This window comes from Cynocephalus volans, chromosome 13 (assembly GCF_027409185.1).
Source record: "Cynocephalus volans isolate mCynVol1 chromosome 13, mCynVol1.pri, whole genome shotgun sequence".
Taxonomy (NCBI): domain Eukaryota; kingdom Metazoa; phylum Chordata; class Mammalia; order Dermoptera; family Cynocephalidae; genus Cynocephalus; species Cynocephalus volans.
The window spans coordinates 68,370,605-68,429,677 of NC_084472.1; the positions used below are offsets into that span (position 1 = coordinate 68,370,605).

Genomic DNA, 59,073 nt, shown 5'->3' on the forward strand with positions numbered 1-59,073 from the left:
ACCAAAAGCAGCTTAAGAAGCACTAGGCAAGGTATTCACTCACCTTTAACCTCCAAGAGGAAGAGGTTACAATGAGAATAATTTCTTCATCTCTGTATCAAACACTGTCACAATTCTGGGAAATCAATTTCCACATCGGGAAAGCAAATGTTAGGAGATGCTTAGACTTTATCAGTGAAATCCCATGTGATTCATTTTATTGCTCCCATTGGAAATAAAGGGTGTCCGCTGTAAAAGCTGCTTGAACTTCAGCCCTTGCAATGAAAGTGATTACCTAACAGGGTATGTGTCAACAATGTTTGGGTTCAGAAAGGTGTATCTGAACTTTCTGGGGTCAGAACTTGGGACAGACAAGCCAGTGGGATGGACAAAACAGTGAGTGTTTACCTAATAACCAGATGTGAATTGAATCTCCCTGCCTTGAGAGCAAAACCATGAAAGTTCCTTTGATCCGAAAAGCCTGGGCTCTGAGAGTTTGTCAGCAACGTGTTTCACCATATCATCGTGCTGAGGTTATTCTTTGATGATTGGGAAAGCAAGAAGCTCTAGAGGCCTCTGCTGACCTTTGTCAGACTGAGAAAAGACAGAGTTTCCTTGTTTATGGCTTATGAAGCAAGCCTTATCCAGCATGGGTACTAGCTCCTATTGCCATGGGGGTCGGCCAGGGCCGCAGGCAGATGAAGGCACGGGCACTAGGCCCTGCTGCCAGCACAGTCCTCCCATCCGCCAGAAGTCACGCCGGCCATGCGATGGCCGTAGCAGGCTCTCAGTACACATAAGGGAGTGAACAGAAGGATCACACATAGGAAGACTTTACATGCAAACTCTGACATGATTTCTCTTCCCCCAAAGAAGCACTGATGAAACATGATGTGTTAACACCACTTAATTATGATTTCAAGTTTAGCCTGCAGTTTATTTAGCAAAAAAGAAACCAGCTCTGCAACATGAGCAGGAAAAATAAACAGGACAAGTCTTGCGTGTTCTATCCTAGAAACACTCCCTTCAGCCCACAGACAGGCATCGGTCTATCTCACCACACCCAGATCCCTTCCAGCCATTCCCAAATACAAACTTGAAGTTAAAAAAATATTCAGATACCTCCTTGCAACTTGAGGTCCCTTCAATCCATTCTCTAACAAGTTTAGGAAAAGGCATTCATCTCGGGCCATGCTGATGTTTGAGATGAGAGAACACATGCACCAGATACAGCCGCCAGCTGAGACAGTGGCTGTGTCACGCGTGAAGTGGGGCTCTGAGCGTCACTCGCTTATGCGTGCTCATCTGAGCTCGATTTTGCTCAGAATCATAACTCATCTAGGCTGAGGCTGACTCCCCAGGGACTTCAGGACCAGTTCTGTTGGAAACTTGAGGCCATTTAACTCAATGCCACCTACTTGTTCATTGCCAAAGGAGCCAGTGGTCATCACAGCCATGTACATTGGAGTCTCTTTGCACCTCCCAAGTTTCCACAGCAGAGGAGCCCACTGGCAGCAACAGTGGCACAGAGACAGGTTCTGGAGCAATTGGACCCCAGCATTTAGTGGTGCACCCCCATCCTCAGGGGCAGGATTCTAAGTTCCAGGCGGTACTAGCTACAAGTCTTTGAGTCACAAGTGATGAAAAACCTGCCGAAAACTGACTTAGACAATCAAGGGAATCTACAAGTTTCAACACTCATATTGAACCTAAAGAAACTGCCATGCTGACAGCTCAACACCTGTCAAATCATCAGCAATATCATATGAGCTTCCAACCTAATAAGAAACCCCACAACAGATCTGGCTTCAAGAGGCATGACCCAGCAGCTCAACCAGTACCTCCAAGGACTCTAAGATCGTCTTGGTCTTTATAATCTGCCTTCCACAGTGACAGGCTCAGCCTCAATTTCCAGGAGTCCCCACCCCAGAAGGACCCAAGATACCTCATGATGTCAAAATAGCTGCAGCAGTTCCAGACACGCACCTTTACACCCCATCATCCAGGGTGAGGAAAGCCTATTCGGACAGCACACATAGAAGAGGCAAGTGGGTGCACTTTCCCACAAAAGCTGGCAAATGTCTCTTCTGCCTCCCTGGTTCTGATGGAGTGGAATAGTTTCCCACCAGGGCCAGGGAGATGGGATTTTTTTTTTTTTTTTTAGCTCCGGCTAATCCTAAATCATCCTGGAGTTGGGAGTGAGGTCAATCCTGCCGATATCACAGAGCTGAGAATAAGGGAGGCAGGTCCCCTAAAAGTTAAATCTGGGTGCTGTTACCAGAAGGGGAATGGATACTTGGTGGCAAAAAAGAGGTGTGCAATGCACACTGCTAGGACTGAGATGAGCGTAAACGGAACAAGCCTGTAGACTCAGTGAGCTCCCCTGAGGTTAGGAGTCACCTCGAGGAGGAACCCCTCCTGGGCAAAAGGACCTGACTTTTTGCTAATGGGGCATGAGGGGTCTCCAGCTGGCCTTTAAAGAGACACTGGGAAAGGGTTTTTGTGCCCAAGCTGCCACACCAAGCATGTGCTACATACAACAGTCGCTGGTCCAACTGGCCTCTCGGTACCACCCTGTACCCTTCCATAGGGTATGATATTGAGATACCCTTTCACAGATCTGGTCAACTCTGTTCTGTTCTCCACAGCAACTGTCACAAACTTCTCCTTGTCCCTCCTCCACCACCTACCTCCCTCTCTCTCTCAGTGGGTGGCTTCAGAAACAGACAACAGCCGCCATGAAATTTCAGTTTTCCTTTTTCCTCCCTCTCTGCAGCTCCCAGCATCGGGGACACTCTTGCCTCGGTGGCCCTTCCAGAATGGAGGGCTCTCCTCTCCTAGGGCCAAGCCCCCTGTGCTGGAGACCTGCCCCCTCCTGCTCCTTGGGACCCTGGCTATCAGTTAGGCCCCCTTTCTCCTACAGCCTCAGCCTCTGCCCATACACAGCTCTCAGCCCTGAAACACGCAGTTGCATCTTCCACCTTTAAAATTAAAATAAAACAAAGAGCCACCACCCACACGGCCATCTCTGTCCTCTGAATCCAAGGTCTTCTAGTCCACTGGGAGAGCAGCAGCCTCCTGTCCTTCCCCCCGTCCCTACAGCCTGCCCTGGATAAAGCCATCAGTGACTGTTTTGCTGCTATGCCAGGGGCGGAGGGGGCTTTCAGTCTTAATCTTAGTGTGCTGGGTCAGTGCAGGGACTTCAGAACCAGCAGCAGGAGCTGAATACTGGCTCGGGCACTCACTCATTTCAGATCTTGGTAGAGTTACCTGTGCCTCAGTGGCTGCATTTTTAGAATGGAGATGATGATAGGTTCCCCCTGTTGTGTGTGCCATGAGGATGGATGTATGGATGTATGGATGGATGTATGGATGGATGGATGGATGGATGGATGGATGGATGGATGGATGGATGGATGGATAACTGGATGGATGAAAAAGTGGATGGATGACAGATGGCCTCTGGTTAAGAGATTCAGAATGAAAATACAGAGCCACAAGATTATGCTTGAGTCATAAGAATAGTCGGTAATGACAGTTTCCCAAAGTGGTTATAAAAATTACACTTCCATCAGTTGTGTATGAGAAGTTACTCTACTTCCTTGTCAACACTTAATATTGTCTTTTTTTTTTTTCATTTTAGCTATTCTGTTGTATGCCAATTTTTTTTTTTTTTTAGGAAAATCTTGTTCTAGCCATTGGCACGTCCTCAGTAAAACTCTACGCTAGGATTTGAATGTCTTCTACTCAGTTTTTTTTCCTTTCTTGGCAGCCTTACTCCAGCCTGACTGAGTATTGAAGCATAAGCAGCATAAGGGTCTATATTTAGCAAGGGTCTATATTCAGAATAGCTGTACTCTTGGTAAATGCTGCTCAATACTTAATAACTTTGCTAAGTAAAAGAATAGGTATGAAGTGAATTTGTCAATACTTTGAATGCAAGTGCAGAAAACCGAATTCAAACTCGTTTAAGCAAAAAGGTAATTAATTGACTCTTGTAGCTGGAAGCCAGGTGTGGCTGGCTCCAGGAGCTAAGTGCCACTTTCCACATCAAGACTACTTTCCATTGAGCTGTGTCTCTTCTCAGACAAGCTTGCTCCCAGCATAGGGACAAGGATTCTGCGAATAGCTCCAAACTTCCAGCAGTAAAAACAAAAATAAAAACAAAACAACCACCACAAACTGCTTCCTGTCTTCCTAGAGCTCCTTAACACAAGTTCTGGAATCAAGGCTCGTGGTTCTGACAGCTCTGATAGTCTTCCTCAGCTTGGTGGGCACCGAGTCCCTCAAGACCACGTGCTCTTAGGTGAGCAATTCTCAGAAGAAAATTGGGGTGCCTTTAACAGAAAAAGGGACAATGGCCAGTGGCAGGCAGAAGTTATAAAATATCCACAACAAGTCAGAGTACCTAAAAATGATGTAGTCTATCTCTCTAGATGCTACAGGTCTTACCCTTGGAAGAAGCAATACTGCTGGAAAGCTGCATATGCGGACTGCATCATTTTAAGACCTATGGAATTGCTTATGTTGAACTGTGCTAGGACATTCTGTATCAGCCTGCATTGAGAGACAGTATAATGAACAGCCCTGAGGAATTCCTTGTATTACTGTAAGACAGTGGTGAGGACACTGCTTACTGTCTCCACGTTATAGAATTTCAAGGGAGAAGGTTTTCCCTGGTCTCTGTACCTGGAAGAGTTGAACTGTTTCTCAACAACTTTTGTGATTTTATCTTTTTTAAATTTTTATTTTTTAATTGACACATAATTGTACACATTTATGGGGTAGAGTTATATTTTGATATATGTATACACTGTATGATTTATATGTCTTGCTTTGTTTCTTTTTTCTATGAATATGTATAAAGTAATACTTCTATAATGAAAATTCCCTTTTTAAAAACTTTAAATACATAAAACATGAACTTATTTATAGATATGTGTATTTATCTCTGGGCTTAAGAAGTGTTACCCAAAGACCTCCTGTGCCTGCTCTTGACTCCCACACATGATCTATAATCTCCAAACAGATCCCTCTAAATGTAAATCAGAGCACATCTGTTCAAGCCATGCTGGCCTCCTTTTTCTTCTTCAAACAAGCCAGGAATACTTCTGCCTCAGGGCCTTTGCACACATGGTCCCTTCTTTCAGGAATACTTGTCATCAGCTATTTTCATGGCTCATTCTTACATTTCATGCAGGTCTGCAGGCAGACATTCCAATTCACAGCAGATTTCCTGATCACCCTAATTAAAATCACTCTCCTGCCTTTATATTGTCTACCCCACTTCACTTTTTTCATAATTCTTTTCCCTGACTCACGTTCGTGAGTGTCTCTTTATTTACCTGTTGTTTGCAAGTCTCCCACTAGAATGCAGCTTCCAAAGGGCAGGGACGTGGACATCTTGCTCAGGGCTATATCCCCAGGCCAGAACGGCTCCTGACACATAGTCATTGCTCAATGCACAGTTGGGGGATGAATTTTAGGAAAAGTTGTGAACTGAACAGGGATGATTTTTTCCTTCATTCTTAATACACTTTTCTAAGGGGTTTCTCTTAATTGGATGAAGAAGATGAACAGCCAAAGATATCACTAAGATTACCAAGTGCTTTTCCTCCCTGGAATGGACCAAGCCTCTTATGAGTAGTAACTTAATCTTTGAGGGATCACAGACATCTTCAGGACTTAAAAAATTTATTAATATCCTTCTCAGAAAAATGTATATATGAACAAAATTCATGTAATTTCTGAGGGTCTAGTGACCACCTGCTGCTACTTTTTGAAGTTAAGATCTGTTGCTCTAAATTTCAGTTGCCTAAGAGCTATTCAACTGGGCCAGAAGATTCTAGAAAGATCTTTCCTTTGGGTTTCTCTCACTGAGAAACATCACTACCATTCTATTCTCATAGAATGGCAGTCATATATGAGAGAATACACATAACACCAATAATTATGAATGGAAATTCACAATTTGAGCTTCAGATAGGTGACAACAAATCAGTAGTGTAGATTCAGCAGTATAAATTATAGCAGCAGTTCCATAGACCCGCCTCCATCTATTCACATTAACTGTCCCTCTCTATGTCCTCTGATGTGCGAATAACCAAAGCCCATGACATACTGATGTGCAGAATGAAGTCTGCCTTCACACTCGTATCCTAACTTGTGTTTATGAGTGCATTTGTTCCCAACCTGCTTTTCCTCGCTTTACCTGAAATTGCGGTTGCACTGACTGAATGTCACATAACCTGAAAAAACACAGGTGCAAAGGAGAGATGTTCTTGCAAAGATCACAAAGTGAAGTTGAGTTCTTTTGACAGCTTTGATAAAGGGGTAGTTAAATGACAAATTAGGTGTGGGCAAGGCAATTATAAATGACCAGGTAGAAAATCCTAAAACTCCAGGAATGCTGTAGTACAGAGATAGCATTGGCAGCTTCTCTGTGTTCTCATTACACCTTAAAGTAAGGGAAAGGGGAATCTTAAAAGATGCATTATGGGCAGGGGTGGGGTGTGGAAAGGTGGGTAGACTGGTACAAAGTTACAAAGTAACAGATAGGAAGAATAAGTTCTGGTGCTTTAGAGTGACTATAGCTCATAATATTGTACTGTATATTTCAAGATAGCTAGAAAAGAGGATCCTCTGTTATAACCACAAAGAAATGATAAGTGTTTTGGTGAAAGATAAGCTAACTATTCTGATTAAATCATTATAAAATATATGCATGTACTGAAAAAACAAACTACCCCATAAATACATACAATGAAAAAATAAATTTAAATTTAAGAAAAGATGCATTATGGATACAGAACTCCAATCGAGGGATCCATACTCAAAGAAAAGCTTCTGCCAAATGAATTAACATTCAAGTGAACTTAAAATAAGTTAACATAAAAAGTGATTATGACTATCTCTTGTACCTGACTTTGAATAATCAACCATCCAACCATACGGTTAAGGGAGTTTTACTGCCTCTTAAAAATAGGGAGAGGAGACAGCCACCCTGAAGTCATAAAGGAAAGAAATCTATTAGTACCACTGAATTAATTTTTTATAAAGCTGTAATGTCATCAGACTTGTTTTACTTTTTCCTGGCAAAGTCATAGCTCAGGAAACTGACAAAGAATAGGTTTTCTGAAATCCTAAAGAGGCGAGAGCTGTAACAATGCAGAGGAACACAGTTGAGGGATAGCCACGAGTTACACATTTGCTCTGGGGAGAAGAGCTTCCCAGGAGAGAAATGAAAGGTTTATGGACTCTAGTTTGAACTTGAAAAATACAAAGAACCAGCCAAGAATGGGCAAAATTCTCAGTAGAGATTATTCTGAAAAATTATAAAGGGAAACATGAAGAGTCATTGGAGATGAAGGGCAAAAGATTGACTCCATGGTTTCTCTAGAAGGCTTTTTTCTCTAATATATGAAAACTCAACCAAAAACACGTAGCTGCTCTAAATTGCATCTCCTGGGAATTGTACATGTTACCCCATATTGAGGGGAAAACCAGTGACCAAGCCCGCACCAAGAGGAGGGAAAAGTGCTTTCTCTAGTTATTAGTAAGTCTTAGTAAGTCTTGAATGCTAGAATAATCAATATTTTCCCAGAAGAAGGGTGTCACTTGGGGCCCCTAAAACCAAGAGGTTTTAGTTAAAATCAAGGCTGCTAGTCAGGCACTGGGTATACTGCCAAGAATGTGAACGTAACCAGCATAGAAGGGTCTACATACTCGGGTCTGGGGCGGGCTTGCTGAAGTTAGAAGATACTGCAGCTCAGCAGAGATACAGAGTAACTCAGCAGGACTTACCAAACTAAGGTCCACAGCACTGAACTTTCCTGACCTTTGAGTTCGTACCCGGCCCTGCCCTCCTTCATGTTTGCTATTGATAACCTCCACACTCCCTCGCCCTTGATGTGTTGGGCAGACTCCAAGATCTAGTACTAACTTCACCTTCCACAGTGTTTCACAAGCCAACAGAACCCGGCATGACATCTTTCCCCACCTCTTGCCACTCTGAGAAACCACAAAACTTGGAATCAGCCCTCTGGCCTACAGTTCTCAAAACCCCCTGTCCTTACAGGCCAAGGGGCAGTTTGTAGAGTGCTTCAGCACTGCCTTGCACTGGGTGCCATCACCAGGTCTTATGAGCAAGAGTGACAGCAAAGTGGTGTCTAATCCAACGATGATGGGACTAAGAGATTGGAAATAGAGATTAGACATGGTAAACCGGTAGGAGACTTCAATCATCCATTAGTTTAGTTATTCAGTCAATAGTCACCTCCGACATCCCTGGAATTGGACTAAGCTCTAAGGATAGAGTGTGGAACAGAAATAATGCCCTGGGCAGATACAGGTGAGACTCGTTAGTGAGCACTTGTGGCAATAATTCAGAAGAGAAGAGCTGAAGGCCTCGACTAAGGTCGTGGCATTGGAGGTGAAGAAGGGGAGATGGGTTTTAGATAGAGAGGAGACAGACAGACCCTCGGGGCTGTCTATGAACAAATGCTATATACAAATGACTAGTTCCTCTTTAATTGCTGAAGTCATATATTTAATTCAAATGATATATAAAGGGACAAAATGTAAAGTGAAAAAGTAAAAGTCCCTCCTCTGGCATCACATTTGACACCTTAATGGAGGCCACTTTGAATGGATTGGTAACATTAGAAAGCAATGTGGAAGTGAAGGGATGTGAAGGACTTGCACTTCTGCAAGAACTGGATGGATGCTCCTGAGGTAAACGCTGGAGAGGACTATTTCTTGGACACAGAGGATGAGTTTACTTAGACCATTTTGAATTTTATTGAAATATAACTCCCAGACCATGCAGCTCACCCATTTAAAGTGATTGTTCAATGGTTTTTAGCATATTCAGATTGTGTGACCATCCCCATAACCAATTTCAGAACATTTTCATCACCCCAAAAGAAAACCCTGTACCCTTTAGCAGTCACTCCTCGATTCCCTTAACCCTCCTTCCTGGCACAACCTAACCACTTTCTGTCTCTATGGATTTGTCTATTAACCTTATATAAATGGAATCATATAATATGTGGCCTTCTATGAATGGCTTCTTTGACTTAGCACAATGTTTTCAAAGGCTAACCATGTTGTAGCACTTTTTATTGTCAAATAATATTCCATTGTTTGAAAATAACACACCTTGTTTATCCATGTACCTAGTGATGAACATTTGTTTCTACTTTCTGGCTATTTTGAATAATGCTATGAGCATTTATGTTGTTGTCTGAACGCCTGTTCTTAATTCTTTCAAGTATATACCTGGCAGTGGAATTGTTAGGTCATATGGCAATTCTTTTTTTACTTTTTAAGGAGCTGCCAGACTGTTTCCCACCGAGGCTGCACCATTTTACATTCCACCAGCACTGTACACACGTTACAATTTCTCTACAACTTTGTCAAAACCTGTTAGTGTTTGACTTTTTGATCAGAGCCTCTCTAGTGGGTGTAGAGATATCATTGGGATTTTTATCTGCATTTCTCTAATGACTAATGATGCTGAGCATGCCAATGATGCTTTTCAGCCGTGTGTATTTTCATTGGAGAAGTGACTATTCAGATCTTTTGCCCATTTTAAAATTAAGTTATCTGTCTTTGAGTTGTAAGAGTTCTTTATACATTCTAAAGTCCCTCTGATATATGATTTACAAGTATTTCTCTCCCATTCTGTGTACTGACTTTTCACTTACTTGATGGTGTCCTTAAAACCACAAGTTTTTAATTTGATAAAGTTCAATTTATCTACTTCTTTTGTTTGTGTTTTGTGTTATCACCGAAGAAACTATTGCCTGATCCAAAATCATCAACATTTATGCTTATGCTTTTTTCCAAAGCAATTATGAATCTTTTCTTGTATTCTCGAACTGGTGAACTGAGAAAATGGACGTGAAGCTAATGCTATTACATACGACAATATTAAATTTTCCCATCTGATAGTTCTCAAATGATCCATCCCTAAACAGCTATTGACTTATAAAACATGACAAGCATAATCATAAAGGTGAAATAAATTCAGTTTATTACTAGAACATGAGGATAATGAAACAAGAGTTTTCAAAGTTAGCAAAGATTCTCCACAGGACGAATGTCACTTAAAATCATGTGAATCTCAAATTCTTTCTACTTGAACTTCTAATTGTTCAGCTATTTCCAGAATTCCCCCACGGCTCTAAGAATATTAAAACATACAAACTTTCTCATCTAAAGAAACAACATGCCATTTTAATGGTTTCTTAAATTATTTGGACTGAAGGTAAAATTTGTTCAACCACACATTTTGCATTATTTTGGGGAGGACCTAAGCTGTAAACACAAGCAAATGTATCTTACTTGCTTCTTTAAAAGGAATGGTGTTGATGGATGACAGAGGAGTAGACCTTGACCTTTCAGGCTGACTCTGCACCACCCTAAGTACCAGAGCTCTCCACCCTGACAGGAACCAAGCCAAATGATGGCTCTGGATAAGGTGACAGAGTAGACACGCACGCTATATAGTCAATGACAAGCGGAGAAAGGAGTTGTGTCAACCGGGTCAGTCCAGCCTCACGGGGACTCCTGTGCTCTGACATGATTATTAATAGTGATCACTGCAATTACAGTTTATTTTGCTCAAATTTCACATCCCAAATACCTCCCCTTAATGTAAAGCAATCATTTCTCTAAGAGAAAAGACAATTTTATACCAGACAGACAGGCAAACATGGTGGTATATTTTAAAAGCCAGATATATTTTTAAAAGGTCATGCTTACAACAGGTAAATTATGTAGTGAAGAAACATCAAAATAAAGTTGACGCATAAAAAGGCACACTTGAGAAGTTCAAGAGTGGAAAGGAGAGAACAGTTCTTTTTGTTGGTTTCTAACATAGGAGGAAAGGGAATCATGTGCTAAAATCATTTTTGCCGGTGAAGGTTTCTATCAGTTGAAGTGGTTAACACTGGCTTCTTTTCCCCTTGCCCAAAGCAGTCTTTCCTTACACTGGCTGCTGAGAAGGTGCTTAGTCTTCTGCCATGTACAGGCGGTACATCAGGGCCACCACAACTGCTGAGATGGCTGGGATCACCCAGTTGGTCCACCAGCTGGAAAGACACAATGAGCAATGTGACGCATCACGTTCAATGCAGGGAGCTCAACGTCTTGGCTTCTTCTAGAAAATTACCGTGGCATGTTTTTCTTACCTCTACAACCAATGTGGGTGAAAAGACAACTCGGGTTTGCTAAAAGTGACATGAAGGCAACACATACCCCTGAATGCTGCCAATCACTCCATGCTGCTGGCATTATGAGAAAACCAGTGCCCTGCCAGCCCCACTTTCTCTATTGCTACACACTTTATACATAGAGCTGTCAACCACTCTCCCAACAGACACTACCTAGGAGCAGTGACTTATCTCATGGACATAAGCTCCGGGTTATGTCACAAGTTAACAAAGCTAAATATTCCTTACATGTTTTATAGTTACACACATAAATTAAGAAGTTCGAATGGCACTAAACTGAGAATCAGAAGACCAAGGTTCTCAACAGCAAGCTCTATAGCCAAGGGCAAGTCACTTACCCCCAGCTATAAAGTAAAGGAGTTTGAACCATATGATTACTAAGGTTGCTACTAACACCATAGCTCTAACATCCTGAGATTACATGTTCAAAATCTAATCTCTACAACCTGTGCTTAGCGAATTTAAACTTAAGAAGTAGCATACCCAAACTACTTAGTCTGTGGTCCATAGGTCTAAAGTCACAAAAAAGGCTAATTTTACACATTGCTCTGTCCTGATGCATAAAGTTTTGACGTACTATTAATAACAGATTTATTTTAAATAAGGAACAGAGCTGGGAAGAGCTTTAATTTAGACAAGAATCTTTAAATTAGATTTGGATCTTCAATTTAGATTTTAATTTCTTAGAACACAGTAAAATATAGGCTTTAGAACCCAAATAAACTATGTATATTTTCCATCACAAACTTTCTATTCTTTAATACTCTTTAAACATCAACCCATCATTCAAAGATCAAGTTTGATATAAAGATTTAAACTGCAAAAGAATTACAAGTGTAATTTTCATCTCAGTGGGTTTTTTTCCATTTTCCATTTAGAAAAAGAAACTGGCATGACAGTGAAGAGTAAGGTGAAGTCACCAACACAACAGACGGGGGTAGTGAAATCTGAGAGGATAAAATACAAATATGTGGTTTTCAGCTTGGGTCCAAAAGAAAAAAAGGTTATTATTTAAGTCAATACAGTAGAGCTGCCAGAAATGTTAACATAAACTTGGACTATCGTAAAGAAATCTGGTCCCTAGAACAAGTCAGTCATGCTACACCCAGATTACTAGGTTCAGCTGTAGGACCAACTTACAAAAGCAACAAGGGAAAACTGACCCATGCTTATGGAAATGTAATCAGTATAGTTTAAGAAACGGACCACATATCAAATGAGAAAGGAAATGGAAAATCTGCCTGGAGATGTCCCAATAGAGCAGCCACGGCACTGATCATCTACAGGACTGCCATGAAGGAAAAGGAGATTTAATTTTTCTGTATGTTCCTTGGGATAGATGCAGCCAGAGGGTGAGATCTGGGGTCGCTATTCCTATGGACCAAATGTGTACCCCAAAAGTTTACGTACTGGAAACAATCTCCATTGTAACAGTGCTAAGAGAGTGGGAAATCCAATTACGGTGTTTGAAAAGTGGGGCCTTTAAGAGGTAATCAGGTTGCGAGGATTGTGGCCTGGTGAATGGATTCATCCATTCATGGAGTAATGGGCACAGTTCTGACGGCTTTATAAAGAGAGGAGGTTAGCTGTCTTGCTCAGCCCATTCTCGCCATGTGATACTCTGATTTGCTGTAGAGCCACCACCAAGAAAAAGGCCCTCACGGATCTGTGCTCTGTTTCATGAACTTCCTAGCCTCCTAACTGTAAGAAATAAATTTGATTTCTTTATAAATTACCCAGTTTCATGTGTTCTGTTATAAGCAACAGAACTAATACAGCTATGGAAAGTGTGCACAGTTGGAGCTTTCTGACAGTTCAGGACAACACTCTGAACAGTTTGGCACTCAGTGCAGACAACTAGGCAGATGACGACTGAGAGGGAGCAGGGTGGAAATCTGAGCAGAGGGTCGCATCAGAAGTGGGAGGACTCGTCCAACTCTAGCTCGGAGCCCTCCAGCCCAAGACTACTTCAAAATTCCACATACCTGGAATTAGATTCAATAGTAGTAATAAGAGTTTCCTGAAACACAAGAGAAAATGTAAAGTAAGCTAAAGGGAACATCCAAACATTTATTGACGAAAAAACCTGTCTTAAAATAAGATCACCATATTTTATTCAACGCGTTCTTCAAAAGTGTTGAAAGGGAAAATTACATCATAAACTTCACTAAAATGTCTTAATTTCATCATTTTTTCCAGAATAAAAAATCTTAAGAACTATCTATATTTAAATTACTTAACAACATAACCTGGATAATTTGAAAATATTAAACATTAATACAATACATAAAATATCCTGCACACAACAGACTTCTAAATACTTTAAGGTAGAGCAGTTCAATTCTTCAAAAGCATGAATGAAATGTTCAATAAAGACATCACTTATTTCATTCAAATCTGACAGGATGTAAAAGTGTACCTGAATTACATTAATACATGTTAACCAAAAAGAAAAAATAAGAACTGTCATTTCAAGTTCTAACATTCTTACTCACCTTTCCTGAGCCTCCTTTAACTCTGACCAGGCAGTACCAGCAAGACACCCAACTGGTCTCAGGGAACTGTTCTGTCTGACCTCACCCCCATTACCCCCCACCAGCCACTGTCACCCCAACAACAAACCTCCAAATAACAAAGCCCTGTTTTTACCTTCCAGCATTTTCTGAGAGCAGCTCTTCTTGGGAGTCCCCTAAAGTGAACTGACAATGGCCCTGGAAAAATGCATACTTCCCCAAACGGCTGAAAAACTAAGGCCTAGTGAAATATAAGCTTTTCTGGGCTTGAAAATGTGTTAGGAAGCATTCTTTTGATATTCCACACCAGAAAAGTATTAGAACCTCAAAGGAAAGTAGCCACAAATAAGGCAGCTTCATCAGAGAGCCAGAGGACTGCAGCTTCCCAAAGCACAGACGAAAGGGCATTTGCAAAAGAGCTGTTCTCTGTGAGTCGAAGCCACACTCCGCAAAGCAAATTAGAGAAGGCGCCATGAAAAGGCAGGGAGCCTTTTCAAGAGCAAGGGAAGCAGTTATAAGACCCACCAACCTTGAAACATGGCCTTTAAGATTCCTGACACAGTAGGGGGGAAAAATAAGTCATTTAAAAAGAAAACCACATTTGTTATCTTTTTAAGCAATTTTAAATCTTAGCATCTATAAAAAGTATTCAGAACTACTGCAAGATTATTTTTCAAATTTTGTTATATGAATAAAATTAACAAAGATTACTAGAAATCAAAATATGCAAAAAATATCATTTAGCTCTTAGAAGACAGGCATACTCAGTTCTGAGACAAGAGTTCACAGAAGGTAAAATATTATTGTCACACAAGGTTAAGCTTGAAACAGGAAACACAGCAAACAGAAGCACCCACTACATTGCTGTGCTGAGCGCCAGCACATGCATTTCACCAAACATGCTGACAGCTCTTTGTGGAAACTCAGCAGCCTCCCTCCTCTGCCTTCGTAACTGCTGTGAGCCCTAGTGTTAAAACACTGACACAGCATCATCACTACCAGCAACAACAATGCTTCTCTAAAGAAATGAACCTAAAAAATCATAACTTTCTGAATGTTTATCATCTTCTCCGCACTACAACCCAGGATGCTTAAGAGTTAAAGCAAGTTTGAATTACCACTTAGCACTCTGATGAAAAAGTAAATTGCCTTTAGTGGCCAATGCTATGAGGGGCCTCATTTGGGTTTAGGGATGTAATTAGCAAATATCTATAATGAAAAGGGAGAAAGGACTATAGCTCTTACGACAGGCTCTGACACCTCTTCACTCTGTAACCCAGATGGGTTCAACTTCTAGGAAAAACAAAAAAGGCTAACAATTAAATCAGTACAAGTCATGTTTAATGACCTATAAAAGTGATGTAAAGTCAGTATAAATTATGATAAGCTCTATATAAAAACACACATATAGCATAAAACTTTTGCAAATCAAAGTCATTTCATTTATAAGTTCATCTAACTTAGCCCATTTCTTAGTTGAAGACTTCCTCCCTTAAAATACTGACAGTGGTGCCTTTCATGTAGAGTCCAAAGCCTACAGAAGAAGCCTAAGGGACAGCACCTGCCAAGCCTGAGACGGGTGCTAGACTCAGTTCTGGAGTGTGTGACTCCGAACAAGGTGCTTGACACTTCCCTGCTCTATTGTCTTCAACTTTCTTGGCAGCTCTATGGATCTCACAGGGATGCTGTGAGAACCAGATAAAATAATTTATATAATAATTTTTCAAAAACTATACCCAAGAAAGGGTATTGCTACTACTAATATCCTTTATGCAGGCAAATTTGATAGATAGGGATATGTTTAACTAAAAATGCTTAATTTCTATGTCTACAGATACCTTAATTTGGCAACTTAACATCATTCTTTCCTCTGGGCAGATTCAAGATAATAATCTTTGGAGCATCTTATTTCACAAGCCAATTAGATATTTTAAGCAGGCAACATTTAAAAAATTCAGACCACAATACATTTTTCAGCCTGGAGATAGATGGACGGTTATATAGACACAATGAAAAAAGTATCTAAGGACATTCTTTTCTTCCAATAAACTAAAAGCACAAGAATGATAAATCTAGAAAAATGGTCATGTATTTTCTTCCATTTCATTTGCTTATGCCTAACTCTAAGAAACAGCAAGTTCTTGTCCCTCATCCTTCCAGTTCTGCTCTAATTTAAGTAAAGTCACAAAAAAGAGGTATGTCTGTTTTTTTCCTAAATAAAATACTTAAAAGTTGGTCCATCTGTAAAATCTCTGAAGGAGAGTAAAATTATCTACTTTAAAAAGTTAGTGTGATTCTTGACTCCAGTGAGATCTTCTGTACCCAGCAAGCTGATCAGATAGCACTGCTACTGAGGAATGAAGTAAGCCAAAATCTTTCAACACACAGAGCTGCTCACCCTGTCAAATTGTTGTCAGGAAAGCTTTCTTTGAGGTCGAAAGCTAAATTCTCAGAACTGAGTACTTGCTCTGTCCCCCAAATATTCCAAGTATCAAAGTGATCGAAACTTTAAAATAGAAAACTAAAGACCAACAGAGAATGACAAATAGTAATGGGCATTAGTACAACCTAGAGTATTGATTATAACACCTATGTTCTAAAAACAAAGAAGGAAAGACTTTGTCCTTCAACCATAGTAAAGTGTAAAGTGTAGATGTGTAGACCCAATGTTGTTTTCTCCCGGCAGGCACAGGCTTAGGGACATTTTTCGCCCTGCAGAAGATGATGTAATGAGTGGGTCACGTAATGAGCCTTGTCATATCTTTGTTTTACCATAGCTGAATGGCTTACGCCAAGGTTATTAACATACTGAACACCTGACAGAAAAAAGTATATACTTTTTCCCTGACAGACTTCAGAGAAGCAGCAAAAACTGCATGTATCACAGAATTTCAGCTGTCCAAAAGGTAGCCTCAAAAAAGGTACTAAAGTCAAAGGAACTAATAGCAAGTCTTCTGAGCCAACTTTACAGAGTCCGTTCAGATTCTAAAGTTCATTTCTTATCTTCCAGAAGTACTCATATTGCCAACCCTGAACTTAAGCCTTTTTTAAATAGGGAAAGGTGAGAATATAAGGAAAATTGCTTGTACTAAACAACACCGCACAAAACTTTTATTGTACTATCTGGTGTGTTACTGGATATTATTGGATTAAATGCTCTGATTTTGTTGCAAATTAAAGACAATGTCTTGTTGGCCGCTGCAAGTAAAACAATTCATCAGTTCTTAATATGAGCACAGTGGAGTCTTGCTGTTGTGTTCCTTCTAACGAAACCAAGAGTATAAACCAAAATGAAAAAATTATACTTTGTCGTTTGTTTTGAGCAGAACTTTCCCTCATAGTCCATTAATTATAGGCCAGGAATTATTTTGCCCAATTATGCTTTTCAGGAACTTTGGCTGTTCTCATGAATTCTTACTCTGGATTTATCTTCAAATATAAGATGGTCAGCTCAGAGAGAAGGGCCATAAAGTTAGTATTACTAGAATTACTTTCCATTCCTAAGGGAAAATAAATCAAAAGAATGTTATTTAACTAACATTAAATTCATCCAAAAAATATTTATTGAACATCTACTCTACTCCAGAGATGTAGAGATGAGCAAGACATGAATAGTATCCTCAGAGACTTAAGTGATAAATGTGATTATATCAAACTAAAAACCTCCTGCATGGCAAAGGAGAAAATCAACAAAGTGAAAAAACAACCTACAATGTGGGAGAAAATATTTGCAAACTATAAATCTGACGAGAGATTAATTTCCAGAATATACAAGGAACTCAAACAACTTTATGAGGGGGAAAAAAACTGACTAATAATCCAATGAAAAAATAGGCAAAGGAGCTGAATAGACATGTCTCAAAGGAGGACATACAGATGGCCAACAGGTGTATGAAAAAATGCTCAACATCACTAACCATCAGGGAAATGCAAATCAAAACCTCTCTGAGATATCATCTCATCCCAGTTACACTGGCTACTATCAAAAAGACAGACTAATAAATGCTGACAAGGATGCAGAGAAAGGGGAACCCTGCTACACTGTTGGTGGGACTGCAGTGTTGCAGCCATTATGGAAAACGGTACGGAGGCTCCTCAAATAATTACAGATACAACTACCATACGATCCAGCAATCCCACTACTGGGTATATATTCAAAGGAATGGAAATCACTCCAAAGGGACAACTGCACTCCCATGTTTATCACAGCTCTAACAACAATGGCCAAGAGTTGGAACAACCTAAGTATCATCGATGGATGACTGGATAAGGAAAATGTGCTATATATACACAATAGCATATTACTCAGCCATAAAAAGAATGAAATTCTGCCATTTAACAGCAACATGGATGAGCCTGGAGAAAATCATATTACGTGAAACAACCCAGGCACAGAAAGAGAAATACCACATGTCCTCACCCATAAGTGGGAGGTGAATTCATAAATAAATAAACAACAAAGGGAGAGAAAGAAAGAAACAATAATCACAATAATACACTGAACTTTTAGAAGGAGAGAACAGAACTATCGTTAACAGAATTGGAAAGGGGGAGGGGAGGAGGGAATGAAAGGGAGGGGGATTAATGAGAAATTAATGAGAAATTGGTTAACGGACACAAAGAATGATTACGTATCATAATGATGAAGACGCTAACTATCCTGATTTGATCATCACATATTGTACATAACTACTGATGGTCAACTTTATACCCTACAAATATGTATAATCAATTATGCTTCAATAAAAAATAAATTAAAAAAATACCTTTACTCAATCAGATTTTAAGTTCTCTAAAACTAAGGCTCGTGTGAAGTCTTTCAGATCAAAAGCACACAGCCACTTATAAAAAGCAGCTCTTCAAAAGGTATTTATTGATAATTATGATGAAAAACCCAGTTTGACAGTCTTAAAAAAAATACCACAAGTATCCTGAGAAAGCACAACGACTGGTCTATACAGATAAAGATTTTTGCTGAGCCTACAGGTTATACATTCATCTTACCCAGAAAGACCATTGCTGGCCTTGGTCAGGTAAGTAAAAGACCTTCACCTTCAGTTTGAAATTTATTAAATGCAATAAAGATAACTCAATCCATCGAGACATTTGAGATGGTTTTACTTACCGAAGGCTTGGTTAACTTTGATCTATCATCCTGCAATAAAAAAAATAAGGCACATTAAGGAATAAAAATAAAATCTACAAAAAGTAACATTTCCACAGACTTGCTTTCATTAAGATTTTTTTTAAAAATTATTATTCAGCAATTAGCATTTTGGGTTCACAATGCAGCTGTTAAGCACAAAGTTTGATCCATCAGGCTTGACAGCAAAATTTAATAACAGATTAAGCATTGAGAGGTATTTTATACCTAGAGTTCCAAACTTTAGAATAGCATCCTTGACAGTCCTATTTACATATTGATGTTGATACATTTAGTAGATTTGGATTGTGATCTTTAACTCAGGGAGCAGCTGAAGACCTAATTTTTCCCTGCTTTCCTTTCCAATTCCCTTTGAGACATGATGTGTGATACCCTCAGTGAATCCCTGCAATCTCCCAACTGCAGGGTCGTAAGCTATTCAAACCTCAGGCTAAGGCCATCAAAAATAAAGTGGGTCTAAAGACTGACCACAGGTAAGCCTAGCAGGCAGGTACAGCAAAAATGCTGCATAGAGGCTGAAACCCACCACCTCCCCCACCCCACCCCCACACGCACTGGGATGGAAAGAATAAGGATGAAATTAAACATTTTTAAGGACAGGCCTCTCTGATTCCCATAAAACTATTCCACTTTTGTAAAGTATTAAGACGAAAATATGTGCCAAATAAACTTTCCAGATAAATGAAGCTTATACCCCCAAAGTACACATCTCCTACCACCAAAAGCAAAACAAAACAAAACAACCTCCCCCACTCAAAGGAGGTCATCCTAAAATGGATTTCCTACTTTCCGGACTTCTGCGAAGAGCCTAATCTCACCTTTCCTCCTCTCACAGTCCTTACAAGAAGCACCAATTACAATAAAACCTTTATAGGTCTGATTTTTAAGTTTCTCAGTTCACTCACTTGGGATGAGCCCATCTGCCTATCTTTTTTTATCAGAGGAAAGCCTGTTTCTGGCAGCACTTCAAGCCCCTTCTGGGGGCTACTGGCACTGCACCATGGGCTGGGGAAGCATGGCTTCTTGAGTGGCCCCGGAGACCCACCTCGGGGGGGCTTGGAGAACTCAGACTTCTTTCCACCTTTTCTGCTATCTTCCCGACAACTTAGGTAGACAGACAGTGAAGTTTAACACAGTCATCTAGTCATCTAAAACTGCCACAGAAGGGCCTAAATTCCTATTTCAGCCCTGTGTTTCTATGAAAGTTAAATGAGGCCACTGTTTTCCAAAAGTCAGTCGATGGACTGGTACCGAACCCGACATCCTCACAGGTCTGGTGCAAGGTGAGTAGAGTGAGGTCACTGTGCTAGTTTTACAACAGGCAGAGCTTATTCATTTAACACATCCTAGCTTTTAAATTTTAGAAATCATTTTAATATCCTCAGACTAATGAAAGTAGATGGGAGTTTCTCAAGAAAAATATTTTGGTCAAAAAGAAAAAAAGAAAGTAAACAATGCTGGGTTGATATCTCCACCTTTTAAAATTTGCTGCTCCATGGAACTCCAAAGCCTGGGAAGCAATCCCCCAGGACATGGCCTTGGTGGGTAGAGCATTGTAAGGTAAATGCTGGACACAGACATATTTCCCCCTCCCTAAGCATACCAGAGTTCCTCGCCCCCCCGCTGGAAAACTACCTCTGACCAAGGTAGTTTACCCAAGGAAAGGCAGGTCTCCTTTAAGACAAAAGGAGAACTGTAGAAAGCAGGAACCATGAGTAAATTAATTAGCATGTTAATGTAGTTAGCACGCTACTCTGGCGCCAGGAGGGTAGCAACTAAGCCAACTTATCTACTCAGCACAAGGCTGCAAATGATTTAACCTCTCCTTTGATCTGTTCACTATATTACTGTTGTATGTACCCCACTGCAGTGTGGATTTCTATCTGACTGGCCACCATCCACACCTCCCATTACCTATTGGCCCAGGTGAGTTTCCTTGGAATAGGCAAACACTATGCGAGTGACTTTTCGGATTTGGGGCTCTGCCATTCTGACTCTAGGTGCCACAGAAAAATGCAAACTGTAAAAATGCAAAGAAAATTTGGGTCAATTTATTTATGACAAAAATGGTGTTCTAAAATCAGGAGTTGTTTTTGCTTTACTCTTTTTTAAACTTTGCATATATGCAAGTCTATAGACTTGGGTAGGGTCAACCAATAGTCTTAAAGAAAAATAAAAGGTCCCCCCAAAAAGTACTTACTGGATGAAGCTCCCCAATGATAAAAGTTTTGGACAGTTCTCTGGCATCTGAAGAATGCCCCACATCCTCAAAGTTTTCAGTGGCATCACCTCCAGCTTGTTCTCTTAAGACTTCTTCCCCACCAGGATGCTGTTCAAAGGATAGACAGAACAAAAAATATTTTTTCAGGAAAAGGAATTAAAAGAAATTGGCCAGTTTATTTAAACCAACAGGATACTCCAGAAGTCACAGATGACAACAGGTGGCTATAACTCACCCACAATATGGACTGAAACAACACACTCCTTCACGTTGTGCAAGTGTAATAGAACCTTTCTGTATTAATAAAACTTTACTTTCCTCCTGTTATTCACATGACAATGAAAGCATCAGGCAGATGTTTTGAATCCTTTGGTAATATCTGCTTTGCTTTTCCATAAAGCTCTCAAAATTACTCTCCTTAATTTGTACCCAATCTATTTTTTCTAGAGTCCTACGCCTGAGACTCACACCTTTAATTTCTTCAAACAGCCAGAAGTGACTCCATTTTGTTAAACCTTCGAATTTAAAACTTGTTCTCACCTATAACCCAAACCACACAGCCTGCAGCTAATGTCAGAACAAAATGACTCTTGCTCTCGCACATTGTACACAAAATAATTACAGAAAAATTATTAACCCAGATGGCCATTCTTTACTAGCTTACTAACCTGATCTGATTTGAGAATAACAGGAACTGAACCCATGGAGAATGAAGTATGACACTGGTCAGCTCCCAACCAGGAAGTTCCTTGACGATTACGTGAAACACTCAAGCATGTCTGCACGTTCCCACTTGGTCACCATCAATCAACTTTCCACCCCAGACCCCTATAAAACCCTTTGGCAAACCTAGAAGAGGCAGAGATGGTCTTTGAGACATGAGTCCACCATTTCCCAAGGCTGCCGGCTTCCTGATTAAAGGCTACCTTTCCTTATACCAACCCTTGTCTCTCAATTATTGGCTATTGAGCGGTGAGCAAACGGACCTTTGGGGTCTTTGTAACATTAAGTGGACTGAAGAGTGGCCGCTGGGTCTGAGAGGAAAATTCACCAGAGGCAAGGTCAGCGTGTCACTTCCCTTTGAAAGCGCTCTGCATGCCTGAGACACACAGGTAGCACAACCCGCTGGACAGGCAAGTAAGTCCCTGCCTTTGCAGAACTTACGCTTTAGTAGGAAAAAAAAGAAAAGCAGGTAACCTGCTCATGATGCTGCCATCAGGATACAGTACTGACAGGAAACAAAGGAGGTGTGCAGGAAAGAGTTCCAGTCCACATGGGGCAGGTGGTAGGAAGGGCCTTCTGTGTAATAAGAGCATTTTCGTGTTTTTAGCTGCTTTAATTAGTAAAACAAAAGGACAGTCATGATGCAAGGAGGGTTTTTCCTCTAAGATAATTGACAGTGGGCCCCAGTCATTGGGTACAGGTGAGGTCTAGAGATTCTCAGGTAAGTAAAAAGAAAACAGCTTTTGGTTAAATTATCCTAAATACTTTTGTAAAGAGGGAAAAATAAAGGTTCTTAAATTAAGCTTGAGTATTTTATTTGATCAAATTCACCCTGACCTTGAGCAAATCACCTGTTAAGTGTCCAATAGCTGAAATAAACCAGTCCCCCTTGCACAGCTGACTGCAGTCAGTTCTTAATTTCTCCCAAAATGGAAGACACAAAGGCACAGAACATCATAGAAAGGTTAATAATTATTCTGTTTTGAAACCTATTTCTCCTCCTACTTTGTTTAAACATACTAGTGTTAAGGAAATCTACTTTTTTTTCTCTTTTTGTAAAAATTATCCTTCTATATTGTAGAAAAAGTAGGAAGCACAAAGCAGAAAATAAAAATCACCCATTATCTTGCCATCCAGAGAGCTGCATATGGGTGTGTGCATCTGTGTGTGTGAATAATTTTTAAAAGAAAATTGTGATCATTACCTTATGCATTCTGTATTATTAAATAAAAAGCAGATAACACATGGTACAGACAGTACTGCCTAGTGGTTACCTCTCACTTTGTGAACTTGGCAAAATAATGGTACTTATGTAGCTTTTGAAGATTGAATGTATTAATACATACATGTGTCTGGCACATAATATATGCTCAATAAATATTATCCAGCATTTTTATTAAACATTTTCCAATGTCAGTATCTTTCCTCACTGTAACTTTTTAAGTGCCTATATATTACTTTGTGTAGGCATTCCCCAATTTAAATGTCTTTTATTGAGGAAACAGATTACTCAAAGTCCAATTTAAACAACCATGGTAATGTACACAAGAGGTACGAGCAGTAGACTGGCTAATCCAAAGCTTCCGATGTATCCTCAGGCTGTGGCAATGATCCTGGAACAGTATGCTTATTGTTGGATACAGAAGCAAGGTGGAGACAAAATTACTAACTTACCTAGAACCCACAAATTATGTAAATTCACAGACTGCTGTTCCTTACAAGTGGACAGCTGAACTCATGAGTTCCTTAATTTTTGATCCCTGTTAGGGATATGTGAGTACAGACAAATCTCCTGGGGTTAGTCATTATTTTCCAGTTATAACCTATCTTCAAAGGACCATTTCAAATGAAGTTAAAAACATAAACTTGGCCTGTTATAAAGAATCATAAAATTAGACAAGTTCTTAAAATGCAGAATTCTAATCTCTAAAGTGCTAAAATGGAGAACGTAAACATTCTACTTCTTAACCTGAAACAAAAGCACAGAAGGACAGCTCCTCACCTTAATTTCTGACCAAGTTTCTGACCAAGAACAGAAACAGGGGACATGTATGTGTAAATCTATCATCTATATCTGATTTATACCTTAGGCAATTTTCTAAAGAAAAAGAGAGAAAAGAGAAAGAGAGAGACAAATTGGGTTATATTGATTTCACTGACCACTGATAAAAATTCTGAAAAGTAGATTTAAAAAAAACTAAGAAAAAAATAGTATAAACTAATTAATGCTAAAATATTTTCACTCTGTCCTAAAGATTTTGTTAACAATTAGTAAGAAAATCAATGCCTAAAAATTAATATTTTGGAGCACAATAACTTAAGTCTTGAGAAGACAGTAAAAGATACGTAACTGGCTTTTTGTAGTACCTAATATTTTCCTTGAAATGTATTTATGGAGGAAGAGAAAGACATCTTGCCAAGTAAACCCAGCCTAAACCATGATTGTTTGAAACCTGCCAATTAGACTGTCACTCTTCTCATTGTTGCTAGCAAACCCATGCTACAGTTTTAATCAATGCACAACACAGAAGTGCTCTTTCTCACCTGCCTGTTAGCACTCTAAGTGACAAAGAAAAAACAGTAATGCTGCTGTTTAGGCCGTCTTGGTTATTCCCAGAGATCAGCATACGACAGTGATTTGTGTCCCATCTTTTAGGCAAGTTAGCATTTGGGGGTGGCCCAAAGAAAAGGCATGGCTTTGAAAAAGGAAAGTGGTAAGGTAACAGGTGAGTGAAATTATCTGATGATTTTCTGAAAGGTTTAAGGAAAAGACCAAAATGCTTAATCACACACAGGCAGAGCTAGAGGTAAGAAAAGAGGTTAAATCCATCCAAAGGCTCTTAGCCGAGCGAAAGCTATGGTTCCTTTTCGGTGAAGTCCATATCAGAGCTCTGTCTTCCATAAAGCACTCCCTGCTATATCTTCACACATTCCACAGAGACAGGGAGAAATGGGGGTGTCAGGGGGGAGGAAGGAGGACCCAGGAAGGACAAAACTGGGGACCTGGACCGTTGCTCTAACATAAAGTCTTCCATTTTTCCAGAGGAAGATTACATTTTCTGCTTCTGTTATTACATGCAGAAGTTAATTCACTCAACAAGTACACACTGGGTGTCCCCATGTACCAGACACTTTGGTGACTGAAGACAATCACAGCTCCTGCCCTCAGGGAGCTCAAAGCTGAGCAGGGATCAAAGGTGAATAATCCAGGACTGTGCACCTGCAGCTGGAAATAAACATCCTCCAATGAAAGAGCGCAGTGCCGTGAAGAGCGTGGCAAAGGAGTGTCACCAGTGCTGCGGGGCCAGGAGGGGCCCCGTTGAGACAGAAGGCAGGAGCTGGAGTCATCGAAGGCAGGGGTTGCATGAGGGAAGGTTCTGTAGTGGAGGGTCATGGTAAATTCAGGAACGGGGAAGGAGGAAGGGCCAGGCAGGGTCGTGGCAGGCCAGGCCGCACGGGGCTTCCAGGTCTCATTGAGGATTTTGATCTTTGTCCTGTGAATAGAGAAGCCACCAAAAGGTTCTAGGTGGGGAAGGTGAAAAAATCAGATTTAGTACACAACCCAGTCTTCACAGTAGACGACAGACATGAGAGCAAGAGAGGAGGAGGGAGACTGTTCTCTGAGGCCATCACATCGGATGGGGTGCTGGCAGCCTGAAGACAAAGGGGTGGGAATGCGGGCGAGATAGAAGGCGGGAGGACCTCCAGATCGTGGGGAGATGGCAGGCAAAGAGGACATGTGATGGCACAAAGGTTAGGTGTGCCCAACCGAATGTATGACATGAAGGCCTGCCGGGGACGGGGGCCCTGGAAAGAGATGAGGTCAGGGTAAGTGGGCCCCAGATACCTCCACAGGCTCCCACCCACATGTCTTGTGAGCCCACCACTCCTTCTGCAAGCTTTTGTGACATCTCCACTTTATAAGTTACCCCAATATTCGCTCCTGACAGCATATGAGAATCCCCAGGTACAAACCAGGGAATACCAATAACATAACTGGAAAGAGCTTTCACTTTCTGCATCTATAATTTAAGGGTTATTGACAGGAAAATAAACAGGAAATATGTTTTAAAAGATTAAAGTTTGGCACAGTCTATAATTCAGAAGACATTAACTGCAACCTAATAGTAAGAACATTTTCAGGAAGACATGGTACCTCACTGCATTATAAACAGTAATGTCAGCAACCAGGTCCTGAAATTACAACTGGCTTTATACTGTCCACGGCATAAATGTTCTCAGCAAAATTTCACACTGTGGATCTCTCCTCCTTGAAATGCTTTCTTTACTTGCATTCCAGGAGAATAGGCTCCTAGCTTCCCTTTACCCTTCCTGGCCACTACAATATCCTGATCTTCTCTGTGTCTACACACAACAGCACCCTGGGGCTCGGTCCTTGGCCCTTTCCCCATTTCTACACGCACTAGCCATCCTGGGGATCATATCTAGGCTCCCCACTTTGAACAGCATCTGTTTGCTAATGAATGTAGTTGGATGACCACCTCTCTGGCTTGCCAAGCTCCAGACTTCTTCCACATGCAATCGCCTACTTAACACCTTCACTCAATGGCTAACGCACATTCCAGACATAACACAACCAAAACCCAATGTTTCATTTTCCCACCAAAAATGCTCTTCCTGCTAGTCTTTCCATTCTCAGTAAATATTGCCACCCTGCCCCTAGTTGCTGTGGCCAAAAACCTTGAGTCAAATTTTATTCCCCTTTCCTTCGCACTCCACTCCATGAGCCAACCCAGTGGGCCACCTTCAAAATAGTCATGCGCCACATACATAATGACATTTCTTTCAATGACAGACCAGTGGTCAGAGCAATAGGCTATACCATATAGCCTAGGTATACAGTAGGCTACACCAGCTAGGTTTGTTTAAGTATATTCTATGATGTTCCCACAACAGTGGAATCATCTAATGACATGTTTCTCAGAACATATCTCCTCTGTTAAGCGATGCACGACTGTACTCAAAATCCAACCTCCTCTCACCACTTGCCCTACCTCCACCCTACAGCGACTCATCGACATCTTTTGCGTGGACAACTACCATTGTCTAACTGGTCTCCTGCTTCCTTCATTCCTTCCTACAATCAACTCTCCTTACTTCATCATACCATAAAGACTTTTAGATGATGATTATGGTCACCTAGAAAAGGGATGATGTTAGCATAATCTGGGGTGGTTGGTAGCAATGGAGGTACACAGAGGTAAAGGTAAAGGAGAAAATTAAAAGGTGAAATAGATGCACCTTCAGTGAAAGACTGAAGATAATGGGTTCCCATCCAGTGTCTCCACCAATTCCTACAAGGCCCTATCGCTCCCTGGGCACAGCCAGAGATTCCTCTGGGAGGCCCTCAAACTTGATCCCCATCTCACAACCCCACCACTGCCTTCTGCTCAGGATGCTGGTCTCCCAGGCCTTACGAGATTTCATGTGTCATCTCACTTACATCTGCTCAGATGTCAACTTTTCAGAGCCCTTCCCTGCTTTCCTGTCTAAAATAGCCTGCTCCATGTTCTGTTCATCACTCTTTCTCCAGTACCTAGTTCAATGTCCGTAAGTATTTGCTGGAAAAATAAACGAGATAAGATTGGCTTGGGAACTATTATATATAACCAGTTCAGTGGTCAATGAGAGCTTTCTCTCTTGTTCCAACTATTCCAGTTCATACCACTCTCTTTTTCCAAATTCATAATAGTTCTTACCATTCAGATTATATAATTTCACGCTTAATTGCTAATTCATTTCATCAACATATTTTACTGGGTACTATGTGCAAAGCATTGTGTGGGACACAAAAAGGTACTTGAGAAGTCAATGTGATTTGAATATGAAGAAGCACACAATTCAACTGGGGTTAAAGAAACAACACAGAAAAGACCCGTGGCCCCACTGCTATAGCCTCACAGCTTTGACCATGCATGACCCAAGAGGTCCTGAACATGCAGGACCTGTAGTACTGCAGGGCAGAGGCGAGAATCTGCATGACTTTCCCTGAGGGGCTGCTGAGGTGCCGATCCGGCTCTCCAACACTCAGGTCACAGAACAGTCAGATGACCCTCACCTTCTTTTCAGTGTTTTAAAACATTTTTCCAGCTTTATTAAGGTATATTTGACAAATAAGAATTTTATATATTTATGGTATACAACATGTTTTGATATAGGTACACACTGTGAAATGATTCAATTGGGCTAATTAACACATCCATCACCTCACGTACTCACCAATTTTTTGTGATGAGAACATTTAGGAGCTATTCTCTAAGCAGTTTTTAAGTATGCTATACATTATCATTAAGCATGGTCATCATGCTGTACAATATACCTCCAGAACAAGAGTTCTGCACCCAACCTAACTGCCTTGGAAGAAAAAGCTTTTGACAACTGACTCATCCAAGAAGGCAAGGTCAACATAAAAGCTGAAGATGGTCAAGGACCAAAGGACTCTTCTGTGACCATGTGGCAGGTTTTAGGATCAAGCCAGACCTGTTTAACCATCTTGCCAACTCTAGGGCATAAAGAGGCAAGGAGAAGCAGCTCTTGTCTGTTTAATGAATGGCAATGCAACAAAGCCTTGCATAATACAGTGTATTTTGTTTATATTAACTTAATATAAAATTAAGTTTATGGTTTTAGTCCTTGATTTACAATCGACAAAGGTTTGAAGTGGTCTCTTAATCCTTTCAGTTACACTTTATTTAATGTGAGAGAGATAGCTGTAATTGTACTTGTAAATTTGAGGATTTATGAAAGTCAAGGGTCTACCAAACACATACAAAAATGAGAATACAAATAAGGCAGAAAGCAAAGTGTTAAATGAATGATATCAATAAGTAACTTCAGATAGGAGATGGACAATGAAAGAGCCCTGGGTATGCTGAATGACTGACAGGCAACCCCTCAGCCCAGTCACTGGCCATCCCTATTAATGGTATTCAATGATCTAAAAGGTCTATCCCTGGTTTCCTAAGAAATTAAGAACTTTAAAAGGAAGAATATATTAAAAACTTGATAAATTATGCTTCACTGGGCACCAAATATCCGTAATGAATTAAGCACTGTTTACTGCCCTGCTAACAACCAGAAACAAGCTCAGATTCTCCTTTCCTCTCTAATCAATAGTTCCAAGCCGGTATTTCCAGGTAAACACTGTTGAGTTACCTGCTGTAAAAAACCAACACACTTAAAACTGAGGACCAACATATCACTCATTACCTACAAAGCTGGCCTGGCCGTGACCCCATCTACCCTAACTCTTTCCAAATATGCCTACTGGTAAGAATTCGCTTTAATCTGAGAAACACTCAGTGCGATTGGAGTTACCCGCTCCTGGGTAAACAGTGCAAATCTCTTCCTTCAGGAGAGATGCCAAAGTTATCAGGGTTAATTCCGCACTTAAAGCCCCCTCAGAGACCATATGATGACTTCATTCATAACCAAGTTCTAAGGACCTCACTAAGAAGACATGTGGCCTGTTTTACAATATGGAGCTCAATGGTTTACACCCAGGTCATTAAAGAAAGTTGACCCAGACCTTACAGGCAATGCTCCCATGCCCCACGGATGTCACCCCCAGTTCTGCTCATGTGGCAAAGCCAGTCTCTAGAAGGTCTTCCTCATCTGCACCTCATGCTCTGGCCCTGGATATCCTCTACTTCAGCAATAACTAGTAGTGAGAGAGAGAGACATCATAAAACATGTGCCTTTCTTCATATGAAAATAAAAGAGTTAAATTTCCCATATCCAGGGGAAAAAAAAGTATCAGAGTAAATAAGCAGAAGGTGTTTAATAAGAGCACACAGTGCAAATATGTCATATGTCAGTTATAGAATAAGTACAATTGATAAGGGCATGATCTTGAGATCACTTTTGAATGTTAAGAGGCCAAGAATTACAAAATATACATAATGATGATGCCTGAACTCCTTTTTAGAATGAGGCCTAGGAAAAAAGCTAAGTTATAAATGCATTATTAGAGACTGCAAGAAAATTCTATTTCATATTTACTAGTGTGAACGATGGATCTATAAAAACCGGCATGATAAAACTAGCTGCTCCTGATACAGACTATTTCAATAAATAATAAATTCTTCATATGAATGCAATAATCTTAAGGAGAAAGAATATGTTGCTAGTAAAGTCAGTGATTCTAGATTCAAATATGCACTCTGCAATTACTATTTATTCAGAAACCGATTGCTGAGTGCAAACGATCTCCAGGCCCATTCTTCATTCCTGTTGTTTGTTTCTATGACCATTTTCCACTTCCTTAGAATCTCCACCCTGAAAATAAAAATGGGTATAAATTACATTTTTAGAATTATCTTTGCCAGCTATGTTCCTCTTGAACATAAATAATTTGATAAAATGAGATTGTCTTAGGCTTGATACAGAATAACATTTTTGTTTAGTGGTTGTCCTTAACTCCTAGAATTCCTATGTTTTAGTGGCTTTGGAAAAACAAGGTATAAAATCTTGAAGTCAAAGGTTAGAGGGCCATGTTCGCTTGACAGGAAAGCCTCATGTTCTCGTAAATGAAACCAGTGAGGACTTCTCATCCAGCTCACGACTCCAGCCACCAAGTGGCCTTCCTCACCCCAACCCTCACCCATTGTTATTCCTCTTGCATGTCACTGCAGAATACTCACCTTCAAATATCGTTTTGACCATTTCTTGTACCTTACTCAAAAACCCACAGTGGTTCATTTCTGCAGCCAAATCACTGCCTCCTGAATTTCTCAACAAAGAGAGCTGCAACAACTACGCAGCACAGGAGGTGCACTCAGCTGAGCAACCAAACCCGCAGGGGAAAGACTGCTGGTGCTCCAAGGTCTGCTTCTCCCTTCCTCCCTACTACTTAGACTTTTATCTGGGAAAGGCTGGTAAACAGAGATGCTGGAGATACTTCCCAGGCTCCCCTGCAGCTGGGTATCCAGAAGATCTCATTCTGGCTAAGGGAATGTAAGCAGAAGTATCAGGAGAACCAGAAGTCTTCCCTTTGGAGTGGATTGCTCCCTCTGCCCTCTATCCCTCATCCCTTCCTCATCTTGACACCTGGAATAGGGAGCCTCCTTTGAACTTAGGGATGAGGGCCACACCCCACGGCTGGCCGAGAAGTGAGTTGGACCACAGCTACCTCACAGCCCTGGGCAGCAAAGCTCGTTTCTCTATGACAGATGCACAAACTTCTACCTTGTTTAAGCATAGTTATTTGGGGTTCTTCTGAGCCCAATTCTATTTACTGTGTCAATCATTCTATCAAGAAATACAACCTGCCGGGCGCTATACTGAAGTATGGAGGCATATTAAGGACATGAAAAAACATAGTTCTGAGCCTCAGGAGACTTAAAACCAAGTCAGGGCAACTGTCTTGACATACGGTTTCATAATCAATCAGAGGAATATTATGGAGCCATCTGAACTGATGACTAAACAGAATAGAAGTCTAGAAAACAGGAGCTTATGGAAAATAATCTAGTCCCCTCTAGGATAGTTAGTTAGCATTTGGATCAACCGAGCAGATTATCAGTAAAGCTGACCACGCTGAAGAGGAGAGTGGCATGACAGATATGCCGGAGGAGACCACTACCCTCAGACCAGAGAAGCCAGGAGCACTCAGACACACGTAGTACCAGTAGCACATGGGACCTAGACCTCTCCAGCCCCTTCTCTCCCCCTCAATCCCACACAGGCTCCAGCCTTATCACCTATGCTCAGCTTCCTGCAAAGTCTGGCTGTCCACCTCCTCTGCAAGCCTGGTATCAAAAACATACAACTGAGCTGGAGGTCTTGACTCATCATGACAGGCTGGAGGTTAAAATTCCAGAGGTTAGAGTTTAAAAGGACCTTCAGAGACCCAGAGAACTGAAGCCCCACGCTACACTGATGGTTCATAAGGGTGGTAGGACCAGAACCCAGATTCCCAACTTAGTTCAGCTCCCCTCTCCTTTTGTGAACATGCAAATTTATGATTTTTGTTTTTTCCTTTTTGGCAGCTGGGCAGTATGGGAAAATGAACCTTTGACCTTGTGGAATATGTAGGTGAAATGACTATTTTTATATTTCTGAACAAAGTGACTTTAGACATTTAAAGGATGTCTTAAAAATAAAGTTTCTTCATAAATTTCTCTTTTGGGAATTTGGAGAGGAAATCTCTCTCATTTCTTCTAAATCTCAAGAAACTTTTTCCTTTGCCACTGCCTTCCTGAACCTTTCCAACTAAGAAAGATTCAAAAAACACGCACATCCGCACACATGCACTCACACACACCCTACTATGTCAGAGCTCCATCTGGCTATAAGGTTGTCCTGATAAAAAAGCCAAAAGGGCATGTAGAACTACACCGTGATATCACAATGTGCATCAGGTCAAAGTCTTGCCCTCTGAAGCTTTGCTTATCAAATAAAAAACGACAACCATGACAAAAAACTCTTTCCACCTAAATGTAATGCTATGTGGGTCAAAAGTCCACCAATTCTGGAGTTTTAAACAGATCCTTCATTCCAAACACTTAACACTGCCAAAAAAGGTGGGGTAAACAGATTGTCCACAAACAATGACTAGGCAAAAATGTATTTAAAGAGATTATCTGCAATAGTTAAGCCAAAAATAAAAAAAACTCAAGAGTTTGGAGAGCAGTTTATAGATTTAGAATAAAATAACAAGATAGCCTGACCACATTTTTCTATCATTCTGGATCCTATTTTACTAAGAAGGCAAGGGTGGTGTGCGCTCATCAGACTTCTGTTCTTCCCCGTTCTGGACTCTGCGGAGGAGCTAGAGTCTGCATGTGGTGAGGACTCAGGGCTTTACATATACCCTCTCACTGAATCCTCACAGCACCTTCTGAATTACTCCGTTTTGCTTTGAAAATCAGAAAATGAAACTGAAAACGAGGCCCACCAATGCATTCGCCAGCTAGATCAGGAAACCCATGCACTCACTCAAGCAGCTGCTGAGTACCACATCAAGCTCTGTTGTAACCAAGACAGGACAGTCACGGTTCCGCCCTCAAGAAGTTAGAGTCTAATAAGAAAACTGCCATGTAGACAAATGAAACAAAACACAGTAAGTACCAGCTAAAGGAGCCATGGCACTAATGGCAGAGGGGACATCTCTCTCAGGAGACTGGATGCCAAGGAAGGGCCAGGCAGGGTCGCTCAGGAGATGATGCTTGAACTCTGTGTGAGAGGTTCTGTGGGAGCTCACCAGGTGAGCAAGAGAGAGCGGCTGTAAGCAAAGGAAATCACATCTTGAAGGCCCAAAGGCACAGCATAATGGTGCAGTGGAGGATGAATGGGAGACTTTATGTGGGGCAGGTGAGCACTCATGTCTCTAGGGGGAAATCAACCCAGAGATGCTAAACTAAAAGAGAGCTCCCTGGAGTTCCTGCCTAAAATCCCTGCATTTCACAGCCCACAAAAACTCTGCATCATCCAGAGTTTCCCCTCCTTTCTGTTATCTTCTAGCTTTTAATTTCTCTCCTTTCCACTCTAGCAGCTGGGGGGAAAGTCTAGTGGGGAATGATGACAAAAAACAGCAGGTGATATCTAGTGTGTGCTCACAGTGTGTCGGGAAGCGTTCTGAGCATGGGTGTGGCCCTCCTACTCCTCACATCAAGCCTAAGAACCAGGCCTCACCATTTTGTTCCGGCTTTGCAGATGGAGACGCTGAAGCACCAGGTGGCAGGGCAAGCAAGGGGAGCACCTGGGGCATGAGCTTGGGCGATCTGACTCCAGGCCAGCTCTCCTCACCACTGTGATAATGAGAAGTAAGCCACTTCCCTGAGATCTGCTGACCCAGATCTAGTGCACATGGTTTTTGTGCCCCCCGTCTGCATGGCAGCCCCTCCCACCCACTCCAGCCTCTCCAGATGTTCTCTGGTGGCCTCTTTCCTGCTTCAAGGTTTCCCCTGATACTCAGTCTAAAAAGATTTCACAAGCACAAAAATGTATTATTTCGTCATGTGTTCACTTGATTTTGGTATTGGGGGTGGGAGAGGCAATTAGAAAGGAGAATTAAGCATATCACCTCCCAACTACTTTATAAAAACCCCTTCCCATATCATTTACCAAAATGTTAAACTAGACCCTCTTAAACTGCAGAAAAGATGAAATTATAAAATTCATTAGTAGAATGCCTGGCATGTAAGAGGTGTTCATGTAGTATCAGTTTGGTTTCCTTTCTTCCCTACCCCATTTTATATTGCCACAAAGAACTGTGTACAGTACTACCTGGCACAACACCTGGCCCCTGTAAATTGTTGAAGGCCAATTCCAGCACCAGACCCCAAAAGACCCCTCTTCTTACCATCCCCTTCACCTTCAAGAGATTTCTATGGATTTCATCAACTAGCCTGATTCTACTAAGCCACAGAATCAAATGTCAAGAGTTAAGAGAAACACATTATAAGAATAATGAACACTTCTACATGAGATAATTCTTATGATTCAGTTAGGATGAGAGCAGATGTCAGCCTGTAAGTTGGCCAGTATCCTGCAGAATGCTGTTATGATTTTCTCTCTTTAAAAAGAATAGCAAAATTCCTCTTAATTTTCAAATTGAAATAGTAAAGATTTGGCCTAAATTGAACCATGAATCAAAGATAATTTTGTATTTGGTCAGTATGTCCTCACCAATATTTTTAATTCTACCATTACTAAATGTGTCTCATTAGATAAAACAAAGCAAGTGAGCTAACTGGAGACATAATTACTCTTCTGATCTCTGAAGGGCACAAAGGCCCCACTTCTGACATGATGACCTCAGGGTGGAAGGAAGGCCCCAGCACAGGCCTGCTTCTAGGGACGAGTGCAGGGGACACCGAGGCTGAGCCAGCCAGGCCGGCAGCCGGCACAGTGCTTCTCTTGCTCTGCGACCCAGCTCAACCCAAAGTTCCTCATAAGAATAAGCAAAGCCACCCAAACCAGGGGTGCAGTGGCAGGTAAGCTATGCACTAAGAGGGGCTGTTACTCTACCTATGATCTACCTTGTGTCAAAATGGCCAAAAGATGAGACGACAGAACAGTAGATGGCTGAAGAAATGTCTCTGAGAAAGAGGGAACAGGATCTAATGGACAGAGGCACTGGCTTTAGGCAGGAAGAAACTGGAAAATGCACACAAATGGGATTCCCTAACCTTCAACTCTCATCTTTCCTTCCACTTACTTCATAGGAGCCATGCTTTGATGTTACTGTTATATTCCATGCTTCAAGACTATGTTATAACCTAGATTTTCATAATACAGTCCCACTAGTTCCTAAGTGCTAAATCCTCTAATACAAAATTCCAGGCAAACATCTATAGAGTAAGAAGAGATCACATCATCATAATACTAATATGTGTCATCTGTATAAAAAAAGGAAAAAAAAAAAAAAAGAAAGAAGATAGTAAAGAGGACGAGTTTGCGTCTGTATTCCCCATGGGACGCTCCTCTTCCACCCAGGTAAGGATCACTTTCTGGGCACTTACGTGTGCCAGGACACACAGCAGCAAGCAGGACAGACAAGCACCTGCAATCTGGTGGAGAAAGACAGCACGTCAACAAACAAGGAAAACCTCAGATTCTGATTGCTCTCACTGCCAGCAGAGACATAAGACAGGATGATATGACAGAAAAGGCCCCTCTCTGGGGAAGAGACAAGGAACTGTGTGACCTGAGCAGGGCAGTGATCAAGGGAAAGTATGCCAGGTAGAAAGGGAAACTGGTACAAAGGTTTTAAGGCAGAAACAAGCCTGGCTTGTTTGAGAGACAGAGGACCAGGTGTGACGGGTTTGGGCATGAGGGGACAGGGAGATGTTGTTACCAGCTGAGGTGGGAGACAGAGGCAGGGGCCAGATCACCCGCAGCTTTTTAAACCAGAGCAAAGAGATAGGATTTTATTCTTAAAGCAACAGAAGCTTCTGTAAGGAATTAAGCAGAGAAATGAAAATCTGTTTCTATAAGGTAAAGTGTTTTTGTTTTTATTCTAAAGTTTTTTAATGTAATAATACATATATTACTCAAGCTGAAAACTCACAGAACCACCACGGATTTGCTGAAACCAATGTATACAGAGGGCTTTTACTACACAGGGCAACCATGAAAGGTGCCGGAGCCACAAGAGAGACCACGTCAGGCCTCTGCTCTAAGAGGACAGGAGATAGAGACGTTCTCGCAATCGCAATCACTTTGATGGTGTGATAGAAGCAACCAGAGAGGAACGTGGGAAGACAAAGGCAGCGCAGGAAAGGAGGGGGGAGGGAAGAGGCAGGTGGAGATTATTAGCTGGACCCGCTGACGGACTTATCAGAGCAGGAACCTCATTGGATTTCCATTTAGAACAATCGCTCCCAGGGCAGTCATTGAAAAGGTATTTTCCAAAACAACATTTAACCTCCTCACACACGCCTAACAAACATGTGGACAATCTCTTTCCTAGCCAAAACCAGATTCTTAAGACCGTGCCAGGTGGAGAGTGTCATTATGTTAGGAACAGAGAGTCCTTGAAAACTCCGCCAGGACTCTACTTAAAAACTCCTCTATGAGAAACTGGAATGGCTGTATTTCCTCCACCTTCCAAAAGGGAAGCATAGTAAAATGACAACGGATGGAAACAAATGCTTATTTTTGCCTTTTTACCTTCCAAAGCTTTTGTTTTCATTCAGGTCTTTGCATCAAACTTCCCTTTGCTTCCTCCTTGGTTCCTACAGAGAACTCCCCAACAGGGAGGGGGAAATCTCAAGGCAAAAAGAAGCAACTCTGTACCAAAGGGATGGCTTTGTTCTTTTAAAGCCATGCTAGCTATCTCCAAAGCTAATCGGCTCTCGTGCCTCAGCAGCGAGGAGCCAGCCTGAGGAGCCCCACTGCACCGCCTGGACTTAAATCCTGGCTCTGCTCCTTCCCAGCTCAGCGACTTGTTGAGCAAGTTACTGAACTTCCCTAAGCCACATTTTCTTACATTTAAAAAGGGACTGCCACCACCAACCTCAGAGGGTTGTTTCAAAGATTAAAAGTACAAATGCAAAGAAGAGATTTGTCCAAAAGTCCATAGCATACCAGCTAGTCCACACTGCACGCTAACAGACATTAAGTGTCCACCGCTATCAAGTTTGTTATTAGTTCCCTGGTAGATTCTATGGGCGGATTAATGAATGACACTTACTCAACACTTCCTCAGGAAGATGGTTAGAGGGGAAAGCAGGCTGGATATACTTTGTGTCCTGGCCAATTCCCAACACAGCTGCACAAAGCTTGATGAATATCACTGCCAATAATGAACAAAAGCAGGTACTGAAACAAACAAGCTAGAAGCTGATACCCGCAAGGCCTTCAACTGCAGAAGAACTCAGGTTATTCCATGTCAAACAGGCTTCCATCCCCAGCAAGCAGGGTGGGATGGACCCTTGACCGAGCCAAGACTGTTAACACCCCCATCCTCCTCCTCCACCTCCCTCCCCTCCACTCTGCCGCCAGAGCTGCCCAGCACCAGTGCTGGTTCGCATGTCATCATTCTGGCCTGGGCCTGATTAGAGACATAATTAACTCTATGGTTGTGAGAAGGTAACTTCTTGCCATCATCCACAGGGGCTCAGCTCTCCCTAATTGGAGGCCATTTACCAACAGGCTGCACCTGCTAGATTTTATTGGCCCAGCATGAACTGAGTTCTCCCCACCCAATCTTCAACTCATTCCTGTTTCCAATATTAGAACTTAGTAAAAGTATTAATAAATACACTTACGTGTACAGTCCCAAGAAAACTAAGTTCAAAGGTAGTAGGGAAAAAGGCACACTTTATTAAGATGCAGAGAATGGCTTTGAGCCACTGCTATTTAGTCTGTTGCTACCTCAGGCCACTTTTCTGATGGCTTTGAGCTCTTGGATAGGAAATGATGGCCTAGTGCTGGTAACTATGGCTAATTTTTTCATAAGATAGACAAGGTATTTATCACTGACCACAACTGCACTTTTATGAGACTGTACATGCTAAATAAAGGCGCTGAAAATTTTTTCTATACATTTCTCTTTCTGACAAAAATACACACGCAAATAATTGAGGAGAGAGGTGGGTAAATTACAACCAAGTTTCTCAGTTCCTATAGAACGATGACTTGGGGAAAACACACTCACTGGGGTGTCAGCCCTTGTGTGTAGCCACTAGCATGACCACACAAGGGCACTTTGGTAATATGCATCAAGACATAAAAAGTGTACATCCTTTCACCCAAGAACCCACTTACAAAGATTTGCCAGAACAAGGTAATCACAGGCGAGAAACCCAGCAACAAAACATGCACGAGACGAGTGGTTACCTACATTATAATCTGTGGAGGATACTGACATTAATAAAACACATGTATTTCACAGGGCCATAGCCTATAGCATAGTAGGACCAAAGTCCTGAAGTTTAAGCCATACCGCCACTCTTTAAAAATACACATAGAAATGCTAAGATTGGGAAAAACCAGAAAACTTTCACAGGGATAAAGTCTTTGATGTAGATAAGAGAATTGAAACACAGCAAAAGTGATTGCTCTGGGGGCAGTTGCCCTTGGTACAGCTAAACCTAAATGATGGAAAAGTATGTGAGCTAAAATCTTCAAGGCTATTCTACTAGTTAGTGGTTGGGAGATGTTCCGCATCTTACCCTCAGCTGTTTCTCTGAGTTTCATAGGGATCTAAGCGCAGCCATGGTGATTATCTCATTGTTTCTTTTTGTATGTCACATAGCTTACTTTTATGGCTCCTTTTTATGGTAAATTGCTTGAGCTATTTTAAGTTACACCTGCTTTAATGAAGACTGTCATGTAGCCAGTTTATGTTTTCACTATGACTGATTAACTACCTGTGTTTCTTCTGTAACTTTGTTGCCTGTACAATGAAAGCTGAGAAAAAACCTGACTTGTGGCTGTGCCTGGGCTCTCCTCTCTTGAAGGAGTTTTCCCTGGGCCCAGCCCCCTCAGCCCTCTCATTGCTCTGGATTCATGGGCTCTGAGTAATCCTTTATGTCACACTGGGAATGGTGACAATGATCCATCTACATAACAGGGAGGCAGCCAGGAAAACTACGGTTTACTGAAATGGAGTGGTACCCTCAACCCCTCAAGGTGTAGTTCAGTGGGGAAAAAGGGAAATTCCAGAACAGCATGTAGAATATATTTCAATTTTTGTAAAACACATCCGTGAGCAAGGATGTATATGTACAGATCTGTCATGAGAATGTTCAAACTGTTCATGGTGGTAACCAGGGGGTAGTGGAATTCTGGTGGCTTTTTCTTCTTCGTACTTTCCCACACTTTCCTATTCCTTACAATGATCATGTTTTCTTTTCCCTCAAAACAATAAAGGTTGTATGTTTAAAAGCTCCAGAAAAGGGATGTTTTCTCATTATGCATAGCACATATTCCTGAAAAATCATATTTCAAGTGAATATTTGTATTTTGAATCATTTTGTTTACTGGTTAACATTAAAATTTCTGAGAAATGTTCCCACTAAATAAATATTGGACATGCCACATAACAAAAAATAATTTATAAGACAACTGTAATCAAAATATAGTCATTTGAATGCTCCTCTTTATGTACTATTTCAAGTGTTTTCACACATTTTCCCCAGTGTTCACAGACCTGAGGCAGATGCAGGTGACGGAATAGTCCTCATTTCAGAACAAAGAAAGTGATTTAGTGAATGATCTGACTTGTCCCAGGTCACCTCCATAATACATCTAAGACCAGATCTACTTTTCCTAACCCTAATCCAATACTTTCCCATGAATGTTAGTGGGACCAGGGTTGCTCAGACTCCATTAAACTAAAAAGACACTTATCAGTTGTCTTCCATGGTTTTGGAGGACTTTTAGAATAACAGACATCTGCATTAAGTAGAAATTAGGGTATTACTTATTCCTTGATTTACTCAAGCTAGTCTGCATAGCCAGTTTACCTTCCTTATTTATAAATTCATTCACCGTAAAGATAAACAAAAAGCAAAAGTTAACATAGTGGGATGTTTTTGTTTTTTTACTGTTTCAAAACAAAGTAGTCTCTCGGAATCTCTTCTCAAAAGTAGGAACAGGTTACAAAAAAGAAGGAAAAATATATAAAAGACCCACATTCCCCAGGTAGCCTTGTGAGATGTGGTTTTGCTCTCTGTTTACCCAGGTTGCCTAAGCTACCATTACTACAACAATCCCTTCATATTTTCTGCAAATGGACTTCATATTTTCTAAGTTTTATTTACCAAACCACATTATTAAATAATTAATAATGTTCACATTTTATATTCATCAAAGGCAACTGCAGCTTTTTAGTAGTATGAGATTCAGAATACTGCCAAACTTCCTTGTAAAAAGCAAAGGCATTTAGTATCTTAGTCCTAAATATGGCAGCCCTAACAAGGGTAAAGATGTGTTCTTCTATGCTTTTCCGAATTATGGACAATGAGTCTTAAGCACCCACATTCTCTATCTGGATCTTCCACCCCCCTTCTCCTGGGCTCAGAACCACTGGTCTATGCAACGCAGCCAGCCACGTTCGGCGGAAAAATAACAAAAAGTAAGTCTCTACAACAAAACCTGCTATAAAGAACAGTGCTTAAGACTCCAAAAGCCAAAGTGAGACAGGAGCCAACATCTCTTGTAAGACTGAATGCTGTTAAAAAATATTCAAGATACATAAAACTATCAGAATCCCAGGATCACTAGAAAATGTTCTACAGAAAGAAGTTTCCATTTTATAATGTAAAGGGAGGGAGACAACCTGACACAGAGACATTCTACTTCAAAAAAATTTTCAGGAAGATATCTATTTCACAAACACTCACTGACTGAAAGCAATAACTAATTTAACTGTCATTAATTATGTGATACTTCCTTCTCTCCCTTCCACAACTCTTTTAACAAAAGATTTTGTCCAAATCACACAAAATGCAAATTGTACGCAGTATTAAAGAAAAAGCCTACCATTGTGGTCCTTGAAAATAACTATAAATATTTTAGTTAATAATTATTTGTTACAGAGATAAATTATAATTTTGCTGTTATGTTTTTAAGGTTTTTATAGTAATCTTCATTTGTGTTTTTGATATTCACTGTATTGTTGTTTGAATAAGAAGTGTTATGTTGAAATCATGTGTTTAATTTTTGTACCTGAATTCAAATTCTTTGGCATTAAATGTGTGATACTTAAAATGCAAACCATTTTTCCTCTGGTCCTAAATGCCTAAGTTTTCATTTCAAATAACTATCCCTCAAAGTTCTATAATCAGCAACCCTGCTAAAAATATAAGCAGACAGGACAAGACTCAATTACACAAACATAAATTAAAAAACTGGAATTAAGGGTTGAAAAAAAATTTAGTTCAAAATATGTAAGCAATAAAGCTCATAATCTTGTAGGTAGGTATCAGATAGTAACTAAACACCTGCTGCTATTTAGATTGCCTTTTATAATAAGTCCATCTTCCCTCTTAAGTTTCTATCCCTCCTCCTGACCAACAAAACAGCTTCATAAGGCCATTATTTCAGGACAGAGTTCACATTGCACAACTTCTAAATCTCAACCTCTGTTCTTCTGTGTTTTTGACTGGAAGTATATAATTTTTATAATATCTCTTCCAACATCACCTGCCAGATTTACACCTTTACCTAAAAACTCATATTAAAAAATTAAACACTCAGCTACATATAATGCTACAGAAGGAATGTCACTACCCAACCTTAACTCCTACTGCAGTAGTATAATAAAGCTCCTGCTATCATGGTGTGTATGTGTGTGTTTAACAAGCATTATTTTATTTAATTCTTATCATAACCCCACTATTATCATCCTCTCATTTTACAAATACGGAATCTAAATAGCAGAGCAGAATCCCTCCAACTCAACATGAATGTGGACATGCACATAAACGTTTTCTCAACATGAATGCAGACATGCAAATAAGACTACACGTTCTGTAAGAAGGGGAAAATACTCAGCTATGAGAAATCTTGTCCATATGGATGAGTGAATTCAGAGTCTGTGAAGATCTAGCTCATGACTGAAAGTTCATTTTAGAGATATGAAGGACAAAAAAAAAAAACCTTTCATCTTTAGGTCAATTAGGGAAGACAGAATATTCTTTAGGTAACATGCAAAGGCTTCATGAAATTTCTAGAGCCTTTAAATGATGGGAGAAAGGAAAAAGGGCAGGGCAAGGGGAAAGAGAAATATGCCAGGCTCATTTCTGTTTTAAAAGTAGGTATGGGGGCTGGCCAATTAGTTCACTTGGGAGAGCACGTTGCTGACAACACCAAGATCGAGTGTTCTGATCCCCATACCGACCAGCCACCAAAAAAATATAAATAAATAAATAAATAAAAGAATACTTCTTTGGTATGAGGCACTGGGACATTTAAACATAAATAAATAAAATAAAAAATTTTTTTAAAAAAGAGAGTAGGTATAAGAAAAAAGGAAAGAAAAAAGACAAAAATAAATAAATACATATGAGGGCTGGCTGGTTAGCTCGGTTGGTTAGAGTGTAGTGTTATAACACCAAGGTCAAGGGTTCAGATCCCTGTACTGGCCAGCCACCAAAACATAAAAAAATAAATAAAAGTAAGTATGAAATAAATAGCATTGTCCCAATAAAATAATGGAAACAGGAGGAATCTAGGAAGAAGACTATCCAGGCAGAACGTCCTGCTAAAGATCTCTGCATAAGAAGATGTGTGTTCATTTAAGATGTAACCAAAATGGGCACAGGAAGGCACCTGCAGGAAATGCTAGAATCTCTGGTATAACCCAGAGGCAGGCCCCAAAGGCTGTGCTGACGGGTGGAAAGCCAATGACTAGGACACTGCATTAAGCAAGAGATGATAACAGACAGTAAAAGCAAATAATAAAAATGACAAATAGAAAAACATGTCAACAAAAGGTAGAACCAGGATGTGCTGAGAAGACTGGCAGTCAGTGAAAAGGCCAGGTGGCCTCACTTTTTCTAAGTTCTAACCTCTAGAACAACATGTTGGCAGACAGTGAAGGCAGAGGTGAGAAAAGCAGTTCTCCTGGCACCTTAGAGATCCCTCCAACCCCTTAAAGTCAACAGGACCCAAACCAAACTCATTGTGTTTCTCCCAAACCCAAGCTCCTGGCTCTGCACCACCATCCTGAACAGCTCAACCTGCCCTTCCAGTTTTGCTCAGAACATTTTTGTGCAGTCCCCCTTTCCTGCCTCGTAAGAATGAAATATAAAACAAATGGTTTTGTGTAATTTTAACAATAATCTTCTCCTCCTTATTATCTCCTGAAAATCTACCCTTGAAAGTTATGCACAATACTTTAAGGGCAGTGATTCTCAACTAGGAGCGATTTTGTGCCCCAGGGGACATCTGGCAATATCTGGAGACATTTTTGGTTGTCACAACTGGGGGAGGGGATACTACAGACATCTAGTAGGTAGAGGCCAAGGAGGTTGCTCAACGTGACAAAGAATTATGTGGCCCAAAATGTCGAAAAACCCTGTTTTAGGAGAAGATATAAGTTACAATGCTTGTTTTTTTAAAGAAAAAAAAAAAAAAGCAAATGCTTCACAATGTAAAATATCCTAACATTCTTTGATAAATGCTACTGTTTATAGACACAAAGAAATGAGCACAAACGTATCTTAAAATTCCAGAATTACATATACCAGGGAGAGGGGGAAGAAACTGTTGCAAACAGACTTGTAGTGTCAATTAGACTTCATGTTATCAGGCAGGATTGTTAGTTCAAGAAACTGTAAGGGCAAATAAGCTCTGTAGCTCAGGAGAAGGAAGAGGACAAATCAGATCTGATTCCCCACTATAAACCACCCCTGCCTAAATCAGAACAGTATTTTGTCTTCTGGCATTCCACCAAACGACAGTAGAAGAGTGAAATATCTTACCAATAAACATCAACTCCAACCTTTTTTAAAAACAAGCTTTCTGTTTTGTTTTGTCTTAACATTCCTGCAAAACAAAAGTTCTTTGATGTAAACTGTTATTTAGCTAAGACCAGGCCTCTATTTTTGCCTACCCCCAACCCCCAACTATATAAATAATTCCCATCACTAAACATTCTCATTTATTGGAAGCAGGGGGAGAGGTGGAAGAGGGAGGATAAGTGTTATGTTAAGAATTATGATTCAAACTCCCCCAAAACGATAAAACACATCCAGGGTAGCAAAGAATTACTAGAAACATCCCTTAGAGTGCACCGCAAAAATTATAATCGAATTCAAAAATCCTATCAAAGGAATGTCTTCCTTTAAGAAAAGTTATTTCACAACTTCCAAAGTTGCTTAAGGACCAAGTCCGACTGGCAGATTCTATTTATTCTTGTGCCCATCCCTCTCCCTTTGAACTTCACCAGGCCACACATCACTGAGCTGACTCCTCCTTCTCAGGAGTCAAGCACCGTACCTCTCTGCCAAGCCTTTACTGCATGCGGTTAGTAATCACCGAGCCCCTTCTAGGTGAACACGTGTAGGTGTGGGAGTGGACAGTAGGGTTGGCCGGTGGGTGCCAGGCGGAGGACGGGTCCGGGCCACACCCCGACCTCCGAGCTCAGAGTCCCCTCCGGTGGCATCCCACAGCTCTCGGGGTGGGTGTTCTCCACCCAGCTCATACTAGAAGTCCACTCCGGGAACAGCACCGGTGGGACAACCCCTGTCCCAGACGGAGACCCCTTCGATCCAAACTCAAGAATAAAAGGGATCATTTAAAACCTTTACGTAGCTGCGCCCGCTTGTAGGAAGGCAGCTCCAGACACGACTCTGCTTCCCACTTAAGTAGGAGGGTGGAGCTCCGCGGGCCCGCGAGGGTCTCGGGAGCCAGCTCCTGCCCGGCGCGTGCACACCGCGGGCTGCTAAAACGGCTCGCCCGGCACCGACACCGGCGATGGCCCTGGGGCGCTCCCAGGTGTGCGCACGGAGGGGTGCAGATGCAGGTGCGCCGACTGCAGGAGCGCTCCTAGCGTACACACGCAGGTGTGCAGACAGCCGCGGGCGCCAGGGCACGTCGCGACCCCCCGGCCTCGGCCACGCTCCCCGTGCCCCCGACCGATGTCGCGCCTCATCAACTCACCTCTTCCAGAAATTTGGTCAAATCGTAGACCTTGTGGTGCAAGATCACCCAAGTGCTTTTGCTGTGGTTGTGCTTCTCAATCTCTTCCAGGGTGTAGTACTTCACGGCCTTGTCCGACTGCTCGGCCATCTCGGTGCGCGGCGAGCCAGGCCCAGCACACAGAGCCGCGCCGGCAGAAAACCACGCGTGGCAGCCGGCTCCGCCCGGGACATTCCCAGCGCGTCCGCGCCGGGCGCGGGAGGCTGGGCTGCGGACGCGGCGGAGGGGGCAGGCGCAAGTGGCTTCTGAGGATTGGCTGGCGCCCGTGCCACTCAGGAGCCCCGCCCCGATTCCACCGGCCTAAGCGCGCCCCGCCCAGTACGCGAGTGCTGATTGGCTGCAGGAAGTGCCCTTCACAAGGCACCAAAGGTGGGGCGGAGGGGTTGAGGGCGCACGGGTGCTGTAGGCGGGGCTGGAGCAGTTCAGAGGCCCGAGGTTGGGGGGTGTCGCTGGTCCCGGTGAGTGAGCGGGAGAAAAGGTGGTCACACCGTGTAGCGATGGCACCAGTGCAGAGTCCAGCCTTGTGAGGGCAGGGACCTCAGCACCAAAGTCGGGGTGTTGCCTAATCAAACCAAATCAGCCCTAGGTCCAGACGTTAATTTGTAACAAAGGTAGTAATGTTCCAAGTCCCATAAAAGGAACGGCCTGGGTAAACTGTTAACGTGCTCAAAAGATTTGAGAGCCTCGTGCACGTTAAAAAAACAGTTTCACAACGTAACCTCTGCAAAACCAAAGTGTTGCCCCAAATCAGCAAACTTTACTAATTTTGCTTGACTAGTTTGGATTGCCTTGTTCTCAAAGGAAGAAAGCAAAAACAAAAAAACAACTGTTGGGAAAATGGAACAATTTGATCATGCTCCCCTCGCCTCTGAGCTGGTTCAGGGCAGTTCAGTAAACGTGTGTGTGGGTGGAGTACCTGCACCTGCAAGGTGGCACCACTTTGGCTGTTTTTACTGCCTTACTGCCTCGGCGGCAGCTTCCAAGAACCACGTGGCCGGTTACCTAGCTCATAGACCTGCGTGAAGGGGTCTAGTGACCCAGCCTGGCGTGTGAAGGGTTTGTGACCCAGTCTGTGAATGAGCTTGAGCGGTCTGGGAGCTCCAGACTCAGCCTTAGCTCAACCATCGGCCCAGTCGGTGTAGGATTACTGGCAAGTAAAAGAGTCCGACAATTAGCGGGGTCACCTAGCTTTACGATTGGCATCACCAACAGGATTAAGAGCTAGACAGTTGGCGCTGTGAGCAGGATTCGAGACATTACCCTTGCAGTAGCAAGACACCAACAAACAAAACAGGGAAAATATTTTTTCCATGAAAAGTAAAAGCATCCAAACTTTCTGTAACTCTGAAATAACCTCTCAGCTGTTGACACATGATGGACAAGGACTTGTATTAGTCTCTTATCTGTCTTATCGCAACAGTGTTTCTTTTAGTGTAAACATAAATAATGAACAGCATTTGGACTAGTTTGCAAGAGTACCTCCCCAGCCAGCACTCCTCCCCCACCCCCCATGTTTAAATAAGGCAAAATATCACATAAGAAGAACTACAAATGTTTAAGGGGGGAAAACAGAAAAATTCCAGCATATCAAAAAGTCCTTTGATATTTTATTTAGGCCCTTTTCAGCAATGATAGTTAGTTCCAAAAAGAACTACACAAGAGTTTACACATGAAGGTCATCCTCCCAGGGACTCAGTATCGTTCCTACACATCCTAGGACTTGATGAATGTTCCCTTTCACCCTACTTTCCTCATCCGTAGGAGTGCATGACCATCAAGATGAAAACATTTTTTGAAGCATTCCAAAATATTTTTTCTTTCTCTTTTTCACGTCAAGTAAACGTTTCCAAATGTAACACTGTTATTTAGAGGTATTTCTAAGGACTAAGCAGTGCTAAGAAGGTAAATTATTTGTACTATAATACTAATCAGTTGTGGTTCATATATAATATATAAATGTTTATTTCACATCAATCAACAAAAATATAATGTTGAAATGATTTCTAAGAGAGTTCTGTACTTTCTTTAACCTTTAATTTTGAAGTAATTATAGGTTCACAGGAAGTTGCAAATATAGTACAGAGAGGGCCTGTGTACCCTTCACCCAATTTCCCTCAAGTTACATCTCAATGTAACTATAGTACGATATCAAAACCAGGAAATTGACATTGGTACAATGTATGTGTATAGTCCCATTCCATTTTAGGACTTATGTAGGTCTGTGTAACCTCCACCACAATCAAGATATAGAACTGTTTTATCACCACAAAGATCTCCCTGGTGCTACCCCCTTATAATCACACCTACTTCCTTTCTCATAGCATCTCATAACACCTGGCAACCAGTAATCTGTTTTCCATTTGTATAATTTGTCATTTCGGGAGTTAGGTAAATGGAATCATACAGTATATGACCTTTTTTTTTTTCTTTTTGTCTTTTTTTGTGACCAGCCGCACCGCGCTCAGCCAGTGAGCGCACCGGCCATCCCTATATAGGATCCGAACCCGCGGCGGGAGAACTGCTGCGCTCCCAGCGCGGCACTCTCCTGAGTGCACCACGGGGTCGGCCCCAGTATATGACCTTTTGAAATTGGCTTTTTTCACTTAGCATAATGCCCTTGAGATCCATCCAAGTTCTTAAGTGTATTGATAGTTCATTTTCATTACTAAGTACAGTAGTCCCCCCCTTATCTGAAATTTCATTTTCCTTAGTTTCAGTTATGTGTGGTCAACTGAGGCCTGAAAATATTAAATGGAAAATTCCAGAAATAAACAATTCATGAGTTTCAAATTACGCACCATTCTGAATAGCATGATGAAATGTCATGTCTCTGCTTATGATATGAATCATCCCTTTGTCCAGTGTATCCATGCTGAACACACTACTCACCTGTTAGTGACTTAGTAGCCATCTCAGTTATCAGAACAACTGTCACATTTGGCATGTTCAAGTAACCCTTATTTGACTTAATAATAGCCCCAAACCATTTCTTATCTTATCGCATTGGTGAGAACATCTAGTACTATGTTGAATAGCATTGGTGACTGTATACATCCTTGTCTTGTTCTTGATCTTAGAGGGAAAACATTCAATCTTTTACCATTAAGTTACTTGTTATGTTTCTGTAGATGCTGTTTATCAAGTTGAGGAAGTTCTCCATTATACCTAGTTTTCTGAAAGTTTTTATCATCAGTGGATATTGAATTTTGTCTAAAGCTTTTTCTTCATCACTTGACATGATCATGTGATTTTTCTCCTTTAGCCTTTTCATATGATGAAATACATCAACTGATTTTTCAAATATTGAACCAGCCTTGAATCTCTAGAATAAACTCCACTTGTTTATGGTATATAATTCTTTTTATATATTGCTGAATTCTATTTATAATGTGTAGCTAAGAATTTTTATATGTATTTTTTATGAGAAATATTGGTGTGTAGTTGTCTGTTTTCTGTACTGTATTTGTCTGGTTTTGGTATTAGAGTAATACTGACTTCATAGAATGAGTTGGAACATTTTCCTTTCATTTCTATTTTTCTGGAAGATACTGTATAGAATTGGTGGTGGTGTTCTTTAAACGTCTGGTAGAATTCTCCAGTGAAACCATATGGACCTAGACATTTCTTTTCGAGGTTCTAAACTATCAATTCAATTTCCTTAACAGTTATAGGACTATTCAAATTATCTGTTTCATACAGGACAAGTTGTGATAGTTTGTACTTTCCGAGGAATTGGTCTGTTTCATCTACGTTGTAAAATCTTTGTGTGCAGTTCTTCATAGTAGTCCCTTATCCTTTTGATGTCTGCAGAGTCTGTAGTTATATTCTGTTTAATTCCTGACATTAGTAATTTGTGACTTCTATTTTTTTCCTGTCAGACTTGCTAGAGGTTTCTCAATTTTGCTGATCTTTTAAAAGGACAGCTTTTTGTTTCACTGATTTTCTCCATTTTTTTTCTTTTTTCAACTTCACTGATTTCTACTCTATTATTTCTTTCCTACTGCTTGCTTCCCCCCCCCCTTTATTTTCTCAAGATGGGAGTTAGATTATTGATTTGAGACTTTCCTTTTTTTCAAATATATGCATTTAGTGTTATAAATTTACTATACTTTTTTTTTTACAACAGAGGACCAGATTGTACTCTTTCCCTAATAGTTCTCAGAACTGCTGAATCTCCCCATGACTTCTAGTGGAGTGACATGTCTCTTGAATGAATAGCTGCTTCTATAATCTAATATCAAGACTGCTTCAGATTTCAGTCCCAGGTCCAAATAACTCCAAAAGTGGTTAAAGCCAAAACTTTGGTGCCAGTGACCTGGATTCTAACCCTGGTTTTGTGACATACCAGTTGCACTTACTATGAGCCAGTCAGTGTTCTAAGCTGCTTGCTTGTAAAATGCTCAAAATAGGGCCTGGCACATAGAAAGCAATTGATAAATTTCAGCTAGTACTATTTTTATTACTACTCAATTGGACTTCCTTATTCTAAAATACAGGTATGAGGAAGCGTTTTATCTGGCAGGTACTCCAAGGTGAAGTAAATCTAGGCAAATTTAGAGACAAACAGACCTGAGGAATTAAAGGAACACAAATATTTACAAACTGCTCCTGACTTAAATAGCAAGGAAATTTTTATAAATTTAGAAAATCAATTCTACTCCTAAAGTTTCTCAGGTAAAAATATATTGTAAAAAGCACCCAGTCTTCTCTTCTTCTATAAGACAAAAATAAGCATTGTTACATTTCTTATTCCTTTTCTAATTCCTTCTGCCACACATACACAAGACCCACTTGAGAAGCTCTTTGCTCCCCATGGAGCAAATAGTTATACCAACCATAGACATATGGTTTCCTCATCAAATGAGCATTTCTACAAAAATGGACTCTAATTCATGTTTCTACACAGATAATTTGCATTTTATCCATGTCTTTTAATTATCATGTTAGTGTAGTTTAACTTTTCCTTTCCAAAAATGTCTGTCTCTAGTATATTTAGCCGATTTTTAAATAATTCCCAATCTATTAGCAGTAATTCCCAAAATTTTCTAAATTTTTAAATTTTTTATTTATTTTTAAATAAAGCATTTGTGACTTGAAGTTGTTTTTAACCACGTATATTTAAAATTCAGTAGTATGTCAATTGAGAGCCTCTGATTGTTTGGATGGTAGAGGCAGAACAAGGAGATGAAAGCAATGGATAGTATCCATATTAGTCCATTTCTGTTGCTTATAACAGAATACCTGAAACTGGGTAATTTGTAAAGAAACAGTATTTATTACAGTTTCAGAGACTGGGAAGTACAAAGTCCAGGGAAACATCTGGTGAGGACATGTTAGTGGGTGGTGACTCTTCACAGCAAAACAGGGTGTCACATACTGAGTATGGCAGGAGCAAGAGAGAGCTAAGCTTCTCAGTTGCTCTCCTTTTAAAGACACCAGAACCATGCCCATTACTCTATGAATGGATCAATCCATTCATGAGGACATAGTCTTCACAATCTAATCACCTCTTCAAGGCCCCATCTTTCAATTACTGTAATAGGATTTTCTGCCCTCTTAACACTGTCACAGTGGGTTAAGTTTCAGTGAATTTGGGGAGACATTCAATCTACAGCAGAATGACCACAAAGCTAATACAAATGTCTTAAGTTCATTGCTGACATAGAGCAATTTTCCTCGGTAACTTTGGACAATGAGAAATTAATAATATGTAGGACATCTTATTATAAATACATTGTTAGGCACATTTTCCTTGTAGGTCCATCTTGAAGTAGGAACAAGTCAATAAGGACAGTAAATGTTTGACTGTAGTACACAATTGAAATATTAAATTTATTTTTTAAATTATCTTTTTGTCTTTAGCACAAGTAAACAGAACAAGAGTAAAATGATATAGATAAGGAAACTCTAGATATTTTATTTAACTGTGGAACGTGTTCAGGGTTTTAGACAGGTCTATGAAATACAGTGGATGGTGTCACCATTATCAGGTCACCCAAGTCAGAAGCTTGGGAATCACCCAGGTCATCCTCAAAAGAGAATCTATCACCATGTGCTACAGATTTTACTTGTTAAACCTCTCTCTAATCAGTGCTCTCCTCCATATTTCTACTACCATTGCTCCAGATCTGCCTTCCATGATTACCTGCCTACCCTGCTCTCGATAACTTCCTCACAGGTTCTTCTTGCTGCTAGTCTTGAACTCTTAAATCCATCCTTCATAGAGGACCGGACCCCAAGTTAAAATCTGATCATGTCATCATTTGCCTAAGTCCTTCTAAAGTCTCCAATAACCAAAGTTCAAAGTCCTTATCATGGCATGCAAGATCATTCAAAATGTGATAACTTCAAAATCTGGTAACTGTCAATCCTCTAGCTTTATCTTTTGTCATTTCTACCTCAAACCTTAGAGTCTAGCAACAATGAACTATTTGTAATTCTCCACACAGCACACTTTCCTCACTTCCATACCCTTGCTCAAGAGCTCTCTCTTGCCAGAGTACTTTTCTTATCTCATTTCTACCACTTCCTTTGTCCTGGCCAAGGTCTCAGGATCCTTTATGACTCAGCCTCGGATTTATCTCCTGCGGGAGGCATGTGCTCATCACACCTTTCGCTCCCATCAAGTGCCTTCTCAGTACTTCCTTGATTCTTTGACTATATCTCTATGACGCACACTTACTACATTATCCGTCTACACGGCCATCTCTCTCACTGGGCCATGAGTTCCTCGAGGGCGGGGATGGTTAGTTACATTGGTATCTCCAGCACCAAGCATAGTATCTGGCACTCAGCAGATGCTCAATAAATATTTTTTAAATAAATAAGGGTACAAATGTGATACAGTAGATGTATTTTAAGTACTTGGGAAATCATAATTATACTATAGCCATACTGAGAAATGTGGATTAATTCATTTATCTGTCACTAGCAAGAATACTAGCCAAGTTTTTAAATTTTTTCTGGAACTTCTACCAAAGTTGAAACATTGCTTTATTTCTTTTCCGGTCTAGAAAACAGGAGGAAGGAGAGGTGAAAGGCAGCAGCAGCTGAAAATAATTTTAAATGAACAAGTGTGCTGTAATCAAAGATAAGTCTGAGGTGCTTGATACATCCAAATAAGCTACCTTCCTTGCTAAAAATACAGTCTAAGCTACCTACGTTGATAAAAATACAACCTCTAAGGTTGATCTAGAAGGAACTAAACTCTAGACATTATTCTCCATGTATGTAACTGCATCCCCTGGTCCTTCTTTCCTTTGATTCCTTCACCGATTACTAATATCACTCCCCGCCACCTGCCACCGCTCTTCTCTCTTCATTACTGTGGCACAAGTGTAGAAAAATAGCCCTGGCCTTGCTTTCTTATAGTATGTCCAGAATAATCAAATGAACTTTGTTGAGGGACAGCAAGAAAGAATTATACAAACAGTACAATGATTCTAAAGCCGAACATAGCATATTTCCCTTTAATAAATGAAGCAGTGAATCTGATTCAATAGGTCTGTCTGATCCTTGAGTCTCCATGATTGTGAAGAGCACACCCAAATGACAACCCATCTTAGGGACCTGCTCGTCCAAGTCCCAGCCTCCCTCTCAAAGTTTGAGGACAGCTGATTACATACTACCTATCGTACCATCTTAGACATGCAAACTCTGCAAGGCCAGGGTGCATACTGAACCCAGCCGAGCTCTTACTGAAGGCCTGTCATCATAGTTCCAGGTTCCTGTCTAAAGATCTGCCTCTTTCCCAGCTAGTCTCTCAGAAATGACCTTCATTTTCATGTAGTACTTGCCTAATCACAGAATCCTTGCATGTCCCCACAGTTTAAAATGCTTTAACACAAAGCAACAATCTTAATATTTATAAAAAGAGATACATACAGTCAGAAACTGGTTAGTGGAATCCTTCAGAGGATTCTTTCCCATCTTGAATACCTGGGAGTGAAATAAATGGAAACATAAGTAACTCATATAACTGGTAAATTGCAGTTTTGTAACTAATATATGTTCTCTGAGGAAAGTTTTTCCTTGTATGGAAATGTTGGCATGTCCTGTTACTTTATTTTTTAATTAAAAATTATTATGTAATGTTTTATACATATAAAATGGATGCAGCATATATGTTTTGAAACAATGTATAAAAACACCAATAAACTGTTCACTTGACATAGTGATTATGTGCTCCTTCCATATCCCATATCCTGTCCTCTGCCTCCCCAAGACAATGACTATCCTGAATTATGTCTATCATTTCCTCACCTATTAGAAAAAATAGTTTTGCACACACATATGTATATATCAACAAGTATATTGTTTAGCTTTTCTTCAAAAACTATCGAATTTATAAAAATGTAGTATGTACTATGCATGTAGTCTTCTGGGACTTTTTTTCACCACTCAAAATTATGTTTTTAAAATCATCCATGTTGAACAGAAGAAAGCACAAAAGAAATATACAAGAATGCTCTGGTCATTATTATTAGTAATTATCCCAAACAAGAAATAATCTAATTGTCCATTAACTTTACAAAAGGTAAATAAATTGAAATATATATTATATGCACAATGGAATACTATACAGTAATGAAAATGAATAAATTACTCTATCCTCAACAACATGGATGAATATCATGAGCATAATGTTTATAAAAGAAGCTAGACACAAAAGAGTTCACACTGAATAATTCCATTAATATACGTTTTCAAAACAAGCAAAATTAATCCATGGTGTTAGAAATCAGGATGGTGGTTACCTTTGAGGAAGAGGGCAAGTGGCTGGAAGAGGGCATGAGGAGGCTTCAGGGAGGCAGATAGTGTTCAGTCTTTAGATTTGGGTGGTAGGTATTCAAGGATGGTCATTTTTAAAAAACCATTAAACTGTCTGCTTATAATTTATCCACATTTTAATTGTAAAATATTTATCCATGTTGTTGCATATAGCTGTAGTTTATTATTTTTCCCGTGCTGTATAATATCCAATTATGTGAACATAATTCAATTTATTTAACTGTTTTCCTGTCACCGAACATTTGGGGGTTTTGGTTGTTTTTTGCAGTTTATTTTATTTGACAAAGAATGCTACCACAAACATTTCTTAGTGCACATATGTAGGAGTTTCTTTAGGGGAATGGCATATAAGGAATAAGGAATTGCTGAGGCTAAGGACATGTGAATATTCAACTTCGGAAAATAATGTATTATTTTCAGTTCACATGCCTGAATTCCAACAGAGTAGGAGAGATCCGATTCTGCATCCTTACCGGCCCTCAGTATCTTGCCAATACTATGCTATCTCATTGTGGTCTTAATTTAGTTTTATTTTATAACTAATAAGGTTCACTATTTTTTCATATGATTTCATAGGCCATACATTTTCTTTTTCTGCAAAACACTTGTTCATAACTTGTGTGCTTTTTTCTGTGGACCTGTTTGTCTTACTATAATTGATTTGTAAGAGTTCTTTATATAATCTGGAAACTAATCACTTACAGAATATATTTATTGTAAATATCTTTCCCAATTTGTGGACTGTATCTTCACTTTATTTTACTTTTGAAAAACAGAAATTGTTTTTTTAACTTATGACAGAAAGTTTTAAACATACACAAAAGCAGAGAAGATAGTGCATACAATGCACAAAAGTACAGATAATAGTATGAACCTTCCCTCATCCCCAACAATTACCAACGTACAATCAATTTTGTTTAATCTTTATCGCCACCCTCATCTCCCATTGGGTCATTCTAGAGCAAGTCTCAGATATATCCTTTCATCCAAAATATTTCAGTATATATGTCTATGAGATAAGTATCTTATAAAAGTTACCAAAGTAATATTCCCATCTAGAAAATTAGCAATAATTCTTTAGTATAATCAAATATACAGTCAGTATTCAAATTTCTATTACATACATAATTTTCAGTTTGTTTATTCAAATCAGGATCCAAATAAGATACATACTTTGACTGATGTCACTGGTTTTCTTTAATCTAATCACTGCCCTTTTTTCCATTTATAATTTTTTTTTTTTTTTTTTTGGCAGCTGGCCAGTACGGGGATCCAAAGCCATGACCTTGGTGTTGCCAGCACCATGCTTTCCCAAGTGAGCTAACTGGCCAGCCCTATAATTTGTTCTTTGAAGAAACCAGGTGTATCCTGTAGGTGATCCCACAATTTGCTTAGGCCCAAAACTTGTAGTATCATGTCCTCTGTCTCTCACCTGACATGCCACCTGTCAACAAGCCCATCAGTCCTTCCTTCTGAATAAATCCAGAATTCCATTACTTCTTCTGCTGCTACCACTCTAATCCAAGCCACAGTCATCTCCCATCTAACAGGCAGCTGACTGAAGCACTAGGACCCCTCACTTGCACAGGCTGCTCACAAGGTCCTCTACCTAATTTTGCATTTGTAATTTTGTAGTCTTTTTTCTTCAAGAGGACCTTCTTTCCTGAAGGCTGTGGCTCCACAAGGTTGAGGCCCCACCAAACCGGGAGTGATCCCTGTCCCTAGACTACTGTGGAAGTCTCCTAACTGGTATCACTGATTCCTATCTCAAGACTGTGTTCGTGTAAAACTGGAGCCAGAGTGATCTCATTAAAGTGAAAATCAAATCATGCTCCGTCTAAGCTGAGAACTCTCCCCCGGCTTCCTATCTCACTTAATGTTTTAAACCATAGCCTACAAGATTCATAGCCTACAATATCAAGCATTCTTCCACTTTGGGGCCTCTGTCCTTCCTCATCTCTCTACCAGGAAATGTGCTTAACTGTGCACTTCATTTGCTTCTCTTTTCAGAAGTGACCTTATTAGTCTGGACTTCCCTTGCCTCCTTGTCCAATACAGCCCCTCATCTCATGTCACTACTTCTTTCCTGCCCTACTGCAGCTATGTTCTTCACCCTCCTGCCTCAGGCCTTTGTACTCCTTTTCCCTCTCTTGTGACGTTCTGCCCCCAGACATCCACGGTCACCCACTGTCATCGCTTTCCTGTCCTACTCAAACGTCACCTTCTCCATGAGGTCTTTCCGACCACTCTCTTAAACGTAAAGGCCCCAGCACTCCGTCTCCCTGTCCTGTTTTATTTTTCTCCAATGCAGTTATCTACCATACTAAGATTTTGATCATTTATCTTGCTTATTATCAGTTTCCCCCAACTTCCAAGTAAAATGTTAAGTTCCACGAGGGCAAGGAATGTTGTTTGCTTAATGCTCTATCATCAACCCCTAGAAAAGCGCCTGCACATAGTAGGCGCTTAATAAATATTTGTCAAATGAACGAGGCACCTGTCACGAGCTTACACCAAGCTTCCCCTCCACACCATTTGAGATGTTCCAGTCATGGAGATTCAGCACCACTTAAGGACTCTGAGAAGCTGCAAAGAGCGTACACGAATCTGAGGGGAAACGTGTCCTTGTGAGAGGCCGGACAGACAGCACACAGCACGCGCCAACTTGCCGACTTCGGAGTCTGCGGCTCCCTCACGGTCGTGTTGCGCTGAGCCAGCTTTCTCTCCCTCGAGGACTGCCAGAGCCTCATGCCCGGGCCCACCAGCGCCAACTAAAGCTCTTCTCTGAGGGAATTGCGGGGTCCTCCGTGGCTGGCGCCGGGCTTCTCCGGCGTTGGCGGGAAAAGCGGATGGGCGCAGGGTACGCCGGGAACGTGAGGCGCGCGGGGTTCGCCGGGTACGTACGTGAGGCGCGTGTGGCGTGCCGGGGCGGCTCCCGAGGACTGTGAGGCAGGACTCAAGGAACGCGTGGAGGGAAGCGACCCGGGGTGAGGGGAGGCCAGGCCGGCTGCACTCGACCTACCCTCCAGGCATCCGCTTGAGGGAACCAGAGGGGGAGCGAGGGAGGCCCCTGGAGGCCTTGCCGCCCGTCCAGCCTTTCCTCAGCGTGAGGGAGAAGCCCGATGCATCTGCGCCTCAGGAGGCGGCGGCCTTGGAGGCATTGCTTTCACGGTTTCTACAACCATGTTATCAATTTCATTTTCCTCTGTTATGAAGCAGTCCCAGTAGGGAAGGGACAAGAGCGAGCGAGTCGTGGTTGCTCTTGGGGCGGGATCTGGGCGGCGCCCTGACAAGGTCGGGCTCTGCTTTCTGGAGGAATCCGTGTGTGTGGAATTCACACGTGTCCGTTTTGACCGGCGCTGGTTCTAGCTTTTGGATGAGGAAAAAAATATTCATCCGTAAAAAGCCATGGGTTCCAGTTTTCAGGGCATTCTGTTTAATCAGAGATGTGTAGAACCGCTTTTTAAAAGTGTATTTAAGCTACATAAAGACCTTGGATGTGTTTTCACCCAATTCCATCACTGTAGATAAGAAAGTGAGGCCCACAGAGGGAAGGTAGCAGCCCGAGGGCCCCGCAGCGTCTGTGGAGCCGGCACTGAAATCTGACCTCCGGTCTGTCTTTCCTTCGAAGGGGCCCCACAGAGGTAGAAATAGATGAAGCCCCGGATGGGCCGAAAGTTCGGAGACGCCAGTTCACTAACTGCACGACCTGGGCGCTCGCAGTGAAAGTTTTGCCTTGTTTGGGTTCTCTGAGTCTCCAGATACAGAATTTTGTTAAGTTTCTTTTGCTGTTGTCCACACTTATTTCCAGCCCTGCTGATGACTGAGAACTATGCTGAGTAACTGGGACGGAAATGTTGTGGAGCTATTCTCTGAACAATATGTGTATAATTTGTTCATGTATATTGATAAGGTTTGGCCCAGGTTTTGGGCTTTGCAATATCGTTCTTATACAATATAGGAAAATAAACCAGATTTGTTTTTGAATCTGCGAGCTTTGCCAATTATGAATTTTTTAATTTTAAAAGTAATTTGAATAAATAAATTCCTACCTATCCTTGAACGGATCAATGTTGTTTACATACAATTTTCAGATCAATGAGTTCTTTGACAGTTGACAAAAGGGAGGACTGCTCACAGGAATTTTTTGCTTACCTGTGATTTAGATCCTTGCTGTAAGATAAAAGGAAAAATGAGATAGAAAGTAATTTTAGTGGGAAATACGTTTTAGAAATGAAACTAACAAATCCCAAACTTTAGCCCATGTCTTTGACCTATTTCCTTTAAAATATGCACAATTGTCCTGGACTCAAGCTGTAATTAATCTTTTGCTTTCTATCTTACCTAATTTATTATTGACGCTCTCTACTAAAACTACTGAAATATTTCAGATGAAGTGAATTCAAATTGTGAATTGTTGTTGCCTTGGAACTTTGTAAATTTTTTTTTTTTTTTTTTTTACTTTTCACAAAAAAGCAGTGAGGGAAGAGATATTTTTATTTTTAATGATACCAGAAATCATCTGATTAAATAATTAATAGCTTATGTGAATTTGTGTGCTTTCATTTTTAGAAGAACTAAGTGGTTCTCTAATGATGAAAATTTCAAACACCATGGTGTTTGAGTGAGGGAGATGTGTTAGAGCCAGAAGGGCATTGCCAGCATTCCTCAAATGGCACCACAAAGGCATTTCGTTACTATGGTCAGACAAAGCTGGTCACACTCCAGATTCCTGGGCTAGTTAGAGTATGTGATTACTTTTTTTCTTAAGGAGAGAAAAAATGTTGATGTTGAAAAGTTTAAAGTACTAGAGTCCAAGTTATCTTCTCCCGATGTATTTGTCTGTGTTAGAGTACTTGAGCTTCAATATGTTGCTTTACTTTTACATTCCAGTTTTCTTTTTTGTAATACGTAATGTAGACTTCAAAGGTATACACTGTGAATTATCAACTGTGGAATGTGTCCCAAATAGAATTTTAAAGCCAGATAATTTAGTGGAAAAGAAAATCAGGTAACAATTAAGAGATCTCAGTAAACCTTTTCTTTCATGTAAAATGAAGAGCAATTTATTCCTCAAAACTTGAAGTGCTTTACAGAGATAATCTAATGCAGCAGAAGACTTTTGCTATACATTTCGATTTTTTGGAAATTATTATTGTCATAGGAAATATTTTGTTTTTCTGAAAACAAAATGAAACTTAAAAATAGCCATCCCGGATCAGCCAACTGCCAAAAATAAAAATAGCCAGGAGTAACCAGGAATGATAGAAGAAATTTATTAAATAAGCACAATATGGTATGATAGAAACATAACTAATACCTAGA

General features: G+C 40.8%; 1 protein-coding gene across 1 annotated transcript; it reads right to left on the reverse strand.

The window, feature by feature from the left end:
- Nucleotides 1-9,992: 9,992 nt before the first annotated feature.
- On the reverse strand, nt 9,993-45,167 carry LOC134361909 (cytochrome b5). The gene is given in 6 exon segments (XM_063077095.1): nt 9,993-11,008; nt 11,011-11,075; nt 13,202-13,236; nt 18,855-18,884; nt 21,094-21,222; nt 44,920-45,167. Coding segments are annotated over 6 exon segments (507 nt in total). The 5' UTR covers nt 45,049-45,167; the 3' UTR covers nt 9,993-10,889.
- Between the last annotated feature and the right edge of the window lie 13,906 nt (nt 45,168-59,073).